This window comes from Paramormyrops kingsleyae, chromosome 7 (genome assembly GCF_048594095.1).
Source record: "Paramormyrops kingsleyae isolate MSU_618 chromosome 7, PKINGS_0.4, whole genome shotgun sequence".
NCBI classification, from domain to species: Eukaryota; Metazoa; Chordata; class Actinopteri; order Osteoglossiformes; family Mormyridae; genus Paramormyrops; species Paramormyrops kingsleyae.
In genome coordinates this window covers 9,862,657-9,932,062 of record NC_132803.1, presented here as the reverse complement: position 1 = coordinate 9,932,062, position 69,406 = coordinate 9,862,657, and the positions used below count along the sequence as shown (strand labels likewise).

Here is a 69,406-nt window from a genome sequence, read left to right as displayed (position 1 = left end):
GACACCCTCCCATTTTTTCATACAAAGGGAACCTGTGGGAGGAAATGAAGGACGAGAGCTTCAACCTGGAGACGCTGGGATCGCTCAGCGACTCACCCCTGCGCCTGTCCGACTGTGAGCTGGTCCTGCAGGAGGCCACGCCTCCATCCGGCCCCGGCGCCGCCCCCGTGCCCTTCCCAGACCTGCAGGTGACAGGCCTGTATGCCACGTTCGCTGCTTCAGATCCAGGGACCAGCAGCACTCAGTACAGCAACACGCACGGGGGTAGCCGGCCCATTGTGCTGCTATGAGAAGCGGAAGCCAAAACTGAGGGGAAGGAGACTTTCAGCGCCAGGCGGCCCGAACCGCCTACTCATTCCGGCCACATCCATTTAGCCCCGCCCACCACTCCACAAGCCTCGCACCACCCTGGCACTTAACGCCCCTTTCCCACTCATGTCAGTCATCGAGGAAGCAGGGAAAATTCAGCAGAGGACCTTTCGTTCACTTTTGTCCAATCACCTGCTGCAGGACCCAAGGTCGACCAAGGACATTTAAACAGTGTTAAGGGAGACTGATGTGCAGGAGATACAGGGGACGGGCTGGATTTGGACTGAAAGCAGTGGATCTCAGCCCCCCCCCATTTGAAATCAAGCAAATGAGAAACAGCACCAGCTCCAATAAATGACTGATCAAGAAATAATATTTATTGCTAAGAGCGATAAACACGTCTTTTTACCCGCTAAGATTGTTAGCCTTACGCAGATAGTCAGGCGTTGTGTGTTTACTGTCCCTGTGCTTGGTGTGTGTTAGCATGTTAGCTAGTGTGTCTTTTTCTATTTATGCACGTGAGATCTTCCCATCTGCAGACCTGCAGAAGTGTACACTGTACACAAGCACCATCGTTTAATCCAAAACCATTAAAGTGTTTGATTCTAAAAAGATCATTTTAAAAACCTGCAGAACACATCGTTACCCAGCTCTTCCCCGTCAGGATTATTAATACCGGCCAGGAGCCCCATTTCCCGCCTTCCATCTATCTTCTGTAACTGGTTGTTCTATTTAGGGTCGGGGGGGGGGGGGGTCTGGAGCCCATCCTGGTGGCTACAGGCATAAAGCAGGGAACAACCCAGGATGGGGCGCCAACCCATCACAGGGCACACTCACACACAGGGGCAATTTGGTAACTCCAATTAACCTCAGCATGTTTTTGGACTGGGGGGGGAAGCAGAGAACCCACAGGAAAGCCCACAATGACACGGGAAGAACATGCAAACTCCAGACACATAGAACCATGACAGACACTTCAACGCTCTTCCCAGAGGTGTGAGGCACCAGTGTTAACCCTTTTGTTTCTGCCCAAAGAAGCTCTTTGCTGGGTAGCAAATGCAGGTGGTAAAATCCATCCATCCCCCATCCCCCACTTCTGCAGAACCGGCTTGCAGGGGTCTCCCAGGCAGCGGGGGGGAACACCCTGGACGGGACACCAGGTCATCACAAGACACACACTAGGGATGATGAAATTCACCAGGGTGCACCGGCGTAAAAGATGACGATGCAACTGGCCCAATTTTTAAAAAGTGTGTACTGGATATAATTGAGGATGAACTCAGGATACATCATTTCTGACTTCTTTATTTAATTGTTAGTAGACACCCTATGCGTTTATTATTTAGAAATGAGACCTATATTTTAATACTTAGATATACTGCCCCTCTCTGAACTACTCTTGTAATCTGTACCATACTGAATTGTATAGCATCACATTCTGTTGCATTGCATCGTATCGTGTTGAATCTCATTGTGTCGAATCAAATCGTGTCACGTCAGTAGTTGCTTCAAATGTATCTTTAATGTACCGGGTCGTGTATCACATCAGCCTCAGTGATCGAAATGCAGTCCTGCGCAGACGCAGACGCAAACGCTATGGATGACTCCGCGTGTCCGAGCAGCACAGGAGAAACATCCAAGCTCTGCAAACTCACATAATCAGACGGGATTCAAACCTACAATCCTGGAGGCGTGAGGCCACAGTACTACCCCCCCCCCCCCACCCCACCCCCCCGAGTCACCCCCCCGAGTCACCCAGGTAGCAAAACATTAACCTTAAAACTGTGGAAGATGTTTCAATAGATCACCATTAAGCAATCAAATAAACCTTGTGGCAAAACCACCTCACAGTAAACTACATTTAAATGACTTATCTGGTTAGAGGAACCAAGGAGAGCAACCCTTCCCAGAGTTAATGGGTAAAAATGGGACCCTACCAAGGCAGGGCTAAGCAGAGTCCAGAGCAGTAAGTGTTCCCACCCACTCTCTCGCTCCCTGCTGATGGTGGTATAATGACTAGTCAGAGTGCGGCTTGCTAGAGGTGCTGATGACTGGGTTGGGGGGTCAGTAGGAGGAGGTGTCGTGTGGGCTGGGCAGGTACTGTGTCAAAGGCTGAGCAAAATACCATTAACTTACATTCTTACGTACATAAGAACGGAAACCCCAATGCATGGCTGGAGTATAGCGCCCTCTGCTGTCTGCATTGAATTGGCCCTGTTCAATAAATACCAACCCAACTGTACATTTAAAATATATGCTTCCCTAGTGCACAGAATGGGGAGAAACACAGTAGACTTTGATTTTCAAATTTTATATTCAAACTGGTATAAAACAGAAAAATATTTACAGCCAAAATATTTCCACACATTTCTCGAATGACAGACTCAAGCAAAGACAAACCAGGTTCATCCAATTACTGGACACGAGTGAGCTAAACGTGGTAAACAGGACATGTCTTGCATCGATTGGTACTTCTTACCACATGGAAACTTACAAAACAAATTCAGAGAACTTTTAAGGTTGTAATATTTGTAGCTTCACTATTGATTTCGCTTAAGAATATGCTCTTCTCAAATTTAAAACTTCATGTAGACAACGGTACCCAAAAAACTGCATTTCAAACCTCAGTCGAACAAAACTGAACCAACCAAGCACCCTAATGGGATGGACTCAGAGCGCCGTCCAATCGATGGGCTTCTTCCCTGATCTCTGCAGCAGCTGATTGGTCTTCGAGAAGTGTCGACAGCCGAGGAAGCCACGGTGCGCCGACAGAGGGGAGGGGTGGGCTGTCTGCAGGACGTGGTGTCGTTTCTGGGGGGGGAGAAACGCCATGATGTACCAGAATAGTGCGGCTTTGGAAAATACCATCAAAATCCAAGGGATGATGTTTGCACAGTAAGAAGGTATGAAAAATCAATCCCAGGTTAGCTGAAGCAACATTCAAAGTGCTCAGTCTGAATCATCACAATAAAAATCCAGCCATTTATACAGTTATTTATGTATTAATTATATCAACTGCATAAGAATAATAAAGTGTGAAATCTGCCCACATCTGAGTAAACTGCAGTAATATAAGCAGCCGGTGAAGTGGCTGAGCCCCGCCCCCCCCACCGCCCACCCTGTCGATGACGTCGCCCTTCCGCTGGGCGTAGGCCCCCCACAGCATGAACACCAGGCCGCTCAGGTGCGTGTTGAGCCACTGCACCACAGCGTCCGTGAAGGTCTCCCAGCCCTGGTCCCGGTGAGAGTTGGCCTGGTGTGCTCGCACCGTCAGCACAGCATTGAGCAGCAGGACTCCTGCGGGCGGGGAGACAATGCGAAGAAAAAAGGACAGAGAAATACTGAGGGGAAGAAAATTACCTATACCGGCCATATGTGACATGAAGGGTATATGTAATTAAAGAGGAGAGAGGAACTGAATCAAATAACTAACTTTTGGGCATCACAATATGTCTCTTGTTAATACTTTCGGCGTACTACTAATCTGCTTACCAAATTGTAGGCGTAAGTAACGTCTGTATAGTACCAAAAAGCCGGTGTCTGGACAAATGCTTACGCCCATCATCTAAAGCCCTGCTGATTATTGCGCATGTGGTATATAACTGCGATGTGATACTGTGCAGCCCGATGGAGAATATAAACTCATCCCACGGGGGGGAACAGCAGCCTACCCTGTTTTGCCCATCCTGTGAGATCCCCGTGCCCAGGGTGCTGGAATCCTTCTATATCAGTGGACAGCTCTTTGTACATGTTCTCCAAGCTGAAAACAAAAGCACCGCTGTAAGAGAGTCTGTTTGAATGCGGCTTGTGGGCCGGTCAGCGCTGCCAAAGCAATCCTGGCACGAGGAGCAGAAGTCAGCACCTGCACATCAAGCGGAGCGACACCCGCGGATCTGCGAGAGCCGACCGCTTAGATCGCGCATCTGCTCCGTTTCTGTCCTTTATTATCGGAAAACCAGAGAATATTAGAGAGGCACTATGGCTCAGCTGGCAGGATTATTACCGTGCACCCTTAGGGTCGGAGGTTCGAATTCCACCACAGGCATACTATTCATCCTAGGTGACAGGAGCCCTAAAAATCTGAAATATAATTGGATTGGTCGGCATTTTGGGGGACCCAAAATTTGTAGCAGCCCCCCTGGTTAGAAGTATAATAATAATAATAATAATAATAATAATAATAATAATACAAGCAAGCCTCAGCTAAAATCCAGAATATACAGTTTTACTTCCCGAAGAATCTACACTCCCTGCAGCTGGACCCTTTGTTATTAGCTAAGGAGCTAAGCTACAGCAGCGCACTTGATAAGCCAACCCTGGCCAACAAGCTGCTGTCCAGGGCTCCTGTGTTTGCAACAAGGCACCAGAGTGACTAAACATTAGGACATTATCAGCAGCAGCAGCAGAGAGGGTACCTGGGAGGAGGCGGAACGGGCCTTTGCACACTGAAGCACAGCCCGTGTGCCTGACCCGGCCCGTGGTATGGGTCTTGGCCAAGAATCACGACCTTCACCTGGAAACAATGACTTAATCAATTTCCACAACGGCAAAGAGTTACAAAAACAATCTAAGACGCTGAGCAAAATCTAACACACCAGAGCAGTTAGTTAACAAACGCGTTAACTAAAAAGACATCAAAGCACTTTTAGTACTCACTTCATGAATGGTGCACATCTGCGTCCATGAAAACACTTGATTTGGGGGCGGGTAGATCGTGTACCGTCTCCTCTCCTCCGCCACAAAAGACATTAGCTGCGCGCAGACACACATTCTAAATCCCTCAAATACCCACGAGCAGCAATCTCAAATGTCAAATTAACTAAGCACCAGCACATTCGTTAAAAATGAAATACATTAATGAATTTCACCATAAACACGGGAACATCTTGTTTACAACACAGGACCATGTAAACTTGCCATTTTAGAATAAGTATATCATGGAACGTAAAGAAGTAAAATATACCTTTATGTAATATGGCTTCCCAAACTCTGCAATTAGTGCATTACGCCAGCTATCTCCAAATCCTTCGGGTACATTTCGGGCACATAGTCTCTCCAACGCCGCACGTTTGTTTTTCTCTATCCGGTCCAGCTGCTCCGAACTGAGCGGCGAAGGTACTGCATCATCGCTGGTCGACTTCAATTTTTTCAGCGACGACACCTTGGTGTATTTAGTGATGCCACGTTTTAACTTCAACCGCATAGCCACCGATGTATCGTATATCCTACTTTGACTAAATCTCATTAAACACATATTTACAAACATGTCGCACAACACGGTCAATGTCGTATGACACGCTACACGTACATTTATAACACTTTACACTTCGTGATCGGCTTGCAACATAAAATACTACTTCACATGTTTACATCCGGGTTGGACCACGTGGCCGTTTCGCGGCATCCTCAATGTTAAGAACGCCCAAGCAGCGTTCTATTGGATGGCGCCGTAGCCCCGCCTCCTTTAATGGCGCGCTTGCACGTTTGTAAAGGAATGAAGAATGCCTGAAATATCTTTACCAGGGATCGTCGATCTGTCCGCACACGAAGAAACGTGTCTGTGGCAAAATATTTTGATTGAGGAAAGTAATATGTAGACTACGTTTTTAAGTGCTACGTCCGTGGTAAAAATTGCATTTTGACAAAAATGTCCGTCAGAATTAACGGTAGTATTGACACGTGATCTTTACTAATAACAGTATACAGTTATATGGCTATTTTACAATGTACTAGTCGTTCCCAATCTTAATCTTAATTATAACATTATAATTGTAAATTGCCAAAGAAAGAGAAACTCACGTTATCCTTTGATTGAATGTCCCCATCTGTTTCGTTGCTCCCATCTACAGACCTCTTTTTAGAAAGCGGAGAAAAGAAAGAGTGGAGAGTTTTCTGCCCAATCATGCCGAATGTGTCAGTCGGTTTTTTGTTGTATTAATCTAGGTATCCCTTCAGCATCCGCTATTCTGAGACTCAGGCAGCACTCGATCCGTCAGTATTTTACAAAGTATCGCTGCGAAAGTATCGCTTCCTGCCAAGCTTAAAACTTAACGCGAGAGTTCTTCAGATGAGGAAGTACTCAGATAATTACGTGGATGGATGTTGATCAGATATATTGTATAATTAAGTTTGTACAACTATGAAACGTAAGTGTTCCAGCAAGTAATATAGGCCTAATTGTTTAATTTCCCAGTCTTATGATTTTGCGTGTGTGATAGTTGGTAAAAATAAAAACATATAATTTCAGCACCACATTGTTTTGATATTGGGTGGAGAAACGTAGAGACACATCAATACATCAATATCACTATTCAGATCCGCTCATCCGTATTACCCGGAGTTTTGCTTCGTCCTTGTACCCCGGCACCCATATTGATTTTTTGGGTATTGGAAGCTGCATTTAGGGTACAGAAGGACAGCCAAGAAATACCCACCCAGGTCTGGTTTAGGCTCCTTGCCCACTTTGCTTGCTTGATTTATTTCTCATGGATTTTGGTATTACCATCGTTGGCATAGGAGTGGTATGGCTCATGGCATAACTCAAAATGGAAACCGTATAAATGTGCTAAACATAATTTAAAAATGGCTTATTATTTGCTTTCAGGGCAAAATACCTGTTTAATTGAGACCTCTGTGGCTCCATTCTTGTCAGAGGGAGAGAGGACTGGATTCACACATGAATTAAGGGACAGATACACAGCTCCCCCTTGGGTGTTATTGAGGCATAGCTAGAGAAGGATGACTCATCACCTGGGGTTGACTTATCAGTACCTTGCTTTCATCAGACCACTTTCTTGTAGTTTCTCTGATGAGAGTGAAGCAACAACACGCTTATGGATATTGATTACCCATAATCCCCTGGGGTATTGATTTAAAAAAAAAAACTCTCTTAATTAATACCAACCCATTGTCCATGCAGGAGGTGGGTATAATGACAGCAAGATTCTAAACTGATTCACATTAATACCTAATTAAAAATGTAAAAATGCTCACTGATTTGTACAAGTATATGCACATGTAATAGTGGGGCTTTGCTGTTTTTCAAGGCATGCCTGGAATAGGGTTTTTGGGTTAAGGCCTAACATTAATATGATTCCTATGCCAGCCAAGAAATTAAAACTAATGACCTTCTGGATATGGGCACATATTCCTAACCTGCACCATCAACAGGGATTTTGCTTTATTCATTTTGCGAACTCGAGTTAACCTAAAAAAAAGCAAATAATATATTTGCATATTCGGCAACTATCCAGGTAGAGATGGTGCCCACATTCATGCACAAACACATAAAACAAACATGCGTAGTGCAGCAATGTATGTAAATGAGTTTCTGCGATGACAGGCTGTTCTCAAATCTGTCACTGGGTGGCGCTCAGGAGCAGCTGACAATCGGGGAAGTCCTTAGGGCCGCCTGTCTTCATCAGCTCCCTTCATCACAGGGGATTCCAAGCTGCCTGCTATAAAAAGCAGAGCTACAGTTTCTAATACTGTTAGTCACAGTTAATTAATTCACTAATTAGTTTGTTAATTAGTGTTAGTTTTTCTTCATGGACACAGGAGACTTAAAAAATCTATTTTTACAGACTGGCAGATACATATTATTGTTTTCATAACAATTTATCCACCCGTAGCTAACCACAGCAAGCTGTTCCTAAACCCAGCTTGGGGAACCAGAGTAATTTTTAACAACCACACAACCAAGGTCAGTGGAATTTGCTTTCGGTACAGCCTGGTAGGTAAGATCAAATCAACATTGCCCATAACATGAAACACAGAGAGCAACATCACATTAGACACATACCATGGCAAAAAAAACCTATGATTGTGGCACAACAGACAATGTTCGGAACCACATATTCAGCTCCATCTCAGTTTTCATCCTGGTTCTTAGGCAGGATGAATTTAACCCCACCTCAGTCGTTAATGCTCCTAAAGCTTAAATATTCATATGGAAAAATACAGTGAAATGATACATTGATCATCACCTGTTTCTGCTGTAGATGGAAGAGGTTTCCCAATGACTACTGCATTGTGGCCAGCATCGACAGGGGTGATGAACACGAGTGTAAGAAGTTGATGAAGGACTTTGGCTTAGTGCAGTACCAACCTGCAGCTACACATCAAGAAGGACTTCTATTGTTCTCTGTCTCCAGTCACCCATCCATTTTCTGTACCCGCTTGTGCTATTCAGGGCTGCAAGGCAGGGAAATACAGTAATTAGGGTGGGGTGCCAGCCCAGTCACTGTGGTGGTGCAAACGCACAGCTAACTAGACTGTGCTAATAACAGATTCACTCTGCAAGAACAGTCAGAGGAGGCTTTATTCCTTAACGAGGTTTGGGTCCTGTAATGTCTGCCACAGCCATTTAAAATAGTAGAGATGGGGTGGGCTGATGGCTTATGGTGTTTTATTAGAGCCCAACCATGACTTCCACACGCAAATGTTTGGGCGCCATGCCCTCACCGTACTTTGTGGTGTCTTAGAATCGATGACATCCTCTGAATTGGTCGAATGCAGGGTTGTTTTTTCCGTACATCGCCAGTGATATTTATCCATGTTTGCTGCTCAGTGGTATCCAATGTGTTTGTCCTTGCCATTGTGCTCTGATGGGTAGCATCAACTCTGAGCATGTCTGTTGCCTGAGTAAGTTCATTAAAAAAAGACTACCAATCCAATTATGTTCCCTGTCATCAGGAGCCCTGGAATCATTCAACCCCCACCCCCACCCCCCCCCAGGGGCCACAGGCAATCAGTCTCCTTAACGTTTCCTACACCTGGTGATTTGATCCCAAATCGAGTCCAAATCCACTTCAGTTTAATCCTGTTTAATGTTTGTGTAGTTGTGTATATGTTTTGTATTGTATTGCAATGTATTTATTAATTGTGGGTTGTATTCATTGTGTGCCTGTTGTGTCGTCGTTGAAACTATTGTATCCACCCAGAACTGCTGCAGAAAAGCCTCCAGCGACCAATTAAATACACCTATACTTACCTACTAACTCACCTTTCGACCTTAACTCAATCACCAGTAAATACCGGTCATCTTAAAGAAGCTGTTCGGAATCATACGGAGAGGACCCTGAAATGTTTACATTTTATGGATCATATAAATGATTTATTTTCGTTTTAGGAAATCGAATCTGAGTTAGAATATACCTGGAAAACGAAGCACCTTAGATGTTATTAATTTGGAATTTCAGTTTATATGTGATTTATATGTGATTAACGCATATTAAAATGAAGGCTGTCAGAGTCGTTAGATCCGAAACATGTTTTTTACGTGTTTATGGATTATGTCATATCTGTCCTTTCGGATCAGTGATTCGGTGCAGCAGCCGCAAGGCGCATTCCCGAACGCACGGGACATCCGCGCAGCATCACCCCGGCGCTGCCGTGCGCTGTCCGTCTGCCTCTCATCACGCTCATCCGCCCTCTGCGTCTCATCCCGCACAATGAAACGTAACTTATTGTGTGGAGTAGAAACTCATGTGTTCGTGATGTCGTCGAATCCGTAGTTTTTCACCATACAAAAGAAACGGGGAGCGGCAGACTGCCGATAGCGGACGATGGATTTGCCATCATGGTAGAATCGGAGGGTTAGGTTTAACAAAGCGGACCTGCGCGTCCACTGTAGGGGGACAGCGGCGACACCGGCGTGGACAGCCCGCGCCTCCGACTCCTGTTTTGTGAGCATCGCCGTGCACGGCGCTCCTTTCCCCGGCTATGGCGCTCGTCACCCTGCAGCGATCGCCGACTCCAAGCGGCACCGCCAACGCGGGGGAGGTGAGTGAATGGGGGAGACTTGCCGTATGGGGAGTGCCGAGGAGGCGTGCGTCCAGCTAGGCCCCTCATTCCGCAGAAATTAAAGGATAAATGCACCATTGTCGATATGCTTGCTCAAAACACATTAGCGTGTTTTTTTTTCTTGAATTAAAACAGTGGCACTGTCAAAACCTCAACGAAGGCGTGTCGCTTTATAAATAATACCGACGGTCATCTCCTGTTAGCTAGGCAAGGATCGGTAGCAAGTCAAACGGGATTAGTTTAACCCGTGCACAGTAATCGAGCTGGTTTGATTTATACTAATTGCTAATATTTATAAAATGGACGCCTGGGAGCATGCAGGACGAACTGTATTACGTTGGCGGGCGGTGTTCCTATGCTAAGTGTCTGTGCGTTATTTAGATCCCCAGTAGGTTTATTAAAATATTATTTATTAGTTGTTTTATCTAACCAGTGTACCGCAGATGACCGCTGCACTGGTTAGTGCACCAGGTTTGCGTTGTGCATGAATGACATTTCGCAGCCAATGTCGTTTTAATCAGTTGGGGAGCTTGTCGTTCCAGCGTGCAAAATGCTCTGCCGACATTCACTTCAAATGACCCGTGAAACCGGAGCGAGTGGCTAGAAGATGCCAAATAAACATTGAAACATAAATATGATTAGCTGATTATTCATTAAAACCCAATTATCTCGCCGCACCGCCTGTTTTTTGTTATTGCATTTTTACTGTAAGGTAACTGTAAAATCTATTACTGTCAGGAGGGCACTTGCCTCATTAGATTGTTTATGGGGACTTTTATCATATATATACGTATATATCAGTAGTATATGTGAAAGTTTAAACGTGCAACATGAGACAATGAGCAGCATTCATTTATATATGTAAATGAAATATATAATTGGCTTTAGGTTAGTGGGGATGATCATTTCAGTTTGCTCCTCATTTAATCACGTTTTGATTGTCACTGTGGGTGTGATTCCACCATGGACTGATCCCAGCGGAGGCATGATACGCGATGGAAAAAAATCACAGTTCTTTACCTCAACAAATACAGTAAAGGATGGAAGAGCTGCTTTGGTGATAATGCCATACATGTTTTAGGACAGGTTCATATTTATCAGCGTGTGATCTGAATCTCAGGAGAGAAACGAAAGCCGAAACGCTATTTGTAGTCTTCTCAACGATACGACAACAAAAAGTCTCTACCCGGATATTATTATGGGTGTTGGTAATGCAGATTTTAATGATCGGGAAAGCGAGATGTTGACCTTTGAGCTTTAGCTGCATTTAGTTGCATTAGCTGCATTAGCTTCATTTAGGGTTAAAGGCTCGCTAAGGATCGATTCCTGCGCTTCCATGCAGTGGAAGCGTTTTTCCAGCAGGTGGCGACCTACTCATACATGCTGACGTATAAGTGTGCGAAGTACAGTGATACCTGCGGTTCGGGAACACAATCCGTTCCAGGAAAGTCGTCGTGAACCAATCTGTACGTGTACCAAGGCAGTTTTTCCCATAAGAAAGCATTGAAATTCGCTGAATTCGTTCACAAGCCTACCAAATAATATTTTTTATCAATTCATTTTCTGGTTTTTATAGTAAAAACTTTAAAGAAAAACACAATGTAGTGTGGCAACGGGCGGACCGAGTCATCGCGGGAGCAGAAAGAGACATGGAGACTTGCTTGCCGGAGAAATCACGCTCCTTATTAACAGTCCTTAACCCTTGTGTTGTTCTTGTTCTTAATGTTAATGGTTGCATTGTATAAATCTCCCACCATGTCTGCATCTTGCAGGTCGGCGATCTTACAACCTTATGTTTCCCATCTGTGTATTTGGGTGTCTGTTGTGGTCCTTCTATTTACAGTTGCACGCGGGCCATGCTACACTAGTATAAAAAAGGAATCTGGTCAAGGAATCTGTTCGTCAACCAAATTTTGTACGAGAACCAATGGTTTTTTTTCACAAAATTTTTGGTCGTGAACCAAATTGTTTGTAGACCACAGTGTTCGTGAGCCGCAGGCATCACTGTAACGGAAAAAAAATCTGCTACAGCTAAATGTTTGTTTGAAACGCTAGAAAATGACAGAGGCTGTGTGGGGTAGTTCTTAGGGAGTGACTTATTAACTTTTAGATTTGTGGATGTGAAGATGGGGGGGCATCTTAAAAATGTAACATGAATTGGCATTGTATTTGGAATTTATTGGAAATTGAAAATCACGTGGGTGGCATGGTGGCTGTGGACTGGAATCCTATCCAGGTTGTATGGCCCAGCCTTGTGCAGCTGCCTGGGTTAAGCTCCAGGGCCTTATGTGTCTTTAACAAGGATAAATGCTTAGAAGGTGGATGAACGGATAGATGGATTGATGAAAACACGATTGGCTAATAAACTTTAATTAGAGGTGCACCGATCCGATATTAGGGATCAATATCGGCACCCATCCATACCTAATTAGACGGATCGGGTTGGTAATATGTGATCGATCCACGTCCGATACTTACTTAGTTTTCGGCACTCTGTAAAAAGATTGATTGTATTTCTTGTTAAATCGATTTGTACAGTCAATCGCATGACAGCTCTTTCCCATTTTAGGTGTGTTTTAGTGGCATTCAAGCTGAACGTTAACGCTGCCACTCTGTTTTTGCTACTCAGTGGGTGTGAGCGCAGTGACTTCAGCCTGCTGTGACGTCACGTGCATACTCTTTGCAGCAGGAGCGTAACATCAGATAAAAGTGTGATGACCTGGGAGTATTTTATACTTTCAACAGCGATTTGCAATATTTGTAAAACCAATTTTTTTTAGAGGTGGAAGTAGCGTTTAGTGGAAAATCACAGTAAACAAAACGAAAAAAGCAATGTATGCTTTGGGAGTCGCTAACTTGTGATACTACTGCTTGTGATACACTGACTAGGGGCTGCAGTCGCAGTGAAGTGTAAGTGTTGTTGTTGCCAGTGGGAGAAAAATTGTGGGACATTTTAAGCATTTCGCCACTTGCGTATCCTCTCTTGGAAGATATTCAAATCGAACTGCAAAATTCCTCAAAAACGCTTAAAACAAGATGTACAAATGAGGTGGAACAGTATGTTTTGTATGTTTCTAATAGCCTAATTAAAGCTTTCTTAGCGTACAGTTTTTCACATGTATTTAGTGGTTTTAAAAAAAGAGCTCTGGTATGAGATCGGTACTCATCGGCCGACGTTGTTCGGATATCTGGATCGTAGTGGTTCTGCAAAAGTGGGATCGGTGCACCTCTAATGATAATATTAAAGGGAAAAAAAAGCTCACGCATTGGAATCTATCGATATCGGCAGTTGTGTATAGGAGTCGGATTGGAACTGAAAACATGTGGATCAGCCCATCCCTAGTTTTTAGTGATGCAGCAATTGCAATTTTCTTCCGATTCCCTATTTTATGCAAGTGTGACCTGCCAGTACTGATTTTTGCCTTTTTCTTTCTAAGATAGAAAAAAAAGAAATTGTGAAACTTTACAATTTTCCCAAAACTACATTAAGTTACAGGATCTTCTCTCACTTAAGTCTCAAAATAAGTGCTGACTGGAAGGAGGTACAAATAATTACCTGAAAATGAGCTGCTGTACACCCAACTTTATCTGACATATTTTACTTTACCAAGCAAGAGCAGGTGCAACAGATTTAAATAACAAAACAAATGTCATTTACTTATTTTCCAGTATGTTTATATTCACCAGGTTACACGACATTGACCATTTTCTCTTCATTTTAAGGCGAGTAAATAAAAAGTCCATAGGTTACAAACCTCCTAAGAAAACTGAAGTGTAGTATTCTCTTCCAAATAATAGGCGCAGGGTAATATTAATACCAACATTGCATGTTATGCAAATACTATTCCTACATCGCTAGTAAGCTAGTTTAAGATCAGGCTTTTTCATACCTTCATACTGTACAGACATTATAGCGCAGGGGGTCAAAGTTTCACTAAAACGTTTTTACTGTGTTTTTACATGTATTACAGCTTTCTCGTCTTCACTCACAGTTAACGTGTGGCTGTGAGTGTGCATGCGACTGTGAGGCTAATTCCTAACGTGTGGCGCATGAGTAAAATGGACCGGTTTGGTATCAGAAATACATGAGCCTCCGGTCCCCGGCCGGCCAGTCAGAGCATCTCTACTAGTTTTAATATTTTCCTTGTGTTTGGAAAGGGGTTCAAGGTCCCTATTTTGGATCTGCTGGTGAATTCTGGGGAATGTGGCGCCCGCCACGTCCGGTTTTTATGTGGAGCAGGTGTTTATGGGAAACAGCTGAAGGCCCCGCCGCCCCTCCCCCACACCATATAAAAAGTGCCGCTATTACTGCAGAGCTGTGGCCAGCAGTTGAGTTTTAATGATGTGTTCCTTTTGATTTCCACCTTATTTCATCAAGGCCCGGCTGGCTTTAACGTCGACGCCTCATCGTGCACGTAAGTGTGCACGCCGATTGGTTGCGGCGAGGCAGGAGCGCCAGAGATTCTCACACGTGTGAGAGTGTGCATGCTGATTCTGCCGGTGACGGCCTGTCGTTAACCTTAGCTGGAGACTAGCCGCTTATATTACAATGTATCGTAATGTTGCTTGGCAACAAAAATAACCCTCCAAGGGATCGATAAAGTTCTGTCTTGTCCGGGGGGGGCAACGCAGCTACTCCTTAGTCGTCTCAGAGCGGATGCTCTGGCCTCGCAAGCCGTTTCCGCTCAGGTCGGTCCACAGCCGAGGACAGGAAGCATTAAACTCACGGTCAGCATTCCTTACTGATCCCTGCATACGTATTTACACTCTTCTCTGAACGTGAAGTTTCTGTCCTCTCCCAGGCACCTATTATGTGCCTTTCTGGAAGCATGTGTTGACTTTCTCGGCCGGAGCTCGCTGAACGGACACGTTGCGGTGTGATGTAACGCACGCGGCGCTGTAAACACGGCCGGCCCGGGGCCATGACGCGCCTCAGCACCAACAAGGCGGCGCATTCCTGTAAGCTGATGAAATTGTTTACGGGTTAATTAGGCCTGTGGATGTCAGTGGCTGCCTCGTGGCAGTGAGGCGAAGTTGACTTTGGGGGGCTTGGTGCTCTGCAGCCTGATGTCCTTAAATCCCCCCCCCCCTTTCCCTTCTTCTCATTGCAGGTTTTGGGGAGTGATGATGAGCGGAGGCTGAGCAGGAGGTAAGCTCCCGGGCACCCCCCCCCCCCCCGCCACCTACACATCCCCTTCATTGTACCGGCTGACCTTTGAAAACATTATGTACTGATGAAGCAATTTGATTGGTTGATTAGCTGAACTAATGGTAATGTCATCTGGAACAGACTACTTGTGAACACTGTTCAGGATGTTCATATAACTGACTTATTCCTAGAGTGATAGCTGGATCTGCTTTTTCTCCTTTGTTTTTTTTTTTGGCCCAGTGACCTTTTTTGTCCTCCCCCAACACCCGAGAATGAACACTAAGCAGCCAGGGCCTGCATAATGGTCGCCTCCTTCCTCTCTCGGCCGAACAATCCTGCCTTTCTCCGTCCGTTTTCCCACCTTCCACATCGGACTCCTCCTCTGCCATCGTCTTCCTTTGTGCCATTGGGGTGGGGGGGCAGAGTTGCTGACTTTTCGGATTTTTTGACGGAAAACAGGAAGCTAACTTAGTCCTCGGGCCTCAGGTTACACGCCCGCCCCCCCCCACTCCCAGCTTGTGTGCCCTTAGTCCTGCAGCCAGAATCCAATGGCGGACAGATGTCCCCTCAGAAAGGTGTATGGCTTCAGCCAGGTTATCAGGTTGCTTCAGGTTGCATCATCCAGCCTGTAAGCCATCGTCCCTTAACTTCTCTGATCATCACGCCACTAGCAGTTTCCTCGACAGACCGAGTTTTGCTGGCTACACGTCAAGCCCAGTTGGAATCCAAACTGTGGGCCGGAACGGTGTTGGCTCGGCGCAGTGCGGCTGGCTGATGCCGACTGCAGGAACGCGCCGCGGAATTCCTCGCATGTTCGGAAACCGCAACTGTTAATCCCGCGAGGCCACCAGGGAAGGCGTGAGGAGCGCGGCCGTCGGAAAGGGCGGGTTCGTCACTGCCCCCTGTAGGATGCGTTATAAAATGCAACGCGGTGACAAGCACGGGATGGGTTGTGTGGACGGCCCAGCTCAGGCTTAACTCATGCGGTGGAAGTTTCTGAAAGACACGTGGAATCATTTGCATGTGGTGTTTCAGTATGCTGGGTGGTGGTGGGGTGGGGGGGGATGTCCTGGTGGTTCAGTACCAAGCCTCCTTTGCTTCTACTCGCTAGTCTCCATCTGGATCTTTCACCGCCAGCTTCGTTGTGCTCAGGGCGGTCCTCGCCCCCACCCTGCCCTCCTCCCACACCTGCTCGCCCGTGGCGAGCCTGAATGCGTGCACGCTTCTCCGAGGGCGTGCCTGAGCACGTCTGGGCCCCACCCGTGCTCCGATGGCTCGGGGGGTACGCTGATTCCATTCAGGGTAGAGAGCTGGGCAGTGTCACCTGACTCGCCCCCCCCCTGCCAGAGGGCGCTGTCTTGCCCGGCTCTCAGAAATCTGCGCCTCTCTCAGACACTGCCGGCAAATATGACGCATTTTTTCATGCTCCCGTTCCATATTGAAAGCAGTATGTCTGGGCAGGTTATAACGCAAATCCACACCAGAAGGTTCTGGGTTTGCATAAATGGGGAGGCCATTCGTTTCAAAGCACGAGCAGCTACTTTGAGCATTATGACGTGATGCAGGGGATGAGGTGTCGGGTGACCGGTGTCCGTGAGCGGGTGAAGGGGTTAGGGAATAGACGGGGGAGCGCTTTCCTCCCACGCTGCGATCTTGTCGCACGTGATGTCGTCATGGCGATGCGGGAGGCGCGCCAATAGCAACAGTTGCGGCAGAGCCGCGTGCCGGTATTTCGCTCCCCAGCGGTCGATTCCGTCGCTGCGGAATGCAGGCTGGAATGCTACTGATAGGAATCCCATGTGAAATGCTGATGTTTCATGTAGCATTTGAATATCTGGAGGTGGACATGGGGGGGGGGTTCAATCTGTAAGTGATTTCCCGCGACATTGTGTGCATGTCCCGGAGCTGCTAGTGTGAGTTTCTGTGACCTTGTGTGGACATTTTGGGTAAAAAATGGCCCTTTGTATATGTCCTTGTGCAGCGATACAGAGCTTATTTTTAGATCTGCGTTTTGATCCTTGCGAGGGTGGAGTTGGGACTCGTGTGGCTTTAATGTGAGTCAATATAAAGCCCCCCCCCCCTGGATCTGCAAACAAGTGCCGCCGACAGCCTGCCTGTGTGTATCTGTCTGTTTCCATACCAGCAAATCCACGCAGATTAGAAGGAAATCCCAGCCTATATGACATTAAGATGGTTTTGTTTGCGGGCAGACGATGACCCACATACTCTGCACTCCAAAGGGAGTCCGACCTCGCTCTTCTGAGAGAATCCACCAGGCCACGTGACCCTCTTTCCCTTTTTTGTATTGAAAGTTTCGTAGGAAGTGTGATATATGGTCATTTCCAGGGAAATCTTTAGTTTCTTGTAAAGTCGTGATACTTCAGGTTCACGGCAACCAAGAAAACAGCCCCTCTGTTTCGGCAGAAGTGATCAAGCTGCACAGATTTGTTTTAGCTTTTGATCTGCATGCCCTTACGTGAAAGCTTCAATTTCTGCTGCATGTTTGTTCATTTGTTTGGCTTTGGAACTGACTGAATTTCATAAGGAATTAGTGTCATTCAAACAAATATTTGGGGCGGTAAAGTCTACAGGCGATGACGAAAGCACATCGCTTTCACGCACGATTCTCTCTCAGCGGATGTTTCCATAATCCCTGTGAGTACAAGACTGTCGCTGTGAAAAGTGAGACTCCCCCTTGAGAGGGCCCCGTTGCAGAACAATAAGGCGACGGGTGCAAGGAACCCCCCTCGGGCACCCCCGCGCCTGAGTTTCAGCGACGCCCAGGTGAAGGCTGATTGGCTGCTCACACGCGTTGAGGCGTGCTGGCACGCTCTCCCTGGAGTGCCGCGGGCTGTTCCTCGCTCACTCTGAGCGGCGTTAAAGAGCAGGACGGTTGGCCGGTGGCGGCATAGCGGGCGAGATGCGGGAGTGGCATCTCTCCTCGGGACGGGACGTCTCACTTTCCGCCATCCTCGGCTGCTGCGGCGACAACTGCGGCGCCCGGCTTCGCTGAGGAGCATGTGACAGGAGCGGCCGGCGGAGACCTCGCAGGGGAGCTGCCGGCTAGCTGTGTGACAGGAAGCTGGAGAGGGTCACCATTTGTGTGGGGGGGGTGTCTGTCGAATGAGGAACAGTGTTGCCTTTGGCTCAAGGTGGCTGCGGTGGGTAACCAGAAGAGGAAGATCAGCCGGGGAGGGGGTGGGGGAAGACGGACAGGACGCACCACGGAGGGGTGACAAGCTGGAGTGTCTGTCCGTTCCTGGGTGCCCCCGAGGTGACACTGGAAATACTGGGCTTTCCTTATTACATCTCCGGTGTGGGGGCCCCCACGGCAGGCGGCGCACCCCCAGGTAAAACGCAACTTTTTTTAGTGGAGTAGTGAAAGAGGACCACGGGGGGGGACTGCTGCGGGCGACCCTGAAGCGTGCTGGAGGCTGGCCTCAGGGACCGGCGACAGGGACGAGCCGCGGGGAGGCGGACAGGAGGAGGACGAGCGGCCCAGCATGCATCTGGAGCTGGATGCCCCCCTGGGGGCTGCTATGAGGGGGCTGCCCCACTTTGTGGAGAACGCTATGCTGACTCAGAGCCAGATATGTCAAATGTAAGAGCCGGGATGGGGATTGTGTGTGTGTGTGTGTGTGTGTGTGTGTGTGTGTGTGTGTCAGTTTAAAACGAAATCGGGGCAGGCATGTAGCCCACAGGTGATTTGTTTGCATTTTGATTGGTTACTGGTGCATTTTTCCGAGATTAATGCATGTTGTGACTGCAATTTAAATTCAGCAGAAAGCAGAATTAACATGGAGAAAAAAGCACACAGAGGCAGATTGTTTATGTGATAGATTATCAGCAGAATGTTTTACATTTACTGCCTGGTTCTGCAGATGTAAGGCTGATAAGCCGAGTCTGAAAGGAGAAGCAGCCTTGGTGTCTGTGACTCTGTCCTTGGTGTCTGTGACTCTGTTCTCACACTTCTACACTAATGGGCGGTAAGGAGAAGTTGGGCTTCTGAGTGTGAGGGCAGAGCTGAGTATGGCTCTGACTGGGAGATAGAATCGATGTTCCTCTCACGTTCCTCTCAGTGCTGACGTCCTGAGAGCCTTGCTTTAGCCCCTTCACACCCAGAGCGGCGGGCAGAAACGGGGGGCTTTTCGAAAGGAGAACCCTTTGGTGTTGTGAGCGCCGCCCTGGTGGCATAAAGAAGGGATTGGTGCAATGATGCACAAAGCAGAGGCTGCCTCCTGCCTTGTCCAGTCTCTCGTGCTGAGTTGCAGCTTGGGAGGTGGCCAGACGCGACAGACAATGGTTTCTCTTCCCATTTTTGGCCAGTGACCTCTAATGGGGGAAAAGCCTGCTTATTACTGGAAAACTTGAACTTGAGAAGTTCAATGTGTGAATACACTTGTATAGCTTCTATTCACATTTAATGTTTTCTAGCGATTAATTAGGAAACTCTTTCTGCGAATGTTTCAGAAATCTCTGGCAAGCCTTTCGCGTCATACACGTGTCACGCAAAACAGTGGTGACAGACGTCGCGGTGTGTAATCTCCTTCCGTGTTATCTTTGTGGCAGCGTTAACACGCCGTGACTGAACGCCGATAAACTAAGAGCTCGCTCAGTGAGTGTTACACTCTCACATGCTCGCGCGTGCACCGGGTTCCTGTACTGCGGTGGTAAATATCAGATGGGAATCAAACAGGCCGCTACCACAGACAGTCTGGAGGCAGGGTTTGCCCCAGCAGCGGGAGACAAAATGTCTCAATAACCGCAGAGGCCAAAATTGTAAGACGGAAGGGCAGCATGAGACGGGAGGTGCACAGAGGCAGGCTAGGGGGGGTCCGGAGGGGATGCTGAAAACGGGTGCCCGGCCTGACCCTGCGCTTTGTCTTTCAGCCTGAGCGAGAGCTTCTTCATGGTGAGGGATGCGGCTCTGCTCCTGCAGCAAGGCCAGAAGGCCCTCCCAACTGGCCAGAGGGCCGTCCCCCAGCACAGGCATGCAGGTGAGTGACGGCTGGCCCCGGGGGGCCACACCCTCCAGGACCCTCCTGATTTTCAAGCCGAGGAGAATCTAGAATTTGGGAATGCTGTCAGTTGTATCCAGCAGAGGGCGATCCTGAGTAACTGCAGCTGGGGGGCCTCTTTCCATATGGGAAGTTCCTCACAGGGCATCTGCCTTTATTTTAGCTCAGCTGCCCCAGTAAGGATCTAGTTGCATTCTCACATGACAGGCAGTAGTGGCCCATTACCAGGGTTAAACCTGTCAGTTTGCTCAGTATAATGAGTATAATGAAAATAATATATTTTTTTGTTTAAACAATACTTTTGTTCACAATGTGAGTTGGAAGTAGAGTTCATGTCAAACAAAAGGGACCTTTTATGTTTTCCGTCACGCTGTGGCGTAACCCGGCCGATCCGGTCCGACCGGCCGCCAGCTGACGTACAAACTCGCGGTATGTGGCAGGGGGGTGGAGCGTGCAGGTGGGCACCGGGCCAGATGCCGGGGGCAGGGGCGCTTGAGGGTGTCGGGGGTGAAGGCGACATGACATCACACCTCTCCATCCCCGTGATACTTGGTCAACGAAAAGACAAGCTCACGGAGTTAGACACGGGGCCGTCTTTGACCAGACCTCACGGATCCACGTGATGCATTTGACTGAGAGTTGGGGCAGAATGTGGGAAAGTAATAAAGCGTCTCTTTTTAAAAAAAATTACATAGCGAAGGGGTGATGTGGCGATGCAGCACCCGGGTGGGATCACTCAACACGCAGCGCTAGGTTGGGGTTCGAGCCAGCAGGCACAGAATGCAGCTCGCTGAGGCTTGTGCGTGCGTGTGTGTGTGCGTGTGTGTGTGTGTGCGTGTGTGTGTGCGTGTGTGTGTGTGTGTGCGTGTGTGTGTGTGTGTGCGTGCGTGTGTGCGTGCGTGCGTGTGTGCGTGCGTGTGTGTGTGTATGGACGATGACGAGGATGAGACATTACCTCACAAAAAAAAACCTACTTTAAAAATGTATGCAATGTGTGCATATAAAAAGATGCACATCAACACTTGGGAATAAACGCATCTGTATTTGACCCCTTACACAAGCGCGCCCCCCCTGCCCCCCTGCCCCCACACATGCACCTGACCTCCCCGGACTCCTCAGCGTGTTCAGGATGTCCGCGGCGGGGCGTTTCCCGCGCTCACAGGCTGCCAGGTTTCGGCTGAAACGGCTTCGCTCCCCCCCGCCGGTGCAGGTTCTGCGAAAGGGCGGGTCGCGTGGCCGGTGTTCGCCGTGCACCTTCCAGAGAGAGGTTTATGACATCTGTTTTTCATCCGTTATAGCTGATGTCATGACCACAATAACTAAGGTGGCCATTGTTTTTTTTTTTTTTGTTTTTTTTTTTTTTACTAGAGTTTGCACTTATTTCACTTCTGCTGCAGTGTCGTGTTTTCTCCCCCCGGGGTCCCGAATGGAGGCACTGGGCCAGGGACATGCCTCTCTGACTTTCCCACCCGGTGTCTATGCTGTAGCTTCAAGCATCCCGTCGGATTAGAGGAGTCCCAGATGTGCCCACAACACCTATGGTTACTGCTCGGTCTCCCTGGCCCCATTCGGCTTGGCCCACAGGGCTGGATTGCTCCCCTCCTCCCTGCCGTCCCGTTCCTGGACAAGCGCAGTCTGCCTGCAGTGTCCGTCTCCACGCGGCTGTAGATATGGGCTTGCTGACTGGGACGGGCTCTGTGTATGAGGGATGGGTGGCCATACTGGGCTGTGATACTGGGTGATTGCGGTAGGAGGCGCTGTCATATGATAAATCAGTCCCATAAGCACTCTTGCAAATCTTGTAAAAAGATTTTTATTGTGTACAATTTTATCGAGTTGGTAGATCAATGGAAAACAGGCATGTGAGGTGGGGTGGCGCTAAGGTTCTAATATTCTCCCACCAGGGGACTTGCCTAACGTTCTAATGTTCTCCCAACAGGGGACTTGCCGCAGCACCTCCAGGTGATGATTAACATCCTGCGTTCAGAGGACAAAATCAAGCTGGTGAGACTCACACTGCAGTCCTCAGCTTGTGTGTGTGTGTTTGTGTGTCTGTCTATGTGAGTGCATGTGTGTGTGTGTTTGTGTGTCTGTCTGTGTCCACTGTTAGTGTTTGTATTTGTGAAATGTGAAAAAAAACCTGTAACCTTTTACCTTGTGGGGACATGTTTTTTTCCGTTCCCCACAAGGGTAACCTGAATTTTATAAAAATCTATGAATGTAGTCGAAAAAGGAAAAATGTCTCGTATTTTGTTTGGTTACTTGTGGTTAAGGTTAGGGCTGGGTAGGGCTTAAGGTGGTCATTCTGGGATTGGAGTTTTCCCCATAGAAATGAATGGAGAGTCCCCACGAAAATATGAATACAAACCTCTGTGTGTGTGTGTGTGTGTGTGAGAGTGCGAGTGTGTGTAGTCTCTGTGACTCATTTGAGTTGTGAATGTGTCAGAACGCATTTAACACCCTCGCCCCCCCCCCCACCCCCCAGGCCGTACGTCTAGAGAGTGTGCAGACCGACCGTGTCAGGTACATGGTTGTGGTCTACACCAGTGGCCGGCAGGACGCTGAAGAGAGTGTCCTCCTGGGCATGGATTTCACAAACAAAGACAGGTACACCTCATCCCTCTCCCCCCCCCCCCCCCCACGTCTGCTATAGCTCACCCTGCTGGTTATAACCCCGTCCGTTTGCTGTGGTTTGTTCTAGCAAAAGCTGCTCCATTGGGTTGGTCCTGCCGCTGTGGAGCGACACAAAGATCCACCTGGATGGGGACGGGTGAGTCATCCAACATCGCGAATGAATAACACTGCCGGATCGAGTAACTGCATCCTGCGGAGGAGCGACTAGAGGGCCGTCCAATGAGCACACGCGCCCGTTAGCTGCTAGCCTGTTAGCTTCCAGCGAAGAAGGTTCCCCTTTTTGGCTCCCCAAGATCGATCTGCCTGCTGATGAAATGCCTGTGCTGGAGAAAATAAACTTAAAAATAACAGCTTTTAAAAAATATTCCCTGGGCTAACATGTGCTAGCCTTTACTCACCAAACCATCTCTCAACTAAAAAAGCTGCTTTTTTCGTTTTAGTTGGGTACCTGTTAGTCCCCAATCTGTCCTTTTGTGTTTTGTTTATCTAAGAGTTAAGTTCATTAGTAGAATTGGACAGTAGCCTGGCAGAGGCCAGGATATGGCTGTACAAGTAAGCAACCATGCAAAGTGAGTTCATTATAGGAGGCCAGACTGGCGGAGCCCCCCCTCGCCGTGCGTCCCTCCGTCAGGCATCTGACATGGCGTCATCTCTCCCGTCTGTCCACAGCGGCTTCAGCGTGACCACAGCGGGCAGGACGCATATCTTCAAGCCGGTGTCGGTGCAGGCCATGTGGTGAGTGGGCCAGATGTCCAATCAGCGAGGAGCTGAGGGGGGATTACGGATCGTGCTGGAAACAGTGAAGCGGTTTGGAGGAGGCTGGTAAAACAGTTTCTAGAACAGTTCACCAAGGTTTCTGGTTCAGGTGCCCAGAATGCTTGTAAAACCCCGTTTTTCTGGTGGGGGGTATTTCTTTAACGATGCGGGTCTGGCAGCAGGACACCGTGTCGTGACTCTCCCCACTGATGCGTCCGACCGTTGGTTGCCCACGGCAGGTCGGCCCTGCAGATCCTCCACAAGGTGTGCGAGGTGTCACGCCGACACAACTACTTCCCCGGGGGCATAGCGCTGTCCTGGACAGGCTACTACGAGAGCTGCCTGGCCTCCGAGCAGAGCTGCATTAACGAGTGGAACTCCATGAAGGACCTGGAGACCACGCGCCCCGACTCTCCGGCCCTCTATGCCGACAGGTGGGGCCACCTGGGCGTAAAACCCTGGGGGGCTATCAGGGTTTGCATTAGCTGAAGGGAACATGCTGGCAAGTCATGTTTTTAGAAAGTTTAGCAGAGTCTTTAAATACAGTTTAGTATAATGATCCTTGATGTCTTGTATATTAACCGGCAGTGGTTTTTAAGCCCGGAAAGTTTCTCTAGTCTACCACCAGGGGGCGCCTTCCAGTGTTTCTGGGTGATGGAGGATGGCAGGTGCGGCCAGCAGGGTTTTCCTGACGTGGTGCTCTGTCCCACTGCAGGCCCACTGAGAGGGAGCGGACGGAGTGTCTCGTCAGAGCCAAGCTCCGGAGCATCATGATGTCCCAGGATCTGGAGAATGTTACCTCCAAAGAAGTAAGGAATGGTGACTTGTAGGAGAAGCCGGGATTGGCTCAGGGGGTCTGGGGAAGGCCGTAGAATCAGAGACCCTTATACTCTATCCCCCATCTGCCCGTCCGGTCCAGATCCGTACCGACCTGGAGCAGCAAATGAACTGCAACCTGAAGGAGTACAAGGAGTTCATTGATAACGAGATGCTGGTCATCCTGGGCCAGATGGACAAGGCCACGCCTATCTTCGACCACCTCTATCTGGTACGGCACTCGAGGCCGTCGCCGTGTCGGGGAAAACGAAGCAAACCGCAGTATAATGAGTAGAGTTGCTGCCCGGGATGAATTCCTGTCATTAAATGCTCGTTTCTATGGGTTCCACGGAGCAAACGGAATTCTGTTTGGAGGGCGGGTGTAGAAAAAGGCAGGGAGGGGTGTCTCATCTTCCAGGGAACATTCTGGAATTTCTTACTTTAATGGGGCTGTACATTTTGAGAGAATTTTAGAACATTGCCCAAGTAAGGATGGATCATGAGAACACCTGGGTGACATGCTGATCTTAAAGGTGTCGTGTGACGTACATCGTGTGCCGTCTCCGCTCTCGTATAATGCCTCTGCTCCCCCCTGGCTGTTTCAGGGCTCAGAGTGGAACGCCTCGAACCTGGAGGAGCTCCAAAACTCAGGGTGAGTCTGGCTCTCCCACGAGTGCATCGCCTTGAGACTTTTAAGGTGGCAGCCTCACCAACGTGTCAGCTTCTCCCCTGATACGCGACACTGAAGTCCCAACGACAGCAGTGTACAATTCCCACAATATACCATTTACGAAACCCTGTGGTATACAGTACAATAAATCAGTAGTTAAACACTGTATTTAAATAGGGCGGTCTGGGATTTGACCAGTAAAGACAGGAATAATGAAACAGGTTTCATGGTCTTTTCCAGAGTTGGCTACATCCTCAACGTCACACGGGAGATCGATAACTTCTTTCCCGGGACCTTCGCCTACTACAACATCCGGGTTTATGATGAGGAGGCAGCCGACCTGCTGGCCCACTGGAACGACACATACAACTTCATCGTGAGAGCCAAGTGAGCTGAGGCAGAGCGCCTGGGGTGCTTTGGGGAAACGTTAGGCGGAGGGGAAGCGTCGGGAGGTGTCTGCACGGGGGCGTCTGCAGGGAGGTCTGCGTTGTGGGTTGGACCTTCGCAGACGTCGGCGAGCTATAACAGGCTGCTGGATGTCTCCTCAGAAAGAACCACTCTAAGTGCCTGGTCCACTGTAAGATGGGCGTGAGCCGCTCCGCCTCCACGGTGATCGCCTACGCCATGAAGGAGTACGGCTGGTCCTTGGACAAGGCCTACAGCTTTGTCAAGCAGAAGAGGAGCATCGCCTGCCCCAACGCCGGCTTCATGAGGCAGCTGGCCGTGTACGAGGGCATCCTGGATGCCAGGTCTGTCTACCTGTTTCCCGAGCCAAAATCCGAGCCAAAATCCTTGAATCCAGGCTTGGACATAGTGAGAATGATTAACTCGGGTGTTGGTTGTCAGCCTTGCCACTAGAGGGGGACATAGAAGAGTGCATGCTTCCATGTTTAATTTTTGTCATAGTTCAAACTGAAATTTAATACTAAACAAACTTTGTCAAGATCTTTGACGGATAGGAAATTCAAGTAATCCTTGTTCCGCCTACAAATTTGTCTACATTATCAAGACGCGGAAGAAGTTATGTATGTAAAGTGTTGTGTTTATTGTATAATCTAACCACGACTGTGTTCCGCTAACAGCAAGCAGCGGCACAATAAGCTGTGGGGTTCCGGCCCATACGGTGACGTTCCGGACGGGCCGCAAGGCTCGACCCAGAGCCAGGGCGCTGACGATCCAGACGACGTGACCGCAGCACCTCCCCCCCACGACTCCTCGTGGGGGGGTGCTTCCTGCAGGGCTGTTGGGACGGAGGTAGACCCCGCCGACCCCCCTAACTTCAACTACTGCTTCCGGCGCCTCTCCGACTCTGCTCTGGACAGCGAGCCGTCCACCCCGGTCCGAACCCCGGGGGGCCCTACGGTCTACATCGAGGTGGAGGATGTGGAGAGGGATGCCCTGCTGGATGATGCCGGCTTTGGGGGCCGCGGGGGACCCCTGGTTCACCTGCACAGGGAGCCCCTGGAGGAGCTACGTGCCCGGCTGGAATTCAGCACCGTGGAGGAGGAGGACGAGGAGGACGTGGTGCGGGAGGAGACGGAGGCGGCCCAGCTAGAGGGGAGGGCCCCTGACCATGGCAACGGCAGGCTGGCGTCAAGCTCCGCCTCCCTGGCAGCCCGAAACCGCTTCAACAACGAAAACGCCAACAACAGCAACCGGCTGAGTGCCAAGCGGAGCTGTCCATCTGGCTTTGATGTGAGTGTGGACATTTATATTAGTGTTACCGTCCGGGGGGGACTGAAGGCTGAGATGACTCTGCTCTCTATTCCTCTTTTCTCGACCTTTGGTGACCTGTAAGATTTTTCTAAGATTGTAAGATTTTTTTTGGTAGCCCGAATTCCATATGTATGAGACTTTGTGACCAATCCGGACGGCCGTGGTGCCACGTGGTTTATGCGCCTTCAGTCACACTCTGCCTCAACTCCCTCGCATGTCCCTCAACTGTCCCTCTCCGTCTGTCTTCTGTTTAGGACAGTGCTAGCATCGGGAAGCCTTACAAAGTGAAGCCCTCCTACCAGCCCAGTCCGGACGGCCACCGCATGCTGTCCGGCCGCGGGTACAAGGCGGCCACCACTGACCGGAGCCGGCGCCTTAACTCCGCCCGCTTCGGCTGCATCGCCAAGAACACCCTGGTTTCTGCCCCCGCTCCATGTCATGCTGTACAAGCCCCACCCCCAGCCTTACACTTCAAGGCCTACCGCCAGCAGCCGGGATTGTCAGCGAGCTGTGAAGGGGATTCGCTCTGCCCCCTAGAGGCTGATGCCATGGAGGATCTGCAGGAGGATGAGCAGATCGACAGAAAGGAGGGAGACGCCGGATGCCGGCCGGCTTCCGCCACGAGCGAATTGACCCTGCTGGAGCTCAGCCTTGGGGCAGACCGGCCTCCGGCGCAAGGGGACTCGGGACAGCACCAGGTGCAGCTTGAGCAGCCCGGTCTGGTCCAAAAACAGGCCAAGAGCATGAATGTGGAGGGTGTAGCCCCCGTCGAGGACATGGAGATGGACACCAGTGGGGTCAGGGAGCCTAGTCCCACTGGGACAGAAGCTCACCTACAGAAACTTGGGGTGACGATGCCCTCTGCACTGGCCAAGCAGGGCAGCCTTACCATCTTGCCAAGGGATTCCCCCTCCATAGACCCTCAGCCTAGAGAATAGGGGCTGCTGCCTGGCACTTTGCAGTTCTATCTCAAGCCTGCAGGGGGTGCACTGGTCGAGCTTCTAAAAAACAGCCAAAGGAAGCAATGCAATTTAGTCTGGATGGTAAATAATCCAGTAACTGGCTCCCCACTGTTTTTCCTGCAGTTCCAGCGGGGTCTGTAGTGCTGCAGTTCTCCTCCGACATGCATGGGGGCAGGGTCTGTAGTGCTGCAGTTCTCCTCCTACATGCATGGGGGCGGGGTCTGTAGTGCTGCAGTTCTCCTCCGACATGCATGGGGGCAGGGTCTGTAGTGCTGCAGTTCTCCTCCAACATGCATGGGGGCGGGGTCTGTAGTGCTGCAGTTCTCCTCCTACATGCATGGGGGCAGGGTCTGTAGTGCTGCAGTTCTCCTGCGACATGCATGGGGGCGGGGTCTGTAGTGCTGCAGTTCTCCTCCAACATGCATGGGGGCGGATTCTGTAGTGCTGCAGTTCTCCTCCGACGTGCATGGGGGCAGGGTCTGTTGTGCTGCAGTTCTCGTCCAACATGCATGGGGGCGGGGTCTGTAGTGCTGCAGTTCTCGTCCAACATGCATGGGGGCAGGGTCTGTAGTGCTGCAGTTCTCCTCCGACATGCATGGGGGCAGGGTCTGTTGTGCTGCAGTTCTCGTCCAACATGCATGGGGGCGGGGTCTGTAGTGCTGCAGTTCTCCTCCGACATGCATGGGGGCAGGGTCTGTAGTGCTGCAGTTCTTCTCCGACATGCATGGGGGCGGGGTCTGTTGTGCTGCAGTTCTCCTCCGACATGCATGGGGGCAGGGTCTGTAGTGCTATAATTCCAGATTGATGAGTAATGTAAGATAAGCCAAAAAAGGATAGATCTACAGGCTACTGACAGAACCATGAATGTTTGCCGATAAACCTCATGTGGACCCCCTTGCTGTTCCAGCAGCACAGCCCCAGGCACCCATGCTGTCACTTCCTGTTTAGGTCTTTCCCTTCCTGTCCCCTTCCTTCTGCAGATGCGGTACATTCCTGCTTTCCGAACAGCAAGACAGATGGTGTAAGAGTTGTGGATCATTTTTGACAGGCTGTAGATAAAAGATAATTAATGCTTAGTAGCTGATTTATTGTCCATCCTGGTACTTAGTTTAATTATACTGCTAGATGTGGTAATTGTAGACCGTTCAATTGCCAGGTATCATATACCGTATAATTCTGAGCTAGACAGGAAGGGTAGGTTTAAAGGCCTCTTAGGAACACATGACTAAGTTCTGTGTATTCTTCATTAGGGTGACTGCTTTTTCAGTCACGTTCTGCAAGTGCCAAACTGCCCCAATCAGTTAACAGATGAGCCGTCTGCTTTGAATGACATATGAGCCGTTCGGTAATGTGCCTGAGAGCGTCTTTAAATGGCGAACGAGTCTAATAGCTGATTTTTGGTGAACGGACTAACTGCTATCCACATCATGTAGACGATTCTTAAAACCTGCACAGGTAGGAGAAGAACAGTCTGGGTCACATGTCTGCTGAATCGCCTTTTACAGCACTAACCTCATCTGGTTATGATTTCTGTTAGTCAGAGGCAGAATATCTACCTGTAGCAAGAACTACTGGGCCCCCCTGCTGGGGCTTGAAAGTGGGTGTCGCTGGTATACAGTTCGTTATTCTAACCCTCTCCTCCCTGAAGCGTCTCCGCAGCTCATCTCTAGCTCCGCAGGTCGTGAGTCAGAGAGCTGACTGATCCATTCTGAAACTGCAGTCTGTGAATCTTCATCATATTGTTGTGTTTTCTCCCTTCGCTGTTTTTGACGGGCAGTTTCATCCAAGTTTGTTTTCTTCCTGCTTGTTGTTTTTTGTCTAAAAAAAGAAAAAGAAAACGCACGCTGCTTGAAAAGTATAATTACTGAGCGATCCGGCATCCGCCTGATCTGCAGGGCATGACCGTTGACGTACGTTCACTTGACTCACGCAGAGGAAGCAGTTTGACAGCAAAGATGAGGACCTCCACTGGTTCGTTGGGTCTCCTCATTTTGATCTCGCTGGACTAGCTCTTCCAGGCCGACCGGGCCACTTGAATCCCCGTTCAGAGGTTTACTGACGTTGACATAAACTTTGGTGCGAGTGGCGAGAGAGCCTGTTTTCCTCATCCCTCCATATGTCAGAAGAAGGTGAGAAAAGAGTGATCAGTTCGTACCCCTAGAACCTCCCCCCCCCCCCCCCCCATGCACATACTCCGTAAACGTGTAAGCAATCAAGGGACAGCTGGTAATGCCACGAGGAGTTGATGCAGCAAGGTGGAAAAGCCTCACGCTTAGTGACTCTGGACCCAGACGACGATTAGATTTGACTTTGGGCCAAATGGAGGAGAACTGTTTAACCTTCTATAGGTGGTCCCCGTGCAAGCAGCCCCGGACAACTTTGCACCCAAGGTTTCGTTGAGTTTGCTGACAGCTCCTCGCATTTTTGATTGCACGTGCCCTGCAGACACCGTGCCACTGAGCAGATCCAGGGTCGGGGGGGGGGGGGTGTTGATAGTCAGTTGAACGCCTCAGTAGCAGACCCTGCTTAACACTGTGCACACTGCTGCACACAAACGCCCAGCTACCTGCAGGTTCACAGGGTTTGTCCACTACCTTTGTGTGTGCATGTGTGTAATGACTATGTACAAAAGATGAGTATTTAGTTACAGAACATCTACGACTGTATACGACGTATGACATCCTCCTGGCCGAGTGTTTCTTTCGTGCCTAGTGTGTGAAATTGGCCATTAAAAATGACGGGAATGTTCTTGAAGTTAGTTAATGTTCGTAATTGTAGAGCTGGAAACTATTTTGGTTTGCTGTACGCATTCAGAGTGCAAAAATGTGACCCCCCCCCCCCCCCCCCACAGCACAAGCAAGAATCACTGGACTCACCAAGGATAAGCTGTTTAAATCATGTTCTAATATGGTCTCACCGTGATGAGGCGCCCCCTGTAGCTCATAGACGCACATGAACACGGCTGCTGTGTGTGTGTGGGTGTGTGTGGATAGCCTGGGCGGCTCTCACAGAAGCCAGAGCTCGCTGGCCAGAGGCTCAAGCGAAGGCCGGTCCCTACTGAGACCCCCTGAAGCATTTCGTAGAGCCTTTGGTTCGAGCAGCAGGCCCGTCCGTACCAAACACTGTGCATGGACACGAGGGCGTGCCTTGGCTTAGCTCGTTGGGCCCTCCTAGTCAACACGTCTTTGTTATGCACAGACATAAGTGCCTTTGGTGACGACGCCCTGGGTATAGGCACCCCATTGGTGCTATCACGCTGTTAATGTGCCGTGTAGTTTGGCTGGTGTCCACAAGGGGGCGCTGGCTGCAGCTGCTCATCCACTCCCAATTTGATGACCATCTTTGGTGACATCTGGATGATTAGCAGTAAATTTGGTGGGTGGAAACTGGAGTGTGGTCAAGTCATTCTGGTACCTGTTTACCATTTTATGGGGGAGAATGATTTCTCTCACAAAACGCACCCAAAACACATCGCTGTTCTTATATTCAACTGCTGTTTCTGTTTTTGTTTTTTTTCCCCATCCAAACCTGGGATATAGACTTTTGGTAAATAGATGCTCTAAGCATTAGGAAGTCACATGATTACAATATGACCTCATCTTAGCCAACAGCCCTTGACAAAGAGAGGGATCTATCCTTCCTGATACGCATACGGGTCTGCAGCTTGGCCTGTGATTAACATGAAGACTGCAGGCTGTAAAAGCATAAATATCAAAGAGGATGACAATTGTGACACATTTGTTTTATTTTTACTTTTTTAATTTAAGTCAAAGTTTATTTTACTGTGTTAAGGCATAATGCACTTTTTTTACATTTGTTAAAAACAGCATACTGTATGTGTTCAATATTGGAAATAAACTTTTTCATTTCTGACAAGATGTCTGTGATGTGTTCAAGACACAATTTCCGCTGCAGAGCAAGCTGTGTCCCTCAAGCCGTGTCCCTCAAGCCGTGTCCCTCAAGCCGTGTCCCTCAAGCCGTGTTCCTCAAGCCGTGTCCCTCGTGCTAATGGCAACATGAAACCGCGATTTAGAGGCACCGACCTCTCGCACCATGGACACGACACTGGGGGGAGTCATAGGACAAAAGCTGATGACTTTCTTTTAAAGTCCTTCAGTGAAACCGATTCCTGACGCCTTCCAGCACGCTTGTTTACTGTGACCTGTTTCCCATGCCGACTGTGAAATAGGTCAGGACTGAAAAACAGACGGTGGGTTCGTCATGCCTCGACTCCCCTCACCTCTCCCTGCCTTATTGGGGTGTCTGTAGCCCCCTGGTGGTCATGTTCGGTTCTCGTGCCTTGAGCCGTCACCCTTTCGGCTTTGGACCCGGATCAAGTCCATACTCTAAGGGGAAGTTAACGTGATATAATCCACGTGCCTGTCATTTCCACGCGTGAAATACAGCAACTTGCGGGACTATGAGAGCAAAGCACAGTGTGGCTAAATATGTTTTGCAAGCTGTTGGAAATATCACTTTACAGGCGTGTAAAATTAGCGGACTGGACTAACTTTAGAGCTGGACACTGAAATGTGTAACGGGGGGGTTTGGTCACTCAACAGACCCCTCAGAAAGTCCCTTGGCAGTTTATCTGATCGCTGGATGCCTGACTGATTGCTGTGTAAGTGGAGACACTTTTATTGCATTAAGCAAATGAGGCCTGATGTCACAGCGCAGAAGGCAGAAGGGAGGCGCGACGGTGCCGGCTGGGCTCCCCGGATCAGGACGCGGCTCCCCAAAGGAGGATCCGAGGTCCCGGAGCCGCCGGAGGGTCTGCGGGGAGGTGGCTGCTGTCGATACAGGGTGAGTATGTTTGCTTCTCCTGGGGAGGGCAGGATTGCAGACAGGGGAAATGGGGGCAGAAGTGGAGAAGCGACTTGGAGCCCATGTACACCAGAGTGTCTGCTGCCCAGGGGGGCTCTCAGGTGACAATGCAGGGGACCAAGCAGACTGGCGTGGAGCAGGATGGCACTGTGGACCAGTGGTTCTGGGGGGGGTGGTGGGCCACGGTGGGGGAGTATGCATTATTTTAAAGGCTTATTAATTAGATTGGGGTGACTGCAGCTTCACGAAAGCACTGACAGCTGAGTGGCCTTCTGGCTAGGCTGCTAGGAGACCCTTCCCAAGTCTCTCACGGCTCTAAGGTCTAAGCTTCTCTGACCCTCTCTTTGATAAGTTTCTGCAGGAATTCGGGACAGAATCATGTCACTTTCATGTCATAAAACGCAACAACGAGAACCAAATTTGGAATGAACTCTACTGACCAATATAACTAATGAAGGGGTCTTTCACTGCACTCATCCGCCCCTCGGTGATGTCAGACGGCCACAGGGAGGCAGCGGCCTGTTTTTTGTCTCCGGGTGTCACACCTTGGGAATGTGCCAGCATGTCATGACTGCCAGGGGGTGACATGTCTCTGATAAACATGAGGGCTGCAACGTGGAGGACCTGTGAACATGAGTTCAGAAAGTGTACTGGGTCTCCGTAGCCTGTCTCTTTGGCTTCTCATGTAGCCAGGTATCATTTTGCCTGCTTTAGAAAACCAGAGTCTGGTAGTGTGTCAGACAGGTTACCATGGCGATTTATCACCATGGTTACCACGCTGAGTAAGGTGTCCACAACAGCAGCCAGATGTACAGCTGTGCCTCAGGTACACTGCTTGGGGTGGATCCCCCCCCCCCCCCCACAGCATTTGGCCTAAAATAACATTCTGGATCATACAGGGCCACGGACATAAATGCCAGACGTGCCTTCTGTTTCAGGCCCATCACTCAACTACGCATCTGGACGATTTATCAGGCTAAACTAACAAAAATGGCTGCCTGCCCGAGATATCTGGCACTCTGCTATTTAGAGAAGCCCTACGGCATCCTGCCGATCCAGTCGTCTCGTCAGGAACCACAAAGTCCCGGCGACACGGGTCACCCGAGGGCGCCAAGAAGGTACTCCGGCGAAATGCACATTAGCCTCTGCCCTCGTCCGGCTCTGCCGTATTTCAGGAGATAATCGTTTGGTTCTGACTTAATCAACGATGGATCTTTTAAAAGTTTTGAAGGACCTATCAGAGTTGCGTCTGACAACTGTTCCGTAAACAGAAGGGTCGTTTGATCCAATCCCAGGTCACAGAGCTAAATGGAAGTTGGCTCACTCCTTCCAGAATCATTTATGACAGGGTTGAATATGCAAAGCAGCTTTGGCCTCATGGAACCACGGAGGTCTGGAATGAAGCGAAACAATGAGGGAAACTGAGGAGTGGGAGATGAATGTCACAGGGCTCAGTATCGGAATCCCTCACCTGTTCTCACATGGGATCCTGCAGGGATTCTACAGTCATTATTCATCTGCCTGGAACTGAAACACAACAAAAGCACCAACATAGAGGGTGACCTCAGTTTTCATTAGCACTGTTCACCCTAAAAGCCTAAGACAATGCTTTATATTTAACCCCCTTATATAGCAAAAAAAGAAAAAAAGAGCAGTTCCAAAGGTGCTGAGAGCCATTCAGTGTCCTTTCTGTGCTGTCCTCTTGGGGGCGCACTTCAGCACATGCTGCCGACATATTTACATCCATGCTGTGGTCCATATGCTGGTCCGTCATTGAAAGATACTTCCTTACGTTCAGTGTGCATGGTCGTAACATTAGCACTTGGTCCTTATATTCCTGGTGTGTGTGATTTTCCCATTGCTCTGTAACATCCTGCCCGTCGTTTGACATGGATCTTCAGCCTCACGCGGTAGGTAGGAATCTTACCCACAATTCTCCCTGTCAGGGATAGACATTGGCTTAGCGATCAAGGGCTGTTTCTCAATATCAATAATCACACTTGTGCTCTTGGCAAGACCGATCTTGCTAGCTTGTCTCCCAGGAGCGAACTTTGGCCGAAATGAATCATGGGATTGGTGTCATTTGGTGAGCATGCAACCGATGTATCCTTGATATTTGTGGCGGAGCAAGACCAACATCCGGGTATTTTTCCCCTCCTTGTGTACTTGTGTTTTTAGTATTGGAACCGGTGTTCGGCAATGGAAGATGATGTAACACAGGTACGCGTGAACACAACTACGGTCAAGTATGCATATTGAGATTCGCCCCACAGAACGTTGCATCTTATACCAGCTTCATCTGCATCTGCTGCTGCCCCCCTGCTTTATTAGAGGAGGAGTGTACAGCTAAAACAATGCTGCTGATTATCCTCTCATCTGAGCATTTTCTCTAGCTCAGTTTACTCAGTTTACCCTCAGCTAAACCACCTATTTCTGCAAGCCACTATGGGGCTATTTGATAAGTATGGGATGACAGCAGGAGCATGCAAATAGGGTGACACAAACATCAGAAACGCGAGCAACACTGGCAGTAGAGTCCGGTTCCTGAAAAGAGCGGCTCCGCTCGCATGCCGCCGGAGCACCTGTGATTGATCTGTTATCCAGCTGTCGTTTCCCATTCCGTCCTCTGACTCACAGACAGTTGTTCAGCCATGCTGCATGAGACAGATTTTAATTATAGACTCCACAGCGCTGCGGAGGGCAAAGGCGTGAACGGAGCCAGAGTGAGAGAGAACTTTACCATCCGAAAGCTCTGCTAACAGCATTTTAACTTGGCAAAAAACACAGGTGGAATACATAGGGAAAGTATATATAATTATTCTGTTTCCAATTAAGGTCAAAAGACATGAGAGGCAAAAAGAGTGCTTGAGAAAGAGAGAGAGGTGCGGACACAGGCTTCCGTGCCGGATAAGGACAGCTGGACTGGTGGCCAGCTTCACATCATCACCGGGAAGTGGCAAGTGCTTTACTGTGGAGGTTAACTGTGAAGTATCTTCTGTCGTCCTGCAGACAAGAATGGGGCAGACACAGGACAAGGACTCGGGGCGAGATTTAAAGGAGGACGAGGGCAACAGCGAGGATGAGACGGAGCAGAAGCCCCAAGGAGGCGAGACGGAGGCAGCCGGCGCGAGCTGGGATGAAGGGGAGCTCGGAGATGTGAGGGTCTGCAGCCTGGCCGGAGACGGGAGAGGCGGAGCTCCTGGGAGAGACACCAGCCAATGCCTGGGGAGGGACATGCATGGTGCTCCCCCCAAGGGTGGTAAAGCCACAGCAGACAGAGAGAACAGCCCAGACTCTGAAGCAGAACGTCGCTCTGACAGTAAAGAACACTCGGGAGATTTTATCAAAGACGATTTTGTTATCCTGGGAGGGGGAGAGACTAAACCCCCACCCAACAGAAAGGGCAAGAAGAGAGGGAGCAGGGAGGAAGGAATGAACTCTGAGAATGTGGGGAATGAAGGTGGCGACTGGGTGACCGATCCTGAAATGGAGAAGGACCGAGACCCTCGGACGCTAGGAGAGGGCCAAGGCGGGGCTGCCTGCTCTGCTCTCGCTGTGCCAGCAGACAATTCGCGGAGGGAGGAAAATGCCCTTAACGGCGGTAAAGCTAGAGCCAATCGAGGTACGCCGGTGTGTCCTTCCAAAGATAACCCAGAGCCCTTGCATCACCCACTGAGGCAATCAAGATCACAAGGTGGTGCCCAGGGGGGGGAGGAAGGCCACACGGGGGACCATAAACATTGTGCTGATAAATATCCTCCTTTGCCTGCAGAAAGCCAGGGGTCTGGAGAGACAGCTTGGTCAGAAGAAACAGGTAAACAAGCAGAGAAAAAATCAACACCAGACCACATCAAAGCAGATACATCTGATCATCATTCCCCCAGGGTGGACCCTTATATACGGGGCGACTTCTTAGAGGAGCAACCTCCTCTTCAGATGGAGCCAGCTCATGCAACCACAAACCCCTCAGACCTTAAGGTCAGCCGTGAAAAAGAGAAGCACATCTGTGACCAAAGGGATGGAGAATATAGTGATACTGCTGGTGTTTTACCCATCATCCCTGATCCTAAGATAGTTGCGATAACAAAGACATTTTACATATTTTCCCCTGAAGTCAAGCACAAGGACTGTCCATCAAAGAGCAACATCAAAGGTGCAACTCCGAAACTAGAACTTGGGAAAAGAGATGTTGATAAGCAAGGTGAGGAGAAGCTGACTGCAGGCAAATGGCCAGCGATGGATGCAGAAAGAACAAACCAGTCTGAAGAAACCAATCTGTCACTGAGAGAAGATAATGGTGTGGACACTCTAAACTTATCTTCTGCAGGTGGATCAAACCACAAACTCAGTACTTCAACAAAACAGAGAGACAACAAATCAGAGGAGACTGGGGATTTACTGGTGGACAAAAAGTGTCCTGCTGCTACCAGTTATTTACCAGTCCGAGAGAAAGCAAAGCAAAGCAAGAAAGAAGACCCAATGTCACTAGACACAATTAAGGCAAGAGTCAAACAGGAAGGAACTTTGTTTGAAGAAATTCCCATTAAACACACTTCACTGGAAGGTGTCCCAGCTCCTTCAGACACCAAGAAGACCCCAGCTATCCTCTTAGATCCCAGAGTGCCATTACATGATGACCCTCATCTACAGAGAGTGGCTAGACCCAGAGCTGCCGGTGAAAACACAAAGACCTCAAGTCAGCTTTCTCAGAACCATGCCTCTCCAAACAGTGCCCTTCAAAAACGAGCAAAGTCATCAACCTCTAAGCCCTGGCCGGTACAGGAAGAAGATAAACTGTCCCAGATGACATCAAATGTGAAAATCAGCAGGGAAAAAGAGAAATTGGAACAGCCGTGTCAGCGAGGAGAAGAGAAAATCAGGGATGATGACACTGTCTCCATCGCTCTTCAGCCACAAATTAACACTGAGGGTAAGAAGGGGACTGTGACATCACCAGAAGCATGCAGCTTAGGCACTGCTGACGGATGTTCAGTTGTTGCCCTTGATGAATTACAAACTGCTAGGAAGCCTGCTGCTATGGCTGAGGAAAGGCCAGGTTCCAAAGGCAAACAGGGCCAGGCAAAACATCTTCCTCATAAGGATGTGCAGAAGGACCATCAAACGAAGATGACAAACAGAGCAGAGAGCAGCAGGACAGCAACGGGCAGCCATGCGAATGAGGCTGAGGTTCCAGGGAAAGCATCAGCCCCCTCAGCACCAAAGCCATGTAAACTGGCTTCATCGGGTCCTCCAGCTTCTACAGCTGAGGAGTGTGAGGTTAAAAACATGGCTCGGGGTTCCACATGGCAAGAAGAACATCATCATCTCAGTGATGTGCTCCCTCCGCTCCCAGAGGTACCAAGCTTCCCAAAAGCTTGTGAACTGGAGACTTTAAGCAAAGTAGCGAATAGAGATGACACTTATGCAAAACTTCCTGCTGAGGATGCTGAAGAAACAGATGTTGCTTCAGCTATACCAGGACTCAAAACAACAACAGCTCCTTCAGCAGCGGGGATCATGTCTGGGAACTTAAAGAAACAGACCGAGGGAGGTGATACAGTGCCTGAAATCCATCTTGCTAGACGAAAACATTCTTCTGCAGCGGTAACGGAACCCGTGACCTGCCAGCTTACTTTTCTGTCTGGCCTCGAAAAAGACTCAAAACAACCAGCACTGAGAGGGGCATTATGTGGCGATGAAAAGTCTGGTATTCCTCTTGTCTCTCAACCACCAAAGATGGAAACTGTCTCACAAATAGAACCAAATCAATCTTGTGTAGGCTCCTCCCACCTGCCAGAAAACAAGATGGACTCACCTGTTGCTTCCCTCAAAGAGCTGGTAGAGCCATGCTCTAATGCCAATGCAGTCAAGCCCATGACTGCTGTTTTAGGAAATGACCCATGTTCCGACGAGGAGACAGCAAATCGCAAAGAGACAGAAAGAGAAGAGGCGGAGCAAACATCAACACCAGTCGTAGAGGAGGTAAGGGCCAGCCAATCAAACGAGGGCAGTGCTATGTTAAGTGCTAATTCCATGGCTTTATCACTATCCACGACAGCACCATCCAGGCCTCTGTCAGCAGGTCCTCCAGCACCACAAAGTCATGAGAACAAACGGAAAACTGCACAGGTGACGACGAGAGAAGAGTCTGCTTATAACACTGCTGTCACCACCCGCACATCAAAGATCTTCCTAGAAGGGAATGAAACAAGGATGGCAGATATTGAGCTCAGCTCAGAGGTCATTTGGGAAAACGGCTCAATGGAAGAAGGAGATAAAACAAGCTCTTTCTCAAACCTACCAGAAAGTGAAGATGCAAATTCAGCAGTACCGACCACCACAGGGAATGGGCCTGCAAGACTGTCAGATGGGGGCAACCCCAATTCTGAAAGCTATGTTGACATAAAGACTGGAGATACAAAGGCCACAGCCGAAGGTCTTCTCTGTCGTACCACGGTGCATAAGGGTGATATGCAAAGAGGACAGACAGGGCCATCACAAAGGGATGAGAGGCACAAAGATGGCATCTCTGGGTCTGAAATTCACTCTGAATCGGACACGGACATGGCTGGGGCGTTCTCCTCGGGTATCCCGTTTGATCGAGTCTCACTGAAGAAGAGGGCTAAGGCCAAGGGGCCGCCACCACCTGTTCCAAAAAAGCCAAAAATGCCTCACGGGGATATGCAAGCTTTGGAGGCTCAGAGGATTCGGGGGCGTGGCCTGCATTCGGACAGCGAGAGGGATGCCGAGAGAACCAGGAAGCCCTATGAGATAGAATCACCAGAAGAACTGATGGAGGTGAGCCACCTAAGACGGAATGATCTGGTGTTAATGGGCAGCGCCGGGGAACACAGTGAGTATTCCGTTACAATCCCCTCAGACCACTTTAACCCTGATGTAGAAGATCCTGCATCATCCAGGCTTGGTTTTAAGGAGTATGAGTATATAAAGAATGGTCCACAGGTGACATGGGAGAATGAGCCAGACTATCTCGCTTTTGCTGCCCGCTTGCCGGAGTCTAGCAGGGTGAGGAGATCACGCGACAGGATGAGGGCAGATGTCGCGGGAGCAGATTACTGCAGGGGGGCTACTATGGACTTAGTCTCCATTCTGTCTGAAGCTGAGCTAGCAAATGTTGCCCATTTTGGGCCAGAAACATACTCAGAAAAAAGACAAAGGACACAATATGATGAGAGTCACACTGATTTTGGGAGCCACAGCAATGTGGAGGAAAGAGGACTAAGAGCAACTTTTGATAGAGGCGATCAGATGACGGGACACCCACAGGAAACAGACATTCCCCCTGATGTAGATTCAGTGGGGTATGACATCGCCTTCTTGCGGGATTTGGGTTACCTGCCAGAAAGGAGGGTGAAGGGTCCCCCTCCACCTGTCCCCAAAAAGCCCAAATTACGTCTACCTCTATCTGAAGTTGACCGCTACCTAGCCTTGCTTTTGGCTGACTCAGAGGCAGACCCGCAGTCTATGGACCTGCACAGCTCGGAACCTGATCTCGAGCTACAGGACACAGGGACCGAGATGGAGCAGGTTTCCAGGCCCGACCCGAGGAGCCCGAGCCCCGCCCGGGCTGAGCCAAGCAGCCTGGCTGCCCCCAAAGCCCGCGTCCCGCGCGGTTCCAGGGACGTCTCTGGGCTCCTCAAGGAGACAGTTCAGATACAAGAAAAGAGCAAGAGCTGGATGAGGCTTGAAGAGGCGAGGAAGGGCGAGCAGACTGTGAAGGTGGAGCAGATGAAGAACGCTTTTGACCCGCCAAAGAAGTCGACAGAAAAAGTTCCTGAGACGGCTTCCCCACCAAAGAAGGGTAAGGTGTACTGTCTGACTTTAGCACACGGGTGTCACGAGGGCTGTTTCATGGGGCTTTACCCCCCTATCAAATAAATCAATGCTAATTAGTTTATATTATGTGCTCTCATTCGTTTATATTAAAATTAGAACCCGCAGCAAAATCTTAGCCACCCTTTTCAGAAATCTCTAGTGACGCTCCTGCTTGTGACTGATACGAGAGAACAATAAAAGATAGTGAGGATGAACCTCAGGGTTAGAGTTATAGATACAGGGAGAAAACGTGGCCAATGAAAGTGAGCGAGCGTTTGAGAACTACTAGCTTGCTGTGCATTGACTGTCATTGGAAACGTCCCATGAAAGATGTGCTAAGATCTGTAGATAATGTAATGGTGATGTGTTGAGTTTGTGTTTTATACCAAAAGCAGACATTCATGCAAAGCACAGGCTCCTCACAGTGGTGCTGACTACAGCTCCCAGGAATGGGTGACCGGTTCTTTTATCCCACAAGGAATGATACAATCTTCCTTAAGAACAGGCGTGTTATTCTTGTAGAAATTGTAATATAACTCCACCTTGTGGTAGAACACTAAACAAGTGGATACAGACAGTTCTTTATATGTTACTTTATCTTTATCATGAGTGACTGGAAAAACTTTGAAACCCTCACTGTGAAAAGTTTAGTGTGTTTGTGATGTGGGTCAGTCAGACCCTGGTTTAAGACAACCAGCCAATTGACAAGTGGTTTAAATGTAGTAAATTTAAATTGAAGTGTATATGGTAAGCCTGAGGCGGCATGGTGGTTCAGTGGTTAGCACTGTTGCCTCACAGCTTTGGGATCAGGCTTTGAATCCCTGCTATGGCTCCATGTGTGTGGAGTTTGTATGTTCTCCCCCTGTCATTGTGGGGTTTCCTCCATGTTCTCTGGTTCCCTCCCCCAGTCCAAAAACATTCTGAGGCTGACTGAAGTTATCTAATTGCCCATAGATGTGTGCATGCGTGCATGTGCCCTGTGATGGGTTGGTGCCCCATCCTGGGTTGTTCCCTGCTTACACCAATAGACTTCAGACCCCCACAACCAGAGGTGGATAGTTCAGGTCCAGAGAGTAAAAGTAATCTTAGCCTGGACTTTTAATCTCTAGACCTAAACTTTCCACCTCTGCCCACAACCCTGGCAAGCAGTTACAGAAAACAGATGGATGGATGGTTGATAATCCCACACAGTATGTGTTACAGAGCCTTGTTTCTCTCATCACTACTTATTAAAGCCGTTGTTACTGCAGTGTCTCTTGGTGGATTTTGAAAGACATGAGTGTTCTCCAATAAAATCTATGTATCAAACACCGTGCTGCACCAATGTTAAAGCATGTCACCCGCATGCTTCCATGCGAATGAACACACCTATGACTAACTAGATTGAAGCATTAATCTGTTTAAAACTTAGACACTTACCCTGGGCTCCAGGTGCCATGGTGGCGAACTCCTGTAATCAAAACATTGCCTGTTAGAATCTCAAAAATCTACGTAGACTTCCGATGCTAGCAAGAGTGCTGAATTTTCAAATGACAGATGAAGCAGGTTGGCTGTGATAAATATTTCTATTTTAAAGTCAATCATCCATCCATCCATCCATCTTCTAATTGCATATCCTGGTTAGGGTCACAGGTGAAGCCAATCATTTTCCTAAACATATCATGAACTTATGTGATGGTTGAATGGTGATAAGCTATATGAAAGTATCTGCTCATTAAATAAATCAGTTAGAACATAATCAAAAATTGGTATGCATTGAAAATACAGGAATGCTTTAACAGGTGGAGGCTACTGACATTTTCCCCTCCCCATCTTTTTTTACGGTCTGTGTCACTACTGACAGCAGGGGGCGATACCTGGACACTCACTGAGCCCTACAAAATGACCTCCAGCAGGCCACTGGTGTGAATGTCTCTGACCAAACAATCAGAAACAGACTTCATGAGGGTGGCATGAGGGGCCGATGCCCTCTAGTGGGCCCTCTGCTCACTGCCCGGTACTGTTGAGTTAGATTGGCATTTGCCATATAATACCAGAATTGGCAGGTCCACCACTGGCGCCCTGTGCTTTTCATAGATGAGAGAAGGTTCACCCTGAGCACATGTGACAGACGTGAAAGGGTCTGGAGAGGCCATGGAGAACGTTATGCTGCCTGTAACGTTGTTCAGCATGACTGGTTTGGTTGTGGGTCAGTGATGGTCTGGGGAGGCATATCCATGGAGGGATGCACAGACCTCTACAGGCTAGACAATGGCACCCTGACTGCCATTAGGTATCGAGATGAAATCCTTGGACCCATTGTCAGACCCTACGCTGGTGCAGTGGGTCTTGGGTTCCCCTTGGTGCATGACAATGGTGAGAATGTGCAGGCAGTTCCTGAAGGAATTGATACTATTGAGTGGCCCCCACGGTTGCCTGACCTAAATCCAACAGAACACCTCTGGGACATTATGTTTCGGTCCATCTGACGCCACCAGGTTGCACCTCAGAGTGTCCAGGAGCTCAGTGATGCCCTGGTCCAGATCTGGGAGGAGATCCCCCAGGACACCATCCATCATCTCATTAGGAGCAGCCCCGACGTTGTCAGACATGCATACAAGCGTGTGGGGGCCACACACACTACTGAGTACGATTCTGAGTGGCTGCAATGACATTTCGGCAAAATGGACTAGCCTGCCGCATTTTATCACTTTGATTTTCGGGGTGTCTTTCTATTCAGCCCTCTGTAGGTTAATAGTTTTCATTTCCATCAAACGATGTGGCATCCTTTCAATCCTAACACATTACCTAGTCAATATCAGTAGAGATATCCAGCATGATTTTTTTCCCATTGAGATCTGATGTGTTTTAAACGTGTTCCTTTCATTTTTTTTAGGTAGCGTATATTAATCTTTTATAGTTATGCTTAAGAAATATTTCTACTAGGATTTTGTTGGATAGCATAGGCTGTAGTCTTTCCAAAACCAATTCCTTCTGGGAAAATGCGTGAGGTGTACACAACAAATTAAGGTAAGTGTGTGCTTTATCTGCATAAAATCATGTCAATCGATATTAGATATAGAGGAAGGTAGAAACTAAGACATGTAAACCCAAACTGACGTTCATCTATGAAACCAATAGAGGGCACTATTTTAATTGTTCTACGTTTGTCGTTGAAAAATCAGGCTGCCATCATTTAGGAAAGTTATATATCCAAAAAGGAGAATGGTCTTCCCATGCGTGTGTGTGTAGCAAAACAGCCACCATGCTTGGAAAAAATATCAATGAGGACATGGTTGTAACTTTATGGGAAAAACAATTTAGGTATATCTAACTTGTCGGATCGTTTTGAGATTATAGAGAAAAATTGCAGTTCTCTGTAGGCATTTTCAGTATTTTGAGGCCAATATTTAAACGCCAGATTATTAACAGAAAATGCAAGCTGCAGACCATTCAGGTCTGTATTTCTGAATATGTAAACTATTTCGTGATTAGCGCTATGCACGTGCATTCCTAGAAATTACCAGGCCAATTGTTTTCAGTGGTGGTTTAGTCATAAGATATATAATTTTGTTCAATTTTTACTATTTTTTTGTCAAAATTAGTTGTTAATCACTTATAAATCGGCGTCGTCCACTTCCTCCATACTACTGGCCAGCCCAGTCACACCCGCATTCCATATTTTCCACAGAGACAGTAGGACTCACTGTACGCGACCGTGATTGGAGGACGTGGCCGCCACTCCAAATATTCCAAACGTGTTTGGCTGGAATTTGGAAAGGGAGGGGATAAAATAGGGCGTTGCTTCCGGTTTATTGGTGCCAGGGAGTTGGAGAAAAGAACAGGCGAACTATCAGCGGTTTGCAGCAGGGAGGAAACAATTGGATATATTCTGTGTTGGCAAGAGCATTTACATGTTTTAAATCGTCAATTGGCTAATTTTTAGGGATTGTTTACATACATCAAAGAGGTAAGGGGTTCATTATAACTCGAGCAGTGTGCTGAATGTCTCAGATTGCGTTCAAAAGATTTGAATGGGTTGTAGGAAATTATGCATGCTCTGTTGGTATTTGTCGGTTTCACATGATTGGGTCCATTTGACTAGCTAAGCTAACAAGACCGGTGCAGCTTTGCTTACCTGTGTATGGGGAGACACGAGTAGTCTGTCAGCGGGCGCTGTGAATTATGTGATCTTACAATAATATGGTAGAACCATATATATTTTATTGCAAAGCGTATGCCTGTGTTTGTTTCATTTTAAAATTATTTTATATTTTTGAGTAGCGGGGAGATATTGGTTTTAATTTGAACTGTTGGAGGTGAAATTTGCAAACAGTGGTGTGCTTGCTCTGACTAGCTGCTCCGCCCGGCTGGATGTAGAAATAGGTTTCCTGGTTCACTCCGGCAAATGGCTCCTGCTGGCTGAATCAGAGATCTGCGGGTTATATCGCCGCTGACGCCACCTACTTATGTTTCCCTAATCCGAAATATATATGTTTGCAAAAATTATTTGTCGTCCAGGCCACTTTATCCGACCAAAACCAGAGCGATTTACGGACTGTGTGATTTCCCTGTTATTAGAAGAGCGAAAAAAATGGGAATTAGAAATTGGGAGGCATACCATCCATGATCCATTGGGTAGAAACCGCGATTACGTAATGCAGCCTGCAGAGATGGTACTCAAACGCAATAGGATCAATCAGGCGCCGTCTGTCCGTATGTCCGCGGCCAACCTGCCGCCCCATCCCCCTCCCCATTCACGTTTTGCGTTTGTGACATCTGGCGCTGGCCAGGGGTTACTGACCTCGAACAGATCCGTCTCTGCTGGTCGACCGCGGGGCCGACGGATCTCCGAGGCGATCCCGACCAAAACGAGACGCGTTAGAACGCGACTGGCCACTGACCACATGTTTGAGGTGAAAGACTGTGATCATAAGTCACAGCATGATGTCACCGTGTCTGCTGGCGATGCGGAGGGGTCACCTGCCGCCGGGAAAATTAGTGCCCCGCTTGATTTATTATTATGATGACGATATTATGCATGAATGGATGCAGTAGCATTAAGCTTTGAAATGTCGATCATTTTATCTAGCCCAGAATCACACCGTATTATAAAATAACTACATTTTTGTTATAATAAAATATAAATTATGCAATAACTGGTAAATGCATAGCGCTATTTTGAATAATTTCTTATTTGCCATTTCAAAGCGTTTGTCACGTTATCTGATTCTGCACTAAACGCCATTTCTGATTTTGCACTTGTTTCTCTAGAACGTTTTGTGCTAGTCCTCTTGTGCTCACGCTAAAACGGGTGTAAAAAGATCTCAGGCAGAGGTAATACCTTCTTTTAGCTGTTTCTGAGGCGCAGTAATCGGTGGGTGACACGTTTATAAACTACAGGCAGTGCCTGGTCTTCTGCTCATGGCTGCTTGATGAATACTAAACTGCATTGCTGGCAGAGGGCACTGAATGATCAGTTTCATTAAAAAAAAAATTAAACAGTATGGGATTTTATTGATTTGATTGCATCTCCTGTTAGGAACTCAGTAATTGTAATCTGTAACTGGCAATGACATCCCTGTCTTTGAGAGCTGGTCAGGCTTGAAATATTCACAGCAGTATGCCAAGTTGTTTTTTAAATTCATGTAAGGACGCAACTAAAGTAATTTGTGTTGACTACCTGTTTGAGGATGGAAACCGGAGCCGTTCTGAGACCTGTGGCTTTTTGCCTGCTGTGTGTAATCCAGTCCCATCCCAGATGTCTCCTGTGTGGCAGCTGGGACGCGTGGGTGATGGAGTCCGTTCGGCTTTGGCTGCCAGACAGCCTGATGATCACGCAGCTACAGGGCGGCCCTGCCCGGCCCACGTGCCCTACCCGCCGCTGGGGGAGGCTGCGTAAAGAAGTAGGTCAGGATGTTGAGTGAAATTGGGCAAGAGATGCAGTGAGTGTCTGGCAGGGTGCCTAATGCATCCAGGGTGCGGAGTGGGTCCTGGTCAGAGGCCTCCTCCTCCCCAACACACACACACACACACACACACACACACTCTCAAAATGACATAGAAATACTATTCCATCCAATGATGCTGAACACCCGAACATTTGACTTTGGTCATTCCAGACTGTCAGCGCTGTCGCTGTATGTACTGTCCTGTGTAGCTGTTAATCTGTGAATTATTCATCTTTTTAATTTTACAGTCGAGTGAAATGGGCTGTCTGGACTTTCTGGTGATCATTACTTTGCTGTCCGAGCCATAGCTCTCAGTCCCCTGTGTCCATTCACCAAAGGTTTTGTGATGTCAGCATTGATGTAACAGGGGTGAATAGTTCATGTCCAGAAAGTAAAAATCCAGACCAAGATTTGGTTTCAACCAAACAGTTGAGTATAAAGAGTCACAGCCACAGAGTACTCAACTGCTTGGTTGAAACAAAATCTTGGTCTGGAATTTTACTTTCTGGACCTGAACTATCCACCTCTGTTTTGGTATTGGACTCCTTTATTTTGAGCTTGGGTCTGCCAGCAGTCCTGCACAACATTCTGTAGTGAGGGATGCTGGGATATGGAGTTCACTCATAATCATGGTGAGAACAGTTTTTTTTTTTTTTTAAATTTCTGAATGCACTTGTTACTTTTGCTGGCATTGATTCAGTGAATTAAATTATATTCAATTGCGACAGAGACTAAATATCAGAGGCTTATAAGAAGGTATTAGTAATAATGTGAAATCATTAATGTCAACAGGATTGGGTGACGGTCTAGTAAGATGAGGCATACATTGAACTTTGGAATTCTAATTTCATGTTGTGCCAAGAATCTGAAGTCAGAGGGTCAATGATTCTAGATTGCTGTCCTGTATACATTGTAGAGGCACTTGTTAAATGAATGTCTGGTGATTGCTATTAAGGGGCTGTAGTACTTGAAGTTTTCCCCTGATGTTGTATTTTTCCTGCAGTTACCACTGCGATGATTGATTAGTTTTGGCAATTTGTGAATAACAGCAGGTCTGGGCTCATGCCGTGATCTCGATGGCTGGTTTTGAAGACAGAACCTCATGTATCTCCTGCCGAAAGGTCGGACCTCAGATTCTGGTGCTGTTGCATGTCAGTCTCTCCTGGTCTGTCCTGAATCCCTCCCACTTTGTATAAAAAGCCTCTGTAGTGTAAAGCTAGTTGGATTGAGGGAAACGGCAAAGCACAGTGAATCGGTGTGACATTCTCACCTTCGCTGTCTTGCCTCGCCCTGCCCTTGTCAGATCTGAAAGCCGGCTTGCCTGATTGGATTAGCCTGAGCCGTGCTGGGGGGTGGTGGTGAATATAATTCAATTTTTATTCCCTTTTTGCTGCTGAAATGGGGGTGTCTTGCTGTGAGACCCAGATGGGCATTTTGTGGGAGAGGGCTCATTGGGGGGGGGGGGGTGTTGCAGGTGCACAGATCCTCATGTTTTTTTCTTTTCCTCTTGCTTGCGTTTGCTAAATCTCAAGGTAATTTTTGATTGGAGGGGGGCATATTTAACTGCCCACCTGATCTTTGTAGATATACCGGGAAGGGGCTGCTGGAGAATGAATCATCACGGTTTAAAAAAACAAAAAAAAAACATCTGAGTGCTGGAATGATCATTGGACGGTTGGTGCTTTTAGTCACGGCTTCCATCTCCCGTCTCCTCCTCTGCCCTTCTACCCTGGCAGGAAGGAGGTTTGGCACTAGATTCCACCTTCATGTTCTTTCAGGCTCTCAGGTTCTGGGGCACCCAGATGTCATCTGAGCTGTGCACTATTTAGGAGTTTCCGCTCAGTGGGATTGCATATTCGCTCCTAGCTGGGGCACTCGGTTGGTTGTAACGGGTATGTTAGAGTGCCATTTGGCTGGTATGATAATTTGCGAAAAGGTACTTTGTGACGGACTGGTAGCCAAAACGTACTCGGGGACCACAGATGTGCTTTTGAACTGGCTGATTTTGTGCTGCTCTTGTATAACTAGCATTACCGCAGTAATGTGTCTGCCATCTATCTATTCATCTTCTCATGGTTTATTCTGGACAAGGCTACTTTGAGCCTGGAGTTGACCCCAGACAGCAAAGGTACGCCCGGAAGGGCTGCCAGTCTAAGGTGCGGTACATACACATGCTACGGTCAGTCGGGGGATTCCAGTAAGTTTATCCTGCGGTAGGAAACTGGTGTAGCTGGAGGATGCTAACACCACACTGGGAGAGGATGCAACCTCCCAACTCTGATGTGAGGCAACAGAACTAGTAACTGAGCCCTTCAGAACTGGTGATTTGCTGCATAATGGGAAAGGCGCTAGAATCCACAGGTGGCCCAGTCCATTGCACTCTGGTTAAATACTCTGGGGGGGGGGGCACTGTGGGGAGGCCTCTGGCCGCTGCTTGCCAGACTGGTCCTCAGGGCTGTTTCTGCAGAGCCGCTGCATATTAGGAATGACAGCCAGACAGTCGTTGCAGAAACTGGCAGCGGCCCTGGGGCACGAGGCCATTTGAAATGTATTTTTACAGCATATTCCTGATCGCCAAACGCGTAGACGTGGGTGGCTCTATTAACATCATTGCAATCTCCGTCGTCATGGTAATTGGGCACCTGAATTTCACCATTTATGGAGTTGAAAGTGCCTCTGCTCCAAGACCAAAGGTCATTCGGGATGTTTTTGGGGAGTGGGAGGCTCTTGACTGGTGTTCTTTTGGTTTTAAGTCAGAACAGAGCTGTGCAGCTGATTGGAGCATGTGCCTCTTTGCTGCGCTGGGTCTGGCGCCTTTGTTTATGCTGCTTCTGGAGGCTAGTGGGAGTTTTACTTGCACAAAAATGATCAGAGGGCAGAAAGAAAAATGATTGGTTCAGAGAGAACCAATCCAATTGCAGAGGAGGTGGTTCCAAGCAACTAGAGGAGACAGGATCCACCAATTGGGTGTCTTGGTCCTGCATCCTCTGTTTTTTTTGACCCACCACTTTGACTGGTTCAGAGAGAGAGCCAATTATTTTCCTTCTGCCGTTTAGAACGTTTTTGTGTAAGAAAAACCCCCCATGAACGTTCTGGAATCATCCCATTCAGTTTGTGGTGATTCCAGTGTTCCTGTCCCTCTCCAGGTGGGTTGGGGAAAATGGTGGGACTTCAGCAACTGCTGGGCTTCCTCAGTTTTACTCCCCTGAGATTTGCATTTCTTTTGTGGGGAGGTGGAGGCAGCCCCACCCCCAAGAGCATGTCCGTCATCTCAGATTTCATTGTGCCGTTTGCCGCGACGCCGTGTCTGGGACTGTAATGGTAGTAATCTCCTTATGAGATCAGGTGACCTCTCTGTCTGACCAATGGGCTTCCAGGGTGACATCGATTGCGGTCGCCAGCCACTGGTGGTGATTCTGGGTTCCAGGCTGTTGGGGAAATTCCCTCTTCATGTAGGTCTGAAGATAAAAGGGCACTAAGAGCTCAAATGCAATATGACAATAGCTGTTTTCTCAACTACAATGCACCCCTTTTTCAAACTCGGGTGTTCCGGGTTCTGAATAAGGACAACTGGCACAATTGCGGAACACGACGCCCCCCAGCTTAGAGCGCCATGCAGTTTCGGTGTTTGAGCCCTTGCTCATCATGCCTTTCCCCTAATCGTCCTCTGAAAGAATGGTTTTTGCAGGAAGTCTTTTTTTTTTTTTTCCTTGTCCGGTTTGCGTGAAATGGCGGGGGGGGAGTGTCGTGGTTCTCTCCCCGTCACGGACGTGTCCCCGCGCCCTCTGCTCAGCCTCTTGCCCTACGCTGAGAATCCTTCACCTTCCAGAATGGTCCGCAGGTGGCTGCTCACCCACCCCGCCATCCTGTAGGAAAATGCACCGTGAATCTGCGCAAAAATGCCATCTTTGTGTAGCTGATGACTCCACAGAGAAGGAATAACTGTATTGACATTTACCTCAAATTCCAGCACCTCGCCGTTGATATGGAATTGTATAAATAAGACTTCTGTATCCAGCTAGTGTCATTCGAGCATGAAATCCCTCCACTTGGTCTCCGTACTTCATGATACAGAATTAATCTGACTAAATATTAAAATTCGCCTGGTCGTCTTTTTGTTTTCGACCTTCTGTCCGTCTCAAATCCCCAGCTGTGTTTAAAATCCCCCCCAACAGCTGTTTCTGCTCGAAGTTCAGTTTCATCACCATTTTTATTTTACTTCTGTGTCTAAATGTTTGACGGAAATACTTGCAGAAGCTGCTAGCCATTCATACAGTGGCGTCTTTGAAAGCCCACCATTGACAGATGGTTAGAGATGGGGCAGTTGTGCCCTGCGCTCATCCTGCCTGAAACAGTCCTGTCATCATTCTCATTTTTTCATTTTAGACATAAAGGGCAAAACTGCTGCGGTTTTTTTTTAGTGTTCCTTCGTGTTTGGCTTGGCTCCTCCCCCCGCGAGTGTGGTTGCTTAGCAACACAGCGCTGTTGGTAAACGCGGCTCTAGGCCGGCGGTGTCTGCGATCTGGAAGCCGGCGCAGACCTGCGCGCGTGAGGATGGGCCTCATGGGGTTGGCTGCCCGGCGTCTGGAATCTGAAGGGTCAGATCTGCATATTGACTGGATTACCCACAATAGTCCCTGGATCTGCGCGCTGCCTGTTCGTGTAACGTACAGCTCTGTGTTTCCACGTAATGACGTCTTGGACGATTTCTTCACCTCCTCTGCAACACCTGTCACAAAGTGCCCTCTGAAAATGGTATTGGAGCAGTAGCCATGCATTTTTTATCGGGAGTTTTACTCTTAAAGTCCCGGCCGCCATTGACTCAAGGTGCCACGTCTTGGGTTTTGCAGACTGAGAAGTACATTAACGGTCTTGTCTTTTGGCTCTGACCTTAATCCGCCTTTCTATGCCTGGTTACGGCCGAGTACTCTGTGCTTCTGGGACGGGGCGATCGCTGGATCGGTGTGGCTGGCCATGTTTCTTGCCGTCTCCTGTTTCGCAGATGGTCGGCGGATGCGTGTTGAGGACAGTGATGGCCGGTTAGCTGGATGCGGTGAATCTGAATTTATTTTCGTAATTGAGATGTAGTGATGATGCCCTAAGGGTGCGGTACCTGTGTAAATGTGTCACATCTACTCGTCCAAAGAGGTTCGGCTGGCCTATTTTAGGAGGGGATCCGTGCACTGGGCCCCGCGGTGCCTTGCGTGCCTCCGCTCACGTCGATGCCGTCGTACTCCCCTGGCACGAGTCGCAAGTCCGGAAGCTCCTGCGCTGTTGAGTAAGAGGTCAAACACGAGCACTTGGTTTGTTAGTCAAGGGCGTGTGCCAAGGAGATTAACAAGGTAATGATGAAGATTAGTGGTTGGATGACATATTGTTCAGTAAGGAAGCTTGGTAGCTCTCGGTTCTGACTCAATGTGCCCTGTTAAGGTGGACCATCCACAAGAAGTACCTGGATGGAGAGGATTGCAGCCAGGCCAAGTCTGCTGGGTTCTTGCCTGTTTATAATTAGGGTTAAATGGAACCTGGAATAGTGGATAAGTGACTGGTGGATGGATTGATTGCAGCAAATTGAAATTCAGCATGTAGCTTAAATGCAGACCGGATTCTAGTCCTTGGCGCAGGTGTGCATGATGCTGGTGAGCACTGGGCACAGTGCTGAGAGACTGACAGCCTGCTCTCAGAATTGAAGGCCTTTCCCTCCATGTGAGCCCATGCCCATTCTGCACGGCAGGCTGCAGATGCCTGAGCTGCTGGTTTTTTTTTTTTTTTTTCTCCTTTGGGGAGGGAGCGGGACTCTCAGTCCGCATGTGTAGATGAGTCATGGACTGCGAGAGCACAGGCAGCGTAGCGGCAGCACGCGGTAGAATGAACTGGGGTCCTGTTTTTGTGAATTACATGAAATGCAAACATGAGAGATTTTTTTTAAATTCACTGAAAGGTCAAAGCGTTAGAACTGAAGATTAGTAACGTTGTTTTAAATTTCACTAAATTGCTAAAGAATCTGACTACGTTTACACTGCACCCAGGCCAGAATGATGTGAAAGAACAGAATGTTCTGCCATAGCTTCTCTTCATTAGCTATCTATCTATTGTTTGTAATTTATTACATTATTGCTGTTTACACTGTGGGGATGTGATTACCATGGCAGATCATGCCAAAAAGATTTGGCCTGTGCAAAACTTTTCCTTTAGATAAGTGGGACACCTGGTCTGTCTGAAGCAGGAACTCTGTACCCTGAGAGCCCCTGTTTTTTCAGAAAGTGGATGTGCTGTGGGGGGGCTGGCTTCTGACAGGGCGGAGCTAGAGAACAAGGAGCTTTGCGTTCCTGATGGATCTGATAGGTCCTTCAGATGGCTGATGTATCAGGAGTTTGTTAGGGGTAATGCGGTAACCTGTAATATGACTGAAAGATTTTTAGTTTGGTTCTTCTTGGGAGGGAGTAATTTTCAGTTATGTCTCCCATTCATTGGTTAAAATCGATGCTGTTGAGAGGATACCTGTATTTTGTGATTGGGTGATCCAGGGCTCTCCCAGAAGTTTCTTTTTTCCCATTGGCTGTAAGATGAGTGTGCTGTGGATGGTGGCATGTTCATCTTGTTTTGTCAAAAGTACTGGCATTGACATGGCTGAAGCCTGTGGCTTTTGGGTGGTGCCCAAAGGCCAGGACGCTGTGAAGCCTGGGCATTTTATTCTCACTCGCTCTCTCTCTTTTGTTTTACTGCCTTGTGTAAATAGAGATTTTTTTTAAAGTCTCTCTGTCTGTGCTACTCCTGTGAGCTATGTGGCTAACAATGAGCGTATGTGATGGGGAGCGCCAAAGCAGACGTGCTCTGGGCTGTCTAAAGCAGACCTGCTGAGAATGGAGGACTTTCGGAGTCTTCAAAGAAATGCTGCTAATTCTGACTTCCTAGCCGCGGCTCTCCTCTTGTTTGCTTTCTCTGAATATCGGTATTCCCGTCAGTTTCAGAGTCATTGCTTGGGCGGCAGATCTGGATGTGAAAAATAGCTGTTTTTTTTTCTCTCAATGTAAAACTAACAGTCTGTGAGTTTTACATTCTACCATTTTACTCCTGTATTGCAAAAGCCTGTCCCATCATGACTTTGAGGATAATTAAGGACAATCTCCACTTTGAAACTTTGGGAATGTGCAGTCTGAGGTCTTTCCGGCATGTGGCCGTCTGGTAGTTTCCTCCCCCTGGGAGCTGCAGACTGCTTGGTCTAGCTGCACGCCTCTGCTGATCTGACCCACGCTGGAATCGCCCCTCTTTTGCGGCAGGGATTCCCAAGCTCCTGGAAAGCCAGGACTCACGGCCAGCAGCTCGCAGTGTTTTGAGGCTTCGTTTGTGGCTGATGAGGGAGCCTGACCTCAAGGTCGCATGGGGCTGTCTGTCCCTGCTGATTGCTCCTGGCCTGTCCTAGGGTGGACCTTGGGATTGTCCAGTAAATAACTGAGCTGCTGCTTTGACCTGACTGACCACCCCCCCCCATGCAAATAACATTATTGTACCACCCAGGCATTGGTCCCTAGGTAACCTGCAGCTGACTTTCTGTATGTATCCCAGGAATGTTGAGAGTGGATGCTGAACCAGTGATGGGTGTTTGTTCTTTAAAGGGCTGTGATAACTTGCCTAATAACCGTCAGCGAAAATGTCTGGCGGTTTCGCGCCGTGCACCTACTCACACCTCGTAGCTTATTGCCCCTAACTGTCGTCGTCTCCTCTTCCTACGCAGACATGTTCAGGCGAGTCGTCCGGCAGAGCAAGTTCCGCCACGTCTTCGGCCAGGCGGTAAAGAACGACCAGTGCTACGACGACATCCGCGTGTCACGCGTCACCTGGGACAGCTCCTTCTGCGCCGTCAACCCAAAGTTTGTGGCCATCATCATCGAGGCCAGCGGGGGCGGCGCCTTCCTAGTCCTCCCACTGCACAAGGTGAGTGTTGGGCATTACCCAACAAGTCGAGTGGGCGGTCTTAGCTACGGGGTGGGAGGCCATGGTGGGGAGGGGGCAAAGCCAGACATTTGCTCCAGCAGCAAAGTTCATCTGATTAATCACTGGTTTTTCCTCAGGGGGGCTGGAATCTTTAAGACCTGCTTGGTTTGGATAGTTTTTATCTTTGGCTTCCCGAGTATTTTGAGTTGAAGGAAATTTGAGGAAAGGACTGTGATGACTATCTCTCTCTGATAAATTTTCATTGCCTTTGTTTGTCACCATGGAAACGGGGGGGGGGGGGGTGGATTAAAATTATAATGTGCTGTTTTCCTGTTATCTTTTCTTAGAAGACAGCTTATCAAAAATCTAGTGGGTGCAAGCCCGGATCTACGGAGAACGTCTAGGAAAAATGTCAAATCCTGAGCACCGTTAATATTTTGAGTCCGTTTCGGCTTTCCAGGAACAAGGCCGGAGGTGCCGTCATCCAAATTTGGCCATAGTTTGGGTGCCCTACGAGTAAACCATCCTTGCTCATGTGTTAGGAATGTGAAGTCTGGGCCTCCTCATGTAAGAATCTATTTTCAGGACAGGAGAGTCGGGCTGAACTTCCCAAGATGTTCGTTTGAAGTTTCATGAATCCAGTGCCTGTTATTCATAGGATGAACTGTGCCTGATAGGATTTTGGATGGGAACGCCTGGTCTCCGTGTGCTGCTTGTGGTAACCATAATGGCCGTTGGTGTCCTTGAATGAGGTCCGTAAACAGGAAATGCAGATGAATGTGACACGCATGCTGCTTGTGCTGGTTTGAGTCACTCTGGAAGGAACCTGCTGGTGATTTCACATGCTTACTGGAGGTTGAGTGACTTGGTGTGGCTCTAGTCGAGCATGTTAGTGTCTCTTTGTACTCAGTGCAGAATTCCAGTTGTGATTGTAATCCTGGGGAGGTTACAAGGGACATCTGGATCTGGGGACCCGCTTAGGTCATTTCCGGACGAGAGCCATGGTGACGATCCAGCGATGCCTCGTTGAAGTCACCCCTCTGTGCTGTACTCTAGAACATTCCAAAGAGGGACCCTTCTGCACCCACCCTTAATAGGAACTCTGTTTTTGTGTTTTTTTTTTTTTTTTTTTTAAAGAACCTGTGTGTGACTTTCATAGCCATACCGCCCCGCCCACCAAATGGGCACTGGCTCGTGGGTAGCCCATTTCCTGACTCTCTTTTGCCTTTGTGTGTCGAGCGTCCGGCCACTGACACCATGGCCTCATGCGCGTCATTGCCCCTTGTCCCATCGGCATTCTTTTGTTTAGTGTCTTTCCTTTCAGCAGGCTAGGCAGCCCACTCTGGGGGAATTACTGCACAGCCTCTCGCCAAAGCCTTTTTTAAGCACTGACCTTTGACCTTTGCGAAATGCCTTTGGTTTGGCCACAGTCTGCCTCTAAACATAATGGCTTCTGTGAGAATGTCTGTCTGCATAAAGGCTTAATTGAGGTAAGGAGCCCGGAGTGGTGGCAACAGTAAGAGCGTTCAGTGCCCCACGTCGCATGAAATTCGATGCAGCTGCATCTGCGCCGTGACACGCGGCCCAAGTCGTCAGCCGCATGGAAAGTGCGCTGTGAACGGAAGCTGATATTCGCTGATGCTGCTGCCCGGCTGGCTGTTTTTATCCAAAACTCTTGATTAGTTTTACCCGTTTGCGTTTCACTCATGCGTCTCTGATTTTCGTTCAGGGGTACAACAGCAGAGCCCTTGTGGAGCAGGAGCTGTTGGGATGAGCAGAGCCTACCCCTGTTGTCAGAAGCGTTGTTAATCACGGGCTGCCATCGTCTTGATGGCATGACGCCCCCCCCCCCACACACACACACAACAGCGTGTCACTTCCTGCAGATTCCTTCCTGCTTTTCGTCCTGCTCCTTTACTGATAAACATTCCTGTAACTGTAACAGATCAGGCACTTTCAATATTGCATTGTTGCAGACCTGCTGCATTGTTGCAGACCTGCTGCATTGTTGCAGACCTGCTGCATTGTTGCAGACCTGCTGCATTGTTGCAGACCTGCTGAAGGTTGTATTGCCTCCTCCTCCTCCAGCCCCCATCCTCCCTTCCTGTGTCTGCTCGCTGCCCCCCCCCCCCCACCCCCAGCCTCGGGAGATTCCCGGGAGCCTTTGTTCACGCGCCGGCCCATCTGCCTGCCAGCCCTGCTGCCCCGTGGCCCTCTGGGGCCCTCTGGGGCCCTCTTTGTCCCACAGCACGCTCAAGCAGGCCCATTGTCGCCCCCCCCCCGCTCCTCCGGAGCTCCAGGAGCCAAAATCCCATGGGGCTCTGGGACATGCTAATATTACTGCTGATTGGTCAATCGAATGCTGGCCTTTGTCCCCTTTTGTTTCAGTGGGAGGGATATCCCTGTCGTTCTGTCGGATTTCAACCAGCCAATGAGGTTTCAGGAAGAGCTGCAGGGGTCTTTGTGCCGGAGCGCTGTAACGCTGACGGCAGATTCTCGCAGAGCTTGCTGTTAGGCTGACACACCCACTGTCCTGTGCACCTGCCTTGGTTCCTAGACTCCCTGTTGATTCTCTTTATTGAAACTTACCAATTTCCTCACAAAAGATCAATAAAGTACCTTCATATTCCCTCCCCGCCTCTGCCTCCTGCCCATCCCCCTCCCTCTCCCCCCTCCCCCGGAAAGCTGTTTCCCCTTTGTGTGGACACTAAAGCTGTCTTTTGGCTTTTTTTTTCATCTTTACAGCGCAGACATCAGGTGTCTGACTGACCACATAGCCGCAGTTTGTTTTTGCATTCTTATATGCTGCGTGATTAAGAAAACAGACTGTCACCTCTTCTTTTCTGCCGTGTCACCCATGTCTGCTTTGAGCATGTGTTTGGGGTGGGGGTTTCAGATGGGGGGGGGGGGGGTGGCAGAATCCTTTATCAGTAACTGAAAATCCTGTTTCCTGTGTCCTCCTCCCTGCTGCAGACGGTGCTCTCTTCCCCCAGTCCAGATCATCTCCTCTCTTTCTCCTTATTTTCCCAGTTTAGCGGTTTTCTGTTAATCTGACCGTGTGCCCCCCTCCCATCCCTGGCTTCCTGTCCCACCGGTGAGGGCTGATGAGGATGGTGTTGCTAGGCGCCCTGCCCCCGGGATGCTGGTCTGGCAGGGGCGTGCTAAGTCACCCTTTCCCACGTTTGGAGAAGCCATGTGTGTTTGGGGGTGTGTTAGTTGTTTGTATAAGTTGACAACCCCCACCCCCCTTCCTATTGTGCCAGCTGCAGAGTTAGAATAGAAATGTGCAGCCACGCTCAGTGGGGGGGGGGGGGGGCAGCGTGCGGGTCTGCAAGCGGCCGCTGCTCCCCCTGATCTGTATTCCAGGAGCCACCGCCGCCGCTGACAGCACATTTGACCATATATGGCCTTTCTGCGCTCTCAGCCTGTCAGCCTTCCAGGGCTGCTTCCTCCCTGCCTGGCCATTGGCTGGGAGCGGGGTTAGTGCCCAGTGCATTCTGGGATGACTGGAGGATTGGGGAGGAGGGGGGGGGGGCGAAAAGAGAATCCAGTGGCTGGGGTCAAGTATTTCTCTGTAACAGACATCCCCCCCCCCCCACACACACATTAATTACTAGGATACTTAAATCCTGCTAAAATTATCTTCTTGGCTCTGTATTCATTTGGAGCAGTAATACTATCAATTATTATATTGTATTATTTATTGTGTTATGTACTGTTTTGATAAATCTGTGGAAAAGATTTATCATGGATATATTTTTTTATGTTTATATGCACTTTTAGAAATTCTTTTTTTTTTTTTTAATCTTTTTCTATATGTCTTCATTCATCCTTTTGAAGCCTTAGCCTGAGCTGTAAACTAGCCTTCTGTGAGAAGCTTCAGGTCCAGTTGCCCAGAGGTGGCGGACTGGGGGTGGGGGGTGTTTTGTTCTCATCCTGGTGAGTTTACTCCCTCTGATTCCCTTCTACTCAGCTGGCCCTCCTGTGTCGACTGGAGGACTGACAGCAGGGGGCGCCAGCACTGTTGTCTTTAGGGCTGCAGGGCTTAGCCAGGTGACTGACATAGAGCTGTCTGGTTTTATGTAGAGTGCAAAGAAGAACTCCATCTCTCAGGCAGCCTTTCAAGTGCTTAGGGGGTGGTTCTGACCCGCTCTGGAGAATCTGCACTATCCCCAAATCATAGAAGCCTGAGTATACGCCGGTCCCATGTAACTCTGTAGGCCTGGTACTTGGCTCAGCCCGTCTTGGTTCGGATCGGATCGAGATGTCTCGTTCTCCGGGGCCAGCCATCGCAGCAGGATGGTGATAGGAGCTATTTAAAGTCCTCATTTGGGACGCACGTCTCCCTGACCTGCTTCGGCTGGCTCCCTCAGATGCCGCCGGGTCAAACGACACAGTTTGCTTCCCTCCCACTTTCTAAACACCGCCTGACCTGCCTGGTTTAATTGTTCTGCCTGTTATCCACCCGTGTGGTTGAATATTTACCAGAAATGCTTTGGTAGCAGTCTCTCTGGGGTTTGGTTGGCAGTCACCCACCGCGGAATTACACCGTTCAGCCTAGTTGGTAAATAAATGCTCTTCTCCTTAACTGTTCTACATTTTCTTGCCCCCAGCGCAGGCTGCCTGCTGGCTCCCTCTCCCTGCCAGTGTTGAATAACTGTTAGTTTTCCCACAATTCCAAGGGTGAAGCACTGTACAGAAAAGAGCGAACTCTGGGGTCGTGTGTGTTTTACACTGAGCACTACGTTCCAAGAATGTGTCCTGCTCTTCCGCTGTCATGTGATGCCTCAGGGTAAAGGGTTATGGGATTGTCGGCCTGTGTGTCTGTGTGCATGCACGTGCCTTGATGCTCCTGCGTGAGACAGATGTCACATGTCCTGGGACCTTTGAAATGCAGGACAATAAAGTGAAAAGGGTGGGTGGGGGGGGGGTGCTGATATATCAGGATGTTTTCAGTGACTTCATTCCCCAGGAGAGACCCTGGAGGAGGCTGGACGTGGACTGAGCGTGTCTGTCTTCCCGAAACAATGCACTGGAGTGTAGTGGAAGTGTGCGGGCTGGGATTGGGCAGCTTACTGGTCACACGTCACCCAGGGCAGCAGGACCCAGGGGTCTGATCGAATCTCAGGCCTGGTGCTGGCCGCCTATTATGGAGTGTCCAGTTTCATGGCCGCTGAATAACTGTGGGTCGCACGCCGCGTCCCGTCTCCCTCTCGCCATGCTATCCCGTCCTTGCAAATTTTTATACATTTTTATATACTGGGTGAAAAAAAAAAGAGTCACTTCCTCTTCACTGCCATGTCACTCAAGCCTGCTTCAAGGGCCCCATCCCAGCAGTGGGCTGGTATCATGTGTGCACATCCTTTTTAGGCCCCGCCCCCAGGGCAGGCTGCAGGGATGTGTACGGGACAGATGTGACTCATTTTTTTTCTCTCTCTCGCTCGTTCGCTCGGAAAAATGGGTACAGATGTTTGTTCTTTGTGCTGTTGTCATGAGGCAGGGACGGGGGGGGGGGCATGTGAAAATGTTCTGAAAGCAGTGATTGATTGAATTGGGGGCAGAGGAGGAGGCTGGTTTGGGGGCAGCTGGCAGCTGACCGTGGGAGGAACTGTCTCATTGTTGCCCCCGTTTATTTGACATCACCTAGTTCACAAACTGACCCCCATGTGGCTGATGTCATCACCTTATGTGCTGGCTCATTTACACACACCCCCCCCCCACCCTACACAGACACCTTTTATGGCTGCATGCAGTTTAATAATCTGTTACACAGCATTTACTCTACCTGAGAAAGTACTTGATGTTTGAGGTAAAATGATTATCTTGATGCATCTATATTGTTTACATGGCCGTAAATTACGGCCCAACAATCAAAACCGGCTAATACGACCTCACCAATAATCATGTCTCCCCCTAAATGAGTTGAGACCTCAACCTCGCCAGTGTTCAAACCAAAGTTACATCCTTGGTTGTGTGTGACCTTGATTTGGGAACCGTTTTATCTGTTGCCAACCGAATTGTGCATCTAAACAGGAGCAGAAGTCCAGCCCTGATCTGAACCCCCCCCCCCCCCTTCCTCTTTTTTTGTGCTTGCAGACTGGTCGCATCGACAAGTCCTACCCCACGGTGTGCGGGCACACGGGGCCCGTGCTGGACATCGACTGGTGCCCGCACAATGACCAGGTCATCGCCAGCGGCTCCGAGGACTGCACAGTCATGGTAAGGGGGGGGGGGGGGCGTGGTGGGGAATGTGCCGCTTCACTGGGCATCTGTGCTGCTGTCCAGCTTTCTCCATTTTGTTTGTTCTCACCATACTTTATCGCACTTCTGGGCTGCTCTGCGCCGTATCCAGTCCTTCACACCTTCAGGATTAGGGGCAAAACAAGCTTCCTGTCCCCAGAGCCAGGCTTCATTTATGCCCATTAATAAAAACGCTGGCGTGCGGAACGTGAGTGACATCATCGCACAACTCCAGTTGATGCGTCGCCTTAGTGTGCTGTCTCCCTGCTGCCACCTGCAGGCTGAAGTGTAGAAGTGCAGGCCGCTGAATTCCATCACTGTCTTGATGCTTTCGTATGAAATCCCTGTGATGTGGCTTAAATTACAGAATGTAAAAGTTTTACCGCAAGTTTTCCCTTTTTTGACGACTTCAGGTGTGGCAGATCCCTGAAAACGGCCTGGCCAGTTCCCTGTCCGAGCCAGTGGTGGTGTTGGAGGGGCATTCCAAGAGGGTTGGCATTGTGACGTGGCACCCGACAGCCCGGAATGTTTTGCTCAGCGCGGGTGAGTGATTCAGCTCTCCCCCGCCCTTAGCGACGCCTAGAACTTGTGCCGGAAGTGCTGTAGCTTCGACACAAAGCGGAACATACTTTTAAGATGCTGATACCCCCCCCCCCCCCCCTCACCGTGAACAGGTTGCGATAACCTGATCATCATCTGGAACGTCGGCACGGGCGAGGCGCTGATTAACCTGGAGGACATGCACCCCGACGTCATCTTCAGCGTCTGTTGGAACCGCAACGGCAGCCTCATCTGCACGGCCTGCAAGGACAAGAAGGTTCGCGTCATCGACCCGCGCAAGGAGCAGATCGTGGCGGTGAGTCCGGGTCCTCGGTTCGGGGACACCAGCTGTCTTAAAAGAAGGTGCCGAATGTGAGGCAAGCAGGCTGACCCCCCCCCCCCCCCCACCATTTTAGGAGAAGGACAAGGCACACGAAGGAGCCCGGCCCATGAGAGCCATCTTCCTGGCTGACGGGCAAGTCTTCACCACGGGCTTCAGCCGAATGAGTGAACGCCAGCTGGCGCTGTGGAACCCCGTAGGTGGTCCAATTCTAATCGGCACACGAGGACAAACAGTTTGAATGCTGTCCTAAGCCCAGCAGTGTAAAACCCACACACACACTATACAACATCCTGAGCCTGTGTGCTGGTCTCTGCACTGGACTAACACATTTAAACGCAGGCCTGGATTCTGCTAAAACCACAGGTGCCGCATGAATGGTCTCCGGGGTGGAAGTTCACTGCTCCCTGACCGTATCAGTGTGTCCTCACGTGGCCCCCAGTCTCTGCAGCTGACGCGGTCTTGTGGTTTTTGCGTATTTTGCAGCGAAACATGGACGAGCCCGTCACCGTGCACGAGATGGACACCAGCAATGGCGTCTTGCTTCCCTTCTACGACCCCGACACCAACATGGTCTACCTGTGTGGGAAGGTAGGAGCCGTGGATGGATTGCGTGGGTTAGGGCCTTCAGATCTCCCTTGTGACACCCCCGGGTCTCTCCGATAAGATGCCTTGTTACCGTTCCGTAGTGGTGGTGAAAGTGACCAATAGGAAGTAGGTTCTGTACTGAATCCCACCGCATGTGGGTTTCGAAGCCTTGTTCCTCCAGGTTCCAGTGAGTGTGATCCGTTGGTCCTGATTCTGGTTAATGGTGTGGTTTTGGGGGTGGGGGTTTCTAGGGGGACAGCAGCATCCGGTACTTCGAGATCACGGACGAAGCTCCCTTCGTCCACTACCTCAACACCTTCAGCACCAAGGAGCCCCAGCGGGGCATGGGATTTATGCCCAAGAGAGGTCTTGACGTCAACAAGTGTGAAATCGCCAGGTCAGCCTTCAGGGATTCTGATTGGTTCGCCAAAAACAAAATGTCATCAGGCATCCTCTGGTCCCTTTACCTGAAACGTTAAGGCCGAGAAGGTGGTGGCTGTGTGGGCAATAATACTTTATTAGTTTGAAGGTTTTGTGTGAATGGTTACAGTAGCTGACTCTGTCCACCAGAGGGCAGCTAACAATGTAACTCAACAAGCTGATCTTAAATTGAACTGAAATTCATAATGGGAAGTAGGTATGCCATAAGCGTTTGTGGTCCCCTGTCTGCTGCTCTTTGTGTCCCATGCCCGCCCCCCCCGCCCATACTCCCCATAATGTCTACATTGCTAATTCCTGTTTGCCTTCTGTTTCACAGGTTTTACAAACTGCACGAGAGGAAGTGTGAGCCCATCATAATGACCGTACCCAGGAAGGTATGTCTGAGTTATTTATGCTCCTCTAACCTACTACTGCTCTCTCTGAGCTCCTCCAAAAGGCGCTTTAAATGTTTCCACTACGTAATTTTGGGAGCCATCTGTGCCGGCCAGTGTGTTACCTCCATGGGAAACATCCACACTTCCTCTAACTGCATGTTTCAGTGTGGGAGGGGTGGCTTCGGCCTCTGCCAGGCAGGGCAAGTTGGGTTACACTGTGGATGGGACAGACAGACAGGTTTGTAATTATACCTTTGTGGGGACTCTCCATTCGTTTCTACTGGGAAACCTCTAATCCCAACATGACGACCTTAACCCCAACCCAGCCCTAACCTTAACCCTAAGCAACCAAACAAAACACGGGACTTTCAGCGTTTTTTACTTTTTTTGATTGCATTCACAGATCTTTTTGGGGTCCTTAAAAATGGTCCCCACAACATCAAAAAAACAGGTTTTTATTATATTGTGGGGGACATTAGGTCAGACATTTGTGTGGAACCCCAGGTGGCATGGCAGGACATAAGGCTTCAGGCACATACTTACCCCCAACCCCGACAGACACGGAGAGTGTTGGGTACTGGCTGGGGGGGTGTGAGCAGAACACTGCCATCTAGTGTTCATCATTCGACATTCTGATTCCGCAAATGCTATATAATTTAGCAAAACTAATGCTATATAATGTGTTTTTTTACAAAAATGTTGCGGTGATTGAGTATTACTGTAGCTCCATGCATGAATGTCAGAAGGGCTGTAGGCTCCAAGCCCAGGTTTTGCAGAGGGATCTCCTCACAGGATTTGAGGTTTCCCTATTTGTTGACGGCCTCCCTTTTCTCCTATAGTCGGACCTGTTCCAGGATGATTTGTACCCCGATACGGCCGGACCAGACTGCGCCCTGGAGGCAGAGGATTGGTTTGAGGGCAAGAACGGGGACCCGATCCTCATCTCCCTAAAGCATGGCTACATCCCTGGCAAGAACCGTGATCTCAAGGTGGTCAAGAAGAATGTTCTAGAGAACAAGCCGGCCAAGAAGACGGAGAACACGGCGCCTGCCCACAAGCCGGTGTCCTCCACCCCATCTATAGTGAGTACGCCCCATATCTGCCTTCACGGTACAGTGAGTGCGCCCCAAACCTACCTTCACGGTACAGTGAGTACATCCCAAACCTACCTTCACGGTACAGTGAGTGCGCCCCAAACCTACCTTCTCGGTACAGTGAGTGCGCCCCAAACCTACCTTCGCGGTACAGTGAGTACATCCCAAACCTACCTTCGCGGTACAGTGAGTGCGCCCCAAACCTACCTTCGCGGTACAGTGAGTGCGCCCCAAACCTACCTTCGCGGTACAGTGAGTGCGCCCCAAACCTACCTTCGCGGTACAGTGAGTGCGCCCCAAACCTACCTTCGCGGTACAGTGAGTGCGCCCCAAACCTACCTTCGCGGTACAGTGAGTGCGCCCCAAACCTACCTTCGCGGTACAGTGAGTGCGCCCCAAACCTACCTTCGCGGTACAGTGAGTGCGCCCCAAACCTACCTTCGCGGTACAGTGTGTGCGCCCCAAACCTACCTTCGCGGTACAGTGTGTGCGCCCCAAACCTACCTTCGCGGTACAGTGTGTGCGCCCCAAACCTACCTTCGCGGTACAGTGTGTGCGCCCCAAACCTACCTTCGCGGTACAGTGTGTATTTGTTGTAGATTTGTTGTCCTAATCATGATTTCAGTTATACCGCTGAATCTTGGGTGGCAGCAGAAACTAGCACACTAGCAGACTGGAACCTTCCGTTGGCCCGCCCTTGCTCTCGGCGTGCAGAAGCTGATGCTGTGTAAAATGAGGTTTTTGTGGCACACTCTTGGATTACTAATAATCCTACATTTGTGTGGCTGGGCCCCCCGCCCCATATGTAATATGGCGCCTCACCCCGGTCCCGTCAACACTCAGCTGAACTAGACAGGCCTCTATAGAGTTAATTTTATTAAGGTTAGCTTTATTTCACATGGCGTTTCTCGCTCACTGGTGTGTGTTACCCTCCAATCAGAACTAGAAAGTTTAATCTAGATTACAAAAAATTGATTGAATTTAAATAGACATTCTATGTAAAAAGACAGATAACAAGACACAAGACAAACTGACAAGGCAAGAGGCATTTCGACAAAAAAATCAGTTGTGCAAATGGTAACAGTAGATAAGGCAGTTGTGCAGTACCGTGCAGTCCGGTACCGTCTCCCTGAAGGCAGGAGGCACAGTGGGAGTGTAAGGGATGGGAGGAGTCACCAGCAATGCTGATGGCTCTGCGGGTGAGGAGGGTATGGAGGGTGTCCGTGAGGGGGGGCAGGGAGGTGCCGATGATCTTGCTGGCTGTCTTCACTACTCACTGCAGAGCCTTACGGCAGGAGGCAGAGCAGCTTCCGAACCGCACAGCGACACCGCAGATGGGACCAGGGCTACTTATCACTGTGCCGACTTTTTACTTTCTTTGTTTTGTGCTTTATGGCCCTCGCTGCTGTATGTGAAACGTCCCCCTGAGCTTAATGAAGTCCATCTTTATCTTCATCAGTATCTCACCAGGGTTTGAAGCTTCTCATTGAAGGCTCAGCCTCGCAGCACGTGTACCCAGGCTGGCTCTGTGACTGCTGTATGCTTATGTGTGGTCTGCCTCACTCCTGTTTCGCTAAGTAAACGAACGTGGACCTTCTCCTCCCCAGCAAAGCGAGGCCAAGCTGGATGAGATCCTGAAAGAAGTGAAAACCCTCAGGGACCTCATCGGCAGTCAGGAGAAGAGAATTGCCAAACTCGAGGATCAGATGTCCAAGATTTCAATCTAAGGACCCCACCCAGCCAGTACCCAACACTCTCTCTCTCCCTCCCTCTCTCTCTCTGTCTGTCTCTGTCTCTCCTCCAATCCCATCGCCTCCACCATCATTCAGGACAATCCATTGGCTGGGAATGGCAGGGTGGGCGGGGCCTGTCACTGCCAGTCATGACGACAGCATTCGGCCTGAAGCCTACCCGGCCGGGATCCAGGCAACATTCCAATATGGACTTTTCCTTACCTTAAACCTTCCCCCCTCCCTCTCCAAAAAACGGGGGCGTGGAGAGTAAAACAAACTTGCAGTCTATTGTCTACCTTTTAATTGGGGGTGGGGTCAAAACATCTGTTTTAATAACTGGCAATTTTTTTTTTTCCATGGTCTTACTTTATTATTTTTTTTAATTGTGACCAAGAACATTCTGACGTGAACAATTTGTACTTACTGTGGTATACTCAGATGTTATATACATGCAAAATACAGCTATCAGTATTGCATTTTCCCTTAACGTTGCCAAATTTGAATGTTTTGTTTACATTGCTCCCTTACAGTATTTTGTTGGCTTTTTTCCTGCATTCCATGTGTTCTATAAGGGACAATGCAACGGAATGGTATAGAGTACATCTATGGATTTCCTACTATAAAGCTCACAATGGGGAAATATTAGTTTTTTTTACTCAGCTTACTGGGGGGAACAATGTTCTGTTGGAAAGTAATTTTCTTTTTCCTTGTCCATTTCTTCGATTTTAACTGTATGCTATGGAGGCACCGTTAAAATGGATGGCCTGTCTGTAACAGTTTTGCCGTAAGCCTATCCGCGCCACCCCCCCCCCCCCCCACCTCGACGGCTCTGAGGTGTTGTCGGCAGCAGGGAGGTGCGCAGATCTGTTGCCAGGGCGATGACGTTTTCTCGGGGGACTTCTGTGAGCACGTGCATCTAGTAAACAGCCTCCGGCCACCATCTGTGCATGCAATAAAGATTTTACTCGTGGAAAAACGAAGTGTTCTCCATAATAAATCTGTTCAAAATTCTACTACTAACGTGCTCTGCTAACCTGTCCTCTTGCCCCTAGTCCCTCTTTACTATGTCTTGGCTGCGATTTTCCTCACAGGTTTAGCAACAGCATCCAGTGAGCATCATGGCTTTTAGCGTGTGTCAGATATACCAAGACAAATGGCTTGGTGATTTTCCACAAATTCACGCAGGGTGGGCAAGAGCAGAGTGGGTACCTTCACACTCCCTGCTCTGGGCTCCACAGGTCAATACGGGAATCGAAACTCTCAGGGTGACAAGCAGGGTCCCTGAAAAGGTGAACTGGGACTTATTTTGTTGTTTTTTTTTTTTTGTTTTGTTTGTTTTTTTTTTTTTAAATATAGGGTAAAACATTGATTTTACTCTCTTCAGTCAATTTCTTGTTGGGCTTTTGCCACCCTTATAGTTCCTGGAGTTTTTCAATATCTGGCCAAAACTGTCACTGACTCCACACATGAAGACTTTAACCATCACGAAATTTACTCATTGAGAATTTCCTATGGGTCTGTGGAATAAATGTAAGGGTGCATAATACTACATTATTACATTGATCTGATCTTTTGATTGGTCCAAATTAAGGGACAGCCAGATTTGGCCCCACAAAGTGTTGGGGGGGGGGGGCTGCAAGTGAATTGTAGCTTGCCCCCCCTCGTACCACCAGGTTAATATTTATTTTTCTTGCAGTTTTTCCATTCCAGGGAAGTCATTTACCCCTCTGTTCCCTGTGTTTTTAACATGAATGCTCTAGCTTTGCCGCGGTTCAGTTTGTGTTGACAGCAGCGGTTGGTTGTGGTGAGGCGTCTTCGTCTTTTTCCCACCCATATATTTTTTTTTTTTTTGCCAAACTAGCACAACCTGTTTCCTGTCCTGCGCCTCGTCCTCAGCAACACTGCTCTGAGACGAGCCATGAGACGCGTGCTGTTCGCTTGAATTTTTTGTGTCGACCTTCAGGGCCGTTGTAACCGATCGCCCCCTGACTCAGGTCGTGACCGACGGTGTGGTTTTGGTGAGGAAGTCTCCCCTGACTTGTTGCCGAGGGGAACTTGAGAGACTGAGTAAAGATGTCATTTTTAATTGTGATATTTTGGAAGGGAAACCGAATGTTGGTTAGCGGAAGGTCCTCTGCGTTGGCTGCGGTGCCTCCTTCCCGCATCGGCTCTGTTTGGGGCCTGAAACTGCAGATGAGAGACAAAGGGGTCCCGTGAAGAACACATGTTTTTGGTGATCTTTAGATTAGACCTTCAATCTCATGCAAGTGATGATGGTCTGGCCTGTTTGGTTGTGGAGGGGGCCGTTAGTGCGATTTTCGTTTGGCTGCACTGTGGGGGTCCTCACCATGGTTTCTGGCACATCTCGGCAACCTGGTGAGATCCAGGATTTACAGAACAGCAGAGTGATAAATGGTCAGATTCTCTGGTGGTGATCTACACAACACCAGCATCTCCACGTCCTGGTCACTCATCCTGTCCCCACTGAGAGAGACTCTCATTCATTTTTAAATCAAATAAAAATTGGGTTGAAGCAATCAAAATGCACGGTTGTCTGTCCTTTGTTTTGTCTGGTTAAATTTGTTCCTGGAGGTTTAGGGTTGGGCCAATATTTTGTGAAAAGCCGTAGTTGCTTAATTTTGAAGTCTATTTTAAAAAAAAAAAAAAAAAAAAGCTTCCTGTTTCGCTTATGGGATGTTTAAGTTTGCTGCTGTAAACTTCTATCTCTGTCACCAAGTTGCAAAGATGACAGGAAGTTGGTGGGGGTGTGGGCAGTTGAGAGAAGGTTGTGGTAGTTTCTATGGTAACGGCTTCTAATATACATCAAAATTCCATTACGTTATTTTGAGTTAATGCATCTCGAAGACCGAGGGGAGGGTCGCTCAAAACAGTCACCTCAAAATTGGTGTGTATATATAGCATGACTGCTAGTTGTCATGTTTATCGGACTGAGGACTGTACTAAATCAGCATGAGTTATCTTGGAAAAGCATGACGAGAAGCACAAGCTTTGGTGATTCCTGTGAAATGACTAAAAACTGAGAGATGCAAAGTTCTCCTACTTGCCACTGTTGTGTAGTAACTAGAGAGCGTAGGTGGCTCAGAAAGCTGCTGGTAAATCAGCTCCATACAAAACTGGAAAGTTCTCCATTCTCAGAAGTCTGCTAGCCAGAAATGGGACTGGGAAAGGCATTCTGAAAGGTGTGAACATCAACGAAATCTGGCTGCATAAGGTTTGCATGCCTTTATATAATGTAATAAAGTGCCTGGAGTGTTTGTTGTTCTCTGGCTAATTAAACTTGGATTTATTTATTTATTTTTTACTTCTGTCAGATCAGCCTTTATGTTGACTTTTGATGCCGCTCTTCTTAAACCCCGATGGAAGAATCTCGCACTGGCCAAGGCAAAGGGTGAGGAGGAGGATCTGCATGAACAAAGCTGAGCGAGATTGATACCTCATGACCAACCACTAACACGTCAATGGAAAGGAAACCAGCTAGAGATAAAGTGCCTTATAATGTCGGGGGGGATGGGGGTGGGGTGGGGGGAGCGGGGGGCTGTTTTGCTGTGAGAAGGTAAGGAGCAATTCGGAGGGGAGACAATAGAAAAATACAGTGAGTATGGATTAAGGGGCAGGGCTGGGACCAGCATGCACCAAGAACAGGAGAGCTATGTCAGGTGTCTAGTAGGTCCTCCTT

General features: G+C 48.9%; 4 protein-coding genes across 11 annotated transcripts in view; 3 read left to right on the top strand and 1 right to left on the bottom strand.

Moving 5' to 3' along the window:
* Nucleotides 1–921, top strand: part of LOC111842237 (forkhead box protein N4-like) — an 8,605-nt gene extending 7,684 nt beyond the window's left edge. Inside the window, exon 9 of the mRNA XM_023808650.2 lies at nucleotides 28–921. Within this exon, the coding sequence (XP_023664418.1) occupies nucleotides 28–290 (263 nt within the window). The 3' untranslated portion in view covers nucleotides 291–921. The remainder of the gene's footprint in view (nucleotides 1–27) is intronic.
* A 1,683-nt stretch (nucleotides 922–2,604) lies between these two features.
* On the bottom strand, nucleotides 2,605–6,347 carry LOC111842034 (uracil-DNA glycosylase-like). 2 transcript variants are annotated; one of them, XM_023808258.2, is made up of 7 exons: nucleotides 6,109–6,347; nucleotides 5,273–5,470; nucleotides 4,966–5,061; nucleotides 4,725–4,822; nucleotides 3,981–4,069; nucleotides 3,428–3,606; nucleotides 2,605–3,120 (listed from the first exon to the last, which is right to left on the bottom strand). In XM_023808258.2, exons 1-7 carry the CDS (start codon nucleotides 6,211–6,213, stop codon nucleotides 2,980–2,982), a joined length of 906 nt encoding a protein of 301 aa, XP_023664026.1. In that variant the 5' UTR covers nucleotides 6,214–6,347; the 3' UTR covers nucleotides 2,605–2,979. The 2 variants fall into 2 exon arrangements, with proteins under 2 accessions (XP_023664026.1, XP_023664027.1); XM_023808259.2 differs by lacking the exon at nucleotides 6,109–6,347 and adding an exon at nucleotides 5,618–6,088.
* Nucleotides 6,348–9,647: 3,300 nt separating this feature from the next.
* On the top strand, nucleotides 9,648–31,710 carry LOC111842151 (protein phosphatase Slingshot homolog 1-like). Of its 5 annotated transcripts, none has more exons than XM_023808483.2 (15): nucleotides 9,648–10,092; nucleotides 15,225–15,262; nucleotides 20,153–20,259; nucleotides 22,220–22,284; nucleotides 22,766–22,887; nucleotides 22,982–23,050; nucleotides 23,584–23,649; nucleotides 23,910–24,104; nucleotides 24,386–24,479; nucleotides 24,590–24,718; nucleotides 25,092–25,138; nucleotides 25,397–25,543; nucleotides 25,705–25,905; nucleotides 26,239–26,851; nucleotides 27,127–31,710. In XM_023808483.2, the coding sequence occupies exons 1-15, from the start codon at nucleotides 10,033–10,035 to the stop codon at nucleotides 27,808–27,810; spliced, it is 2,637 nt and encodes an 878-aa protein (XP_023664251.2). In that variant the 5' UTR covers nucleotides 9,648–10,032; the 3' UTR covers nucleotides 27,811–31,710. The 5 variants fall into 5 exon arrangements, with proteins under 5 accessions (XP_023664251.2, XP_023664255.2, XP_023664254.2 ...); XM_023808487.2 differs by lacking the exon at nucleotides 9,648–10,092 and adding an exon at nucleotides 11,528–11,579; XM_023808486.2 differs by lacking the exon at nucleotides 9,648–10,092 and adding an exon at nucleotides 13,863–15,072.
* Nucleotides 31,711–32,622: 912 nt separating this feature from the next.
* LOC111842077 (coronin-1C-A) lies at nucleotides 32,623–68,252 on the top strand. 3 transcript variants are annotated; one of them, XM_023808348.2, is made up of 13 exons: nucleotides 32,623–32,637; nucleotides 35,668–36,280; nucleotides 36,431–40,480; nucleotides 54,160–54,359; nucleotides 60,456–60,578; nucleotides 61,013–61,142; nucleotides 61,274–61,455; nucleotides 61,556–61,675; nucleotides 61,966–62,070; nucleotides 62,319–62,464; nucleotides 62,825–62,882; nucleotides 63,722–63,964; nucleotides 65,584–68,252. In XM_023808348.2, exons 2-13 carry the CDS (start codon nucleotides 35,674–35,676, stop codon nucleotides 65,701–65,703), a joined length of 6,084 nt encoding a protein of 2,027 aa, XP_023664116.2. In that variant the 5' UTR covers nucleotides 32,623–32,637; nucleotides 35,668–35,673; the 3' UTR covers nucleotides 65,704–68,252. The 3 variants fall into 3 exon arrangements, with proteins under 3 accessions (XP_023664116.2, XP_023664115.2, XP_023664117.2); XM_023808347.2 differs by having other exon boundaries at nucleotides 35,668–40,480; XM_023808349.2 differs by lacking the exons at nucleotides 32,623–32,637; nucleotides 35,668–36,280; nucleotides 36,431–40,480 and adding an exon at nucleotides 44,282–44,443.
* Nucleotides 68,253–69,406: the final 1,154 nt, after the last annotated feature.

Coding starts and splice junctions, on each gene's coding strand:
- LOC111842077 (XM_023808347.2), top strand. CDS start 35,674: ATGGGGCAGACACAGGACAAGGACTCGGGGCGAGATTTAAAGGAGGAC. Junction 61,676..61,965: donor AGCTGGCGCTGTGGAACCCC/GTAGGTGGTCCA, acceptor CGTATTTTGCAG/CGAAACATGGACGAGCCCGT. Junction 62,883..63,721: donor TAATGACCGTACCCAGGAAG/GTATGTCTGAGT, acceptor TTTCTCCTATAG/TCGGACCTGTTCCAGGATGA.
- LOC111842151 (XM_023808482.2), top strand. CDS start 18,386: ATGAGGAACAGTGTTGCCTTTGGCTCAAGGTGGCTGCGGTGGGTAACC. Junction 23,051..23,583: donor ATCCACCTGGATGGGGACGG/GTGAGTCATCCA, acceptor GTCTGTCCACAG/CGGCTTCAGCGTGACCACAG. Junction 24,480..24,589: donor AGAATGTTACCTCCAAAGAA/GTAAGGAATGGT, acceptor CGTCCGGTCCAG/ATCCGTACCGACCTGGAGCA.
- LOC111842034 (XM_023808258.2), bottom strand. CDS start 6,213: ATGATTGGGCAGAAAACTCTCCACTCTTTCTTTTCTCCGCTTTCTAAA. Junction 5,471..6,108: donor ACATTCAATCAAAGGATAAC/GTGAGTTTCTCT, acceptor AAATACACCAAG/GTGTCGTCGCTGAAAAAATT. Junction 4,823..4,965: donor AGATGTGCACCATTCATGAA/GTGAGTACTAAA, acceptor CATTGTTTCCAG/GTGAAGGTCGTGATTCTTGG.